General features: G+C 58.5%; 5 protein-coding genes across 5 annotated transcripts in view; all 5 read left to right on the top strand.

The window, feature by feature from the left end:
* The first annotated feature begins 7,009 nt into the window (after positions 1–7,009).
* LOC138843071 (keratin, type II cytoskeletal 6A-like) lies at positions 7,010–11,369 on the top strand. The gene is made up of 9 exons (XM_002710999.5): positions 7,010–7,624; positions 8,101–8,315; positions 8,645–8,705; positions 8,854–8,949; positions 9,066–9,230; positions 9,731–9,856; positions 10,086–10,306; positions 10,477–10,511; positions 10,618–11,369. Exons 1-9 carry the CDS (start codon positions 7,082–7,084, stop codon positions 10,845–10,847), a joined length of 1,692 nt encoding a protein of 563 aa, XP_002711045.2. The 5' UTR covers positions 7,010–7,081; the 3' UTR covers positions 10,848–11,369.
* A 6,419-nt stretch (positions 11,370–17,788) lies between these two features.
* On the top strand, positions 17,789–22,104 carry LOC138844214 (keratin, type II cytoskeletal 6A-like). Its single transcript, XM_070051454.1, has 9 exons — positions 17,789–18,399; positions 18,875–19,089; positions 19,418–19,478; positions 19,626–19,721; positions 19,838–20,002; positions 20,505–20,630; positions 20,860–21,080; positions 21,251–21,285; positions 21,392–22,104. The coding sequence occupies exons 1-9, from the start codon at positions 17,857–17,859 to the stop codon at positions 21,619–21,621; spliced, it is 1,692 nt and encodes a 563-aa protein (XP_069907555.1). The 5' UTR covers positions 17,789–17,856; the 3' UTR covers positions 21,622–22,104.
* A 6,444-nt stretch (positions 22,105–28,548) lies between these two features.
* Positions 28,549–32,865, top strand: LOC138843098 (keratin, type II cytoskeletal 6A-like). Its single transcript, XM_002710998.5, has 9 exons — positions 28,549–29,159; positions 29,635–29,849; positions 30,178–30,238; positions 30,386–30,481; positions 30,598–30,762; positions 31,265–31,390; positions 31,620–31,840; positions 32,011–32,045; positions 32,152–32,865. The coding sequence occupies exons 1-9, from the start codon at positions 28,617–28,619 to the stop codon at positions 32,379–32,381; spliced, it is 1,692 nt and encodes a 563-aa protein (XP_002711044.2). The 5' UTR covers positions 28,549–28,616; the 3' UTR covers positions 32,382–32,865.
* A 6,140-nt stretch (positions 32,866–39,005) lies between these two features.
* Positions 39,006–43,359, top strand: LOC138844352 (keratin, type II cytoskeletal 6A-like). The gene is made up of 9 exons (XM_070052272.1): positions 39,006–39,613; positions 40,090–40,304; positions 40,634–40,694; positions 40,842–40,937; positions 41,054–41,218; positions 41,720–41,845; positions 42,075–42,295; positions 42,466–42,500; positions 42,607–43,359. Exons 1-9 carry the CDS (start codon positions 39,071–39,073, stop codon positions 42,834–42,836), a joined length of 1,692 nt encoding a protein of 563 aa, XP_069908373.1. The 5' UTR covers positions 39,006–39,070; the 3' UTR covers positions 42,837–43,359.
* A 16,065-nt stretch (positions 43,360–59,424) lies between these two features.
* The window catches only part of KRT75 (keratin 75), a 9,417-nt gene continuing 1,877 nt past the window's right edge, over positions 59,425–66,964 (top strand). Inside the window, exons 1-8 of the mRNA XM_008256489.4 lie at positions 59,425–60,020; positions 60,489–60,703; positions 61,518–61,578; positions 61,901–61,996; positions 62,676–62,840; positions 64,807–64,932; positions 65,064–65,284; positions 66,537–66,571. Coding sequence (XP_008254711.1) covers positions 59,523–60,020; positions 60,489–60,703; positions 61,518–61,578; positions 61,901–61,996; positions 62,676–62,840; positions 64,807–64,932; positions 65,064–65,284; positions 66,537–66,571 — 1,417 coding nt within the window. The 5' untranslated portion in view covers positions 59,425–59,522. The remainder of the gene's footprint in view (positions 60,021–60,488; positions 60,704–61,517; positions 61,579–61,900; positions 61,997–62,675; positions 62,841–64,806; positions 64,933–65,063; positions 65,285–66,536; positions 66,572–66,964) is intronic.

Here is a 66,964-nt window from a genome sequence, read left to right as displayed (position 1 = left end):
CCTCTTCTTTCTAGAAAATTCTCTCTGGTCCATTCCAGAACAGAGCCCTTTGCCTTTCTCTTCCACTGGGCCAGACATCCCCATTCTCGCAGTGGGGTGATCCTGCCTGGCCGTGGCCATGGGCACACGAGGGGCCGTCCCATGGTTACACAGTCCGTGTCCACACAGGTGGTGTCCCCTGCTCTTCCCTCTGCCCATGCTTTCTCGTGATTATAAATAAAGCAGATTTCCATGACCTGTGTCATTCTTGCTGCCTGGTTGGGGGACACAGGATCTGCTCCTCCACCCGGGGATCAGTGTACCCTCATGCTGACCCAGAGTCCTCCCCCATGCGTTGTGCTCCTGTCCTTATGGGGGATCAGGAAACCCCAGACTCCTCTGTGTCAGGTTCCCTGCAGGATCCAACGACACATATCCAGCTACTAGACCGGGAGCATCAGGCCAGCGTCCTGGTCACTGCACTGACCCCACACAGAGACAATCAGGGCAAAAGTCACGTGAGAAAGTCTAGGATATTGGAGTCATCCTTCAGTCCGAGCGAGAGAGGAGATGCCGTGGAGAAGCCCCGGATGGGGACTCCTGCTCCCACACTGGGTGTCAGCACGGGTCCCAGGGGCTCTCCTTGTGGTCCAGCGCTCTGCTCAGGCACTGGGAGCCTCTGGTTAGGGATCAGGTACCAAATTCCAACTCAGTCCTGGCAGCTGCATGGAGTGACCCAGCAGAGGTACAAGCACCCTCTTCTGGCCGGCACCGCGGCTCACTAGGCTAATCCTCTGACTGCGGCGCCCCCACTGCAGGTTCTAGTCCCGGTTGGGGCGCCAGATTCTGTCCCGGTTACTCCTCTTCCAGTCCAGCTCTCTGCTGTCTCCCGGGAGGGCAGTGGAGAATGGCCAAGGTCCTTGGGCCCTGCACCCACGTGGGAAACCAGGAGGAAGCAGCTGGCTCCTGGCTTCAGATCAGCGCAGTGCAATGGTTGCAACGTGCCAGCCATAGCAGCCACTTGGGGGGTGAACCAATGGAGAAAGAGGAAGACATTTCTCTCTGTCTCTCTCTCTCTCACTGTCTAACTCTGCATGCCAAAAAAAAAAAAAGACACCCTCTTCTATCTGCCCCTATGTCATCCTCTCCCCATCTCTCCCCAGTATTGCATTCCAGGAAATCGTTGATAGAAACCCTTCAGTACCAGGAGAGTGGCAACAACCCGTGAGAGCAATTCAGGAGCGCAATGTGCTGATGGAACCGACGTCTGGGATCGCACCCGAGGACAGAGACAAACGTGGGACCTGGGGTGTGCAGCATGGGACCCGCACAGCAGAGAATGGTCAGCCAGTGCAGCCGGAGGCCAGGGCTGTCGGAGGCTGGGCACCCAGGGCCAGGCGGCAGCTCGGCTCACAGGTCCTGAAGCCTGAGGGCCCCAGGAGGAAGGAACACCCCTGACACCTGGGAGCCTCCCCAGGAGTTCACCGCCCCCAACCCAGGGGGAATGGAGATCCCATCCCTGACTAGCGCATGCCCGGTCCTGACTTATACTTGAGATGACTCAGGGTGACCCGAGTGGGGACTCCAGGCTGGAGAGCTTGCCTGCGCGTGACCGTGTTCTCCTCACCCCCAGTTCTCACATCGTTGGAGAAATTGTCCAGGGTGATCTGGCACTGCCAGGGCCTGGGGCTTCCTCGTATCCTAGATTCCCCCCCCACTTCACTATTGCCCATGCAAAGTGGGCAGCACCTCACCTTGGCCCCACCTCCTCTTCCCTGACCACAGCTGGGGAAGATTTTCTACAACTAAGACCACTTAGCACGTGTGTGTGTGTATGTGTGCCTGTGTGTTTGAGAGAGAAAGAGAGAGAGAGAGAGAGAGAGAGAGAGAGAGAGAGAGAGAGAGAGAGAATTTAAATGTAATGGAGCTAAGGCTCAGTGAACATGAGACACATAATATAGACAAACTACCCCAGCTCCGTGTCAACCCATGTAACAACCTGAGACGAAATGGGCCGAGTCCTTGTGGAAGCCCAATACCATGTTGCTCCCAAGGGAAAATCATCAGAAACCCCCAGACTCCTGGCAGACATGGAATCCATGTACAGAAACCTAAAGGAGAAACTCCAGTCCAGGAATTCTGCCGGGAGATTCAGTGGGTGCCCGGCCTCTGAGAGCCCTCCTGGTATCAGGGTGTCCTTCCGGCCGGGCCCTGACTGCTCATCCTCACAAGGTTTCCTCTTAGGACTTTGGGGCCGTGTGCCCCAAGTGTGGCCCTCACACAGGGCACACGGAACCTGGGGCAGAGTGACGCTGAGGTGCTGCGGCCACGGCGTTCAGCTGCCTGCTTGGCCCGTTACGTTCCCAGCTGAGAGGAGCAGGTGATGCAAACTCTGACCAAGGGGGTCTTCTGCCTCTTCAAACCGTCCTCTCTCAGTGGATGAGGGCCTCACACATCCCCCCCCCCCAATACCCTGTCTCTACAAGCAGCATCGGTGGGCTGCAGTGCCCTGGCCAGGGGCTGACTCTCTTCTCAGACCCCTGCTCACCGGCTGAGCGAGAATCTCCCTTGCCCTGCCTCTCTGTCCTGACTTCGATCCAAGTTGTTTCTGCTCTGACTGGCTGCCTCCCTTCTTCCTTGGTCCCTAAAATCAGCAACAGGCTCTCATGCAAGAGCAGAAGTCTTCATGTTAATGAGTGCAGCCTCTCCGCTCTCTCCCATGCATGTCGCCTTGGAGTCCCGTCTAACACATGTGCTGTATACCACAGTGAGAATAGAATTGGAACATTCCAGAAAATATTTTAGGGAACCAGTGGATCCCAGGATGGATGTACAGTGTGACGACAGAGAGAGAGAGAGAGGGAGTGTGAGAGAGATTTCTTATAAAGAAATTGTGCCGGCCGGTGCCGCGGCTCACTAGGCTAATCCTCCGCCTAGCGGCGCCGGCACACCGGGTTCTAGTCCCGGTCAGGGCGCCGGATTCTATCCCGGTTGCCCCTCTTCCAGGCCAGCTCTCTGCTGTGGCCAGGGAGTGCAGTGGAGGATGGCCAAGGTGCTTGGGCTCTGCACCCCATGGGAGACCAGGAGAAGCACCTGGCTCCTGGCTCCTGCCATCGGATCAGCACGGTGCTCCGGCCGCAGCGCGTCGGCCGCGGCGGCCATTGGAGAGTGAACCAACGGCAAAAGGAAGACCTTTCTCTGTCTCTCTCTCTCACTGTCCACTCTGCCTGTGAAAAAAAAAAAAAGAAAAAGAAATTGTGCATGTAGCTCTGGATCCCCAAGTCCCAGCTGTGCGCTCAGCTGTGGGGACCCTCGGGAGCACCGGGTTTCCTGTGCGGACTCCGCTGCAAGACTGAGAACCCTGAGCACGCAGTGTGCTCCAGTCCCATCAGGGCAGGAGTGCGACCCAGAGACGCTGGTGCTGTCGCTCAGGTCTGGCGTGGGGACACACCAGGTCCCAGCTCAGGTGGTGAGCAGGGAGGAAGATTTGATCTCCAGCTGGGTTTCTCCCCTTCTGGCTGGGGCTGGCGGAGCGACACTCACAGCCGCACTGTCGGCTTGGGCTCAAGCTTCCTGTCCCAATGTCTTCCTTCCAGAAACATTTCAGGGCAGTCGCAGAGGGAGGTTGGACACACACGTGGGCATCCGGGACCCAGCCGCGGGGACAGCGCTCGGGAGCCGGCGTGGTGTTGCAGAGGCTAGGACAGCAGAGTGGGAGCTGTGAGCGGCTCTGCAGTGGCGCTCGCTGGCTTGGCTGAATCCAGGATGGAGAGGATCTGCACACAGCCCAGCTCATCCTGGCCAACCCGAGAGCCTGGAGCGGGCCCGGCCCTGCCTCTCCTGACAGCTCCTTCAAATGACAAGGACAGAGCTGAGCACTGCTCAGAGGGCCTCTTCTAGGACCCACAGAAGGTCTAAGCAGGAACAAAATGAAAGGAACAGAGGAACCAAGGCCCTTCCAGAACACTGGCCAGACAGGAGGTGCCCAGAAACACAGGCAACAGATTGAATGAAATCAGCCCCGGGACACACAGACAGCAGAGCAGGCACTCTGTAGGTGGTCTGGGCCTCTAAGGAGGCACCTGTGTCCCCCATGGGCGAGCCTGGGATCCACACACACACACACACACACCCGCCTCCAGACTGCAGCTTCCGGCTACCACAGACCCCGGGAGGCAGCAGTGATGGCTCAGATCTGGGATTCCTGTCGCCATGGAGCCCTGTGTCAGTTCTCTGAGCTCTGTGATCCATACAGCCCAGGGCCAGCCCCAGCTGTTACAGTGGACAGAGGAGTGTGAACCAGCGATGGGGGTGTTCTCTCTCTCACTCTCTGTATCGCCAGCTCTCTCTATGAGTGCCGCTCTCTCTCCACATTTGATATTTGCGAATCATAATTGCACACAGAGAGCAAAGGGACAGTGTGCAGAGACACAAAGAGAAAGCGTCAGGAGGCAGAGCTGAGACAGAGTCCTGGGCCCTGGAGGAAGGCAGATGGACAGCAGCACCAGAGGAAGCGCAGTGCTGTGTCACATGGCACAGGTTCAGGTGCAGGTGCAGGTGCAGGTGCAGGTGCAGGTGCAGGGGTTGGGGAGGGGCAGACAGTTAGGAGAGAGCCACTGGCAGGGACAAGGGCATCAGGAGAGAACCCAGCACCGAGACGAGGAGACACCGGCACAGGAGGAGGCAGCCTGGGCATCTGGTCACGTGTGCGTGTGTGTGTCTGTCTGTGTTTGCAGATCTTACATGGAGAACCCTGCCGCCGGCCACCTGCTATGTGCGGGTCACACACCTCATGGACAACATGGACAGTGACAAAGTACACGTGGAATCTTCCCCACATGCTCCTAAATAAACTTAGGTTTTCAAAATAAACGTATGTTCTCACTCCATTCTGCCTAAGTTTTTTAAGATTTCTTTTTTGCAACGGAATGGTAGAGAGACAAAGAGGGTAAGACAGAATGAGAAGTCTTGTATCTGGTGACTCACTGCCTGTATGGCCGCAACACTGGAGCTGGGCCAGGTCACAGCCAGGAGCCCAGGGGCTACTGAGGATTTCCACATGGGCGGCAGGAGCCGGGTTTCGAGCCATTGTCTCTGCTTGCACTAACGCATAGCAGGGAGTGGGGTTGGAAGAGGAGCAGCTGGGACTCTGAGGGTGTCCCTGACAGGGGAGGCGGCTGCACAGCTGGTGGCCTAACCCACGGTGCCAAACAAACAGCCCGCAACAGAATGATCCTGTGATATCCCGTGGTCTTTTTGTCATTGTCTCCAGCGGACTGACACGTATGTGCAGGTAATATGTACCTGCACACAGGTGTGGTCATGTACAATCCACCTGTGCTTGATTCCCTTACAACAAAGCCAGGTCACTCCCAAAATACCAAATTCCACCCAAGATCCAACTCATACACACTCACACACACTCTCACACTCACACCCACACACCTTCACAACCCGCTCACTCACACCACTCTCACACACCACACTCACATTTACACACTCACACATATACTTACACACACACAGACTGACACACATACTCACATACTCACACACATACACTCATGCACAATCTCAGACTCACACACTCACACTCATGCACACTCACACCCACTCACCTCACATTCACATACTCACACATACACCTACACACACTCACACAGACTTGCACACAATCACACACATACACTCACGCACAATCTCACACTGAAACACACACACTTGTGCACTCATGCACGATCTCACACTCAAACATATACACTCACACTCAAACACACACTCACACATACACTCACACCTATGCACACCCACTCACACATTCACACACATCCACACTCACACACTCACTCACACACACACCCAGGCACCTGCACCCCACAGGCTCCCCAGGAGCAGCACAGGAGCATATGCCAGGGAAGGTTCTAGAAGGACCCACCAGGACCTGGAGGCTCTGTGACTCCCCCGACATGGTTCCCCCGCTGGATCAGAGGGTGGTGGTTCCAGGAGGCCCGAGGGCTGCACAGCTCCTGTGTTTACAGAAATGTCGTGGATTTGCACACAGCCTTGCACGGGCTCCTGCACAGATAACCCCCTGGAATCCTCGCCCCCCAGCCTCTACTCGCTGTGTGCAACCTTCCTAGACAGCAAGTGGGGAAACCACAACAGATAGCAGTGAGTGCATGGGCTCAGTACGCTGGCCATGTCTGGTCATAACTATGGACGGCAATGGTTGACTGGGTGGAGGGACACGCGTGCCAACTGGGTGACGATGCAGTGGTGGGAGGCGAGCGTCACGAGCATTCTGGTCTTAGCCATGCTGTGTCTGACTTGCACACATGGGTCAGAGACCAGCACTCAGATTCTCCACGGGCACCCTGCTCCATGCCTGTCCCGACTGTTTTAGCCACAGGAGAACTTCACTCAGCCTCACGTTGGAACTGTCACTCACAGGGACACGAGGGACACAGGAGCACCTTAGAGAAACTCCATGGCTGAGAACTGGACACACGAGGCAGAAAGGGACAAAGACCGGAGGCCAGCTCCAGGCTGTGTTGCAGGCAGGGATCCGTCCTCAGAATCCTAACCTGCTGGTCTCTGTCTGTGCTAGCTCTGTGGGATTACACAGAGGAGGGGCAGTCCCATTACACCTGGAAGGCCTGGCAAGGAAAGGGGCCATCATTCTGAACAGGGCATGATGCCTAAAATAAGGAGCCTGTGATGTCCACCATGGACGGGACAGGTGGGGACTTGAGAGACACAGCCAGCAACCCATGAACAACCTCGCTGGGCTGTGCCCCGCTCCAGGCGTCTCTGATTCCAGCTATTCTGCTTGTGCTGAAGTCCAGCCCAAGCTGGAGGCAGAGGAATTTTGCCCGACTCAGGAAGCAAAATCGCAGACTGGCTGTTTCGAAACTTCTCTGCTAAGCCAGGTGATCTCAGGATGGGGAGGGCCAGCCCTCCCCGCCCTGCCAGCTCCACTTCCAGGACTGGCCCAGCCCATTCTCAGCCTATATAAAGTGCAGCCCGGAGCCCAGCTCACACACCTGCTCTGCAGCCCCAGCTCCCGCACTCCCGCCCGCTCAGCCTTCTCCCTCCTGCAGCCATGGCCAGCAAGTCCACCGTGAGGACCCAGACCAGCGTCAGCCGCCGCGGCTTCAGCACCAGCTCCGCCAGATTCCCCAGGGGCAGCCACTCTGGCTTCAGCTCTGTCTCCGTGACCCGCTCCAGGGGCGGTGCAGGGCTCGGGGGAGTCTGTGCAGGCACTGGCTTTGGAAGCCGCAGCCTCTATGGCGTGGGGGGCTCCAGGAGGATCTCCGTGGTGGGTGGCAGCTGTGGCGTCGGAGGCGGCTACACCAGCAGATTTGGAGGTGGCTATGGCTTCGGAGGTGGAGCCGGCAGCGGATTTGGTTTCGGCGCTGGCATGGGGGGCGGCTTGGGGCTCGGCGGTGGAGCTGGTTTTGGCGGTGGCTACGGGGGCGCCGGCTTCCCCGTGTGCCCCCCTGGAGGCATCCAAGAGGTCACAGTCAACCAGAGCCTCCTGACGCCCCTCAACCTGCAAATCGACCCCACCATCCAGCGGGTGAGGACGGAGGAGCGCGAGCAGATCAAGACCCTCAACAACAAGTTCGCCTCCTTCATCGACAAGGTGAGCCGGGACCTTCGGCAAATGCAGGACTCAGCAGCGGGAGGGAAGTTTGGTTTCAGCTCTGCGCAAATCACTTCATTGATGGCAGGTGCGGGTTTCTGCTCGTTCCCGCATCCTGGGTGGGAAGGGGCTTTCCTGACAGGATATCATTGCTTGCCCTGGGGCTCCTCGGCTACTGCAGGACAGACATGAACTCTGTGCTCACATAACGGGGCTGATGGCCCAGGAAGGCCACAGGTTCCAGGCAGCAGCAGTGCTTGGGTTTTTGCAGCTCCCCCCACTCCAGCCAGCCATTCCCGGTGCTGGCTGTGCCCTGAGAGTGGGAGGCTGGGGGCTTCCCTCTGGGTCTCCCCACCCCCACCAGACACAGGGCCAAGCAGAGCCCCCAGGAAAGGTTTAGGGGGAAGCAGCAGATGGGAGGCAGGGAAGTCACAGCAAAGCCAAGTTTCTCCACCTTCCAACTCGGCTCCCCGCAGGTGCGCTTCCTGGAGCAGCAGAACAAGGTCCTGGACACCAAGTGGACGCTGCTGCAGGAGCAGGGCACCCGGCCCGCGAGGCAGAGCCTGGAGCCGCTGTTCGAGCAGTACATCAGCAACCTCCGGAGGCAGCTGGACAGCATCCTCGGGGAGCGGGGCCGCCTGGACTCGGAGCTGCGAGGCATGCAGGACCTGGTGGAGGACTACAAGAAGAAGTGAGTGACGTGGGAGAGCGGCTCAGGGGCTGCCGGGCCAAGGTCCTGGCCAGGGTGACTGCGTCCAGACCAGGGCCCCATTCCTGAGCTGCAGCATCCGAGGGCTGGGACATGAACCTGACAGTGTCCGAGGACCTCTGATGGCACAGAAGCACCACGCGAGAGGGCTTGAGCACGGGACAGTGAGGGGCACCCTAGGCTGCCTGTCAGGCTCTCAGTGCCATGAGCTCAGCCTGGTCTATTTCTGTTCGTGCAAACTCTGGGGGCCTGGCCGGGCCTCTGCCGCCTGCTGCCCCCCGCCCCAGCCCTGTCCTGTCTTCTCCGAGCAGATATGAAGATGAAATCAACAAGCGCACGGCGGCCGAGAATGAGTTTGTGACTCTGAAGAAGGTGAGCCTATGATGTCAGCAGCAGGTGTCTGGCTGAGGGCAGGGCTTGTCTCTGAGTCCCTGCCCACCCTGGGGCAGACCTGGGACCCAGCAGTGGGGACCCAGCAGGGGGCGCTCTGCTGACCTCAGCCCGTGGCCCCTTTCCCCAGGACGTGGACGCCGCCTACATGAACAAGGTGGAGCTCCAGGCTAAGGTGGACGGTCTCACCGACGAGATCAACTTCCTGAGAGCCTTCTATGACGCGGTCAGTGGCTCCACCCCCCGTGTATCTGCCCCACTCAGAGTCTGCGCGGGGGCTCATGCCGGGGTCAGGCCCTCAGAGACCCCCAGGGCACAGGGGTCACGGAGCTCTCCCCACAGGAGCTGTCCCAGATGCAGACCCACGTCTCCGACACGTCCGTGGTGCTGTCCATGGACAACAACCGGCACCTGGACCTGGACAGCATCATCGCCGAGGTGAAGGCACAGTACGAGGACATCGCCCAGAGGAGCCGCGCCGAGGCGGAGGCCTGGTACCAGACCAAGGTGGGCAGGGCGGGGCAGCCACTGCGGGATTCCCGGGGCCCTCCCTGAACCCCAGAGGCTGCAGATAACTGGGGTCCCCTCCTGTAGAAGATGGGCTGTCATATGAGCCAGTGCCCCCTGCCGGGTCATTATGGTAACGTTGTTACAAGCCTGATACATGGTTTCCATGGAGAAACCCACATGGGCCAGCCAGTGGTCTAGCAGTTAGGACGCCTGCATCCCACATGGGAACCCTGCTCTGGCCTCTGAGTTCAGATCCTGCTCAGGTGCAGTCAGGGCGCAGCTCTTGGCCCATGAGTGCTTCCTGCTGCACCTGGGAGATGGGGATGAGTTCCTGGACCTGGTTGTGTCCAGCCCTGCTGTTGGCAGACATCTGGGGCTGAGGCAGGGGATGGTGTCTCTCCGTCCTCAGTTCTGGATCTGTCTCTACCTCTCATTTGCTCTCAAAACCCTACCGGTGCGGCTCACCGATGTTGTCTCCCCCGCCCTCCCCCCCGCAGTACGAGGAGCTGCAGGTCACGGCCGGCAGACACGGGGACGACCTGCGCAACACCAAGCAGGAGATCGCGGAGATCAACCGCATGATCCAGAGGCTGAGGTCTGAGATCGACCACGTCAAGAAGCAGGTGCGCGGGGGTGGGGCCAACTCGCTCTGGTGTCCCTGCTGCACCCTAGGCTCGCATCGGGCAAGATGCTGGGAATTCCCTACTCTAAGGGGCTGAGCAGGGGTGGACCCAGCCTAGGGCAAGAAACCCACGTTGTGGGAACAGTGCCAATTCCACCAGGGAATGGCAGATAAATGCGATCTGGGAGATGGAGATGCTCAGAGCCTCTGCCTGCTCTCCCCCGCCCCAGTGCGCCTCCCTGCAGGCGGCCATCGCCGACGCCGAGCAGCGCGGGGAGCTGGCCCTCAAGGACGCGCGGGCCAAGCTGGAGGGGCTGGAGGATGCCCTGCAGAAGGCCAAGCAGGACATGGCGCGGCTGCTCAGGGAGTACCAGGAGCTCATGAATGTGAAGCTGGCGCTGGACGTCGAGATCGCCACCTACAGGAAGCTGCTGGAGGGCGAGGAGTGCAGGTGAGCCCGCCCCTCCCTCTGCACCTGGGTGCAAAGGCACCTGGTCTGAGCCAGCCCAGGGCTCCCAGTGGGGGCCCAGCTGCGTCTCTCTGGGACCACGGGAGGGCCGCTGGCCTGCCCTTGTCTTCAGTGGGGCTCCTAGGTCTCACCTCCCCCGTCCTCTCTCCTAGGCTGAGTGGCGAAGGCGTTGGACAAGTCAACATCTGTAAGTGCTTGCTCCCTTCCTCCCTGCCCTGGCGCTCCTGGGACTGGGCTGGGGCTGGGCGCAGGTGCTCACCAGCTCATGCTGTGTGCTTGTGTGCACCCTGCAGCCGTGGTGCAGTCCACCGTGTCCAGCGGCTACGGCGCCAGTGGCAGCGGCGCAGGTGTGGGCGGCGGCAGCAGCTACTCCTACAGCAGTGGCCACGGGCTCGGAGGCGGCTTCAGTGCTGGCAGCGGCATCGGCCTCGGCCTCGGGGGCGGCCTGGGCTCCGCCGGGGGCAGCGGTGCCTCCATCAAGTACAGCAGCACCACCTCCAGCAGGAAGAGCTACAGGCACTGAGCCCCACCCCGATGTGTGGCCCCCAGCCCTGGGCCCCCGCCTGGCTGCAGAGACCTGGGGCAGGCAGCCTGCCCTGCCCTGGCCTCAGGTCCGTCCTGCTCTCTGCTTGGAGCTGAGGCTGCCGAGGGCCCCTCCCTCCTCCTCTCTGTCCACCGAGCTGTGCCCGAGCGCCCTTGTCACCATCACAGGGCACCTCTGCCCTCTCACAGTCTCTTAGCCACTTCCTGTGCCTCTGTCCCCACAGTTCTGTCTCCGAGGGTGTGCATTGCAGCACTAGTGTCTCTGCCCCTCTTCTTTCTAGAAAATTCTCTCTGGTCCATTCCAGAACAGAGCCCTTTGCCTTTCTCTTCCACTGGGCCAGACATCCCCATTCTCGCAGTGGGGTGATCCTGCCTGGCCGTGGCCATGGGCACACGAGGGGCCGTCCCATGGTTACACAGTCCGTGTCCACACAGGTGGTGTCCCCTGCTCTTCCCTCTGCCCGTGCTTTCTCGTGATTATAAATAAAGCAGATTTCCATGACCTGTGTCATTCTTGCTGCCTGGTTGGGGGACACAGGATCTGCTCCTCCACCCGGGGATCAGTGTACCCTCATGCTGACCCAGAGTCCTCCCCCATGCGTTGTGCTCCTGTCCTTATGGGGGATCAGGAAACCCCAGACTCCTCTGTGTCAGGTTCCCTGCAGGATCCAACCACACATATCCAGCTGCTAGACCAGGAGCATCAGGCCAGCGTCCAGGTCACTGCACTGACCCCACACAGAGACAATCAGGGCAAAAGTCACGTGAGAAAGTCTAGGATATTGGAGTCATCCTTCAGTCTGAGCGAGAGAGGAGATGCCGTGGAGAAGCCCCGGATGGGGACTCCTGCTCCCACACTGGGTGTCAGCACGGGTCCTAGGGGCTCTCCTTGTGGTCCAGCGCTCTGCTTAGGCACTGGGAGCCTCTGGTTAGGGATCAGGTACCAAATTCCAACTCAGTCCTGGCAGCTGCATGGAGTGACCCAGCAGAGGTACAAGCACCCTCTTCTGGCCGGCACCACGGCTCACTAGGCTAATCCTCTGACTGTGGCGCCCCCACTGCAGGTTCTAGTCCCGGTTGGGGCACCAGATTCTGTCCCGGTTACTCCTCTTCCAGTCCAGCTCTCTGCTGTCACCCGGGAGGGCAGTGGAGGATGGCCAAGGTCCTTGGGCCCTGCACCCACGTGGGAGACCAGGAGGAAGCAGCTGGCTCCTGGCTTCAGATCAGCGCAGTGCAATGGCCACAACGTGCCAGTCATAGCAGCCACTTGGCGGGTGAACCAATGGAGAAAGAGGAAGACCTTTCTCTCTGTCTCTCTCTCTCTCACTGTCTAACTCTGCATGCCAAAAAAAAAAAAGACACCCTCTTCTATCTGCCCCTATGTCATCCTCTCCCCATCTCTCCCCAATATTGCATTCCAGGAAATCGTTGATAGAAACCCTTCAGTACCAGGAGAGTGGCAACAACCCGTGAGAGCAATTCAGGAGCGCAATGTGCTGATGGAACCGACGTCTGGGATCGCACCCGAGGACAGAGACAAACGTGGGACCTGGGGTGTGCAGCATGGGACCCACACAGCAGAGAATGGTCAGCCAGTGCAGCCAGATGCCAGGGCTGCCGGAGGCTTTGGCACCCAGGGCCAGGCGGCAGCTCGGCTCACAGGTCCTGAAGCCTGAGGGCCCCAGGAGGAAGGAACGCCCCTGACACCTGGGAACCTCCCCAAGAGTTCACCGCCCCCAACCCAGGGGGAATGGAGATCCCATCCCTGACTAGCGCATGCCCGGTCCTGCCTTATACTTGAGATGACTCAGGGTGACCCGAGTGGGGACTCCAGGCTGGAGAGCTTGCCTGCGCGTGACCGTGTTCTCCTCACCCCCAGTTCTCACATCATTGGAGAAATTGTCCAGGGTGATCTGGCACTGCCAGGGCTTGGGGCTTCCTTGTATCCTAGATTCCCCCCCACTTCACTATTGCCCATGCAAAGTGGGCAGCACCTCACCTTGGCCCCACCTCCTCCTCCCTGACCACAGCTGGGGAAGATTTTCCACAACTAAGACCACTTACCACGTGTGTGTATGTGTGCCCTTGTGTTTGAGAGAGAAAGAGAGAGAGAGAGAGACACACAGAGAGAGAGAGAGAGAGAGAGAGAGAGAGAGAGAGAGAGAGAATTTAAATATAATGGAGCTAAGGCTCAGTGAACATGAGACACATAATATAGACAAACTGCCCCAGCTCCGTGTCAACCCATGTAACAACCTGAGACAAATTGGGCCAAGTCCTTGTGGACGCCCAATACCATGTTGCTCCCAAGGGGAAATCATCAGAAACCCCCAGACTCCTGGCAGACATGGAATCCATGTACAGAAACCTAAAGGAGAAACTCCAGTCCAGGAATTCTGCCGGGAGATTCAGTGGGTGCCCGGCCTCTGAGAGCCCTCCTGGTATCAGGGTGTCCTCCCCGGCAGGGCCCTGACTGCTCATTCTCACAGGGTTTCCTCTTAGGACTTCGGGGCCATGTGCCCCAAGTGTGACCCTCACACAGGGCACACGGAACCTGGGGCAGAGTGACGCTGAGGTGCTGCGGCCACGGCGTTCAGCTGCCTGCTTGGCCTGTGACGTTCCCTGCTGAGAAGAGCAGGTGATGCAAACTCTGACCAAGGGGGTCTTCTGCCTCTTCAAACCGTCCTCTCTCAGTGGATGAGGGCCTCACACATCCCCCCGCCCCGCAAAACCCTGTCTCTACAAGCAGCATCGGTGGGCTGCAGTGCCCTGGCCAGGGGCTGACTCTCTTCTCAGACCCCTGCTCACCGGCTGAGCGAGAATCTCCCTTGCCCTGCCTCTCTGTCCTGACTTCGATCCAAGTTGTTTCTGCTCTGACTGGCTGCCTCCCTTCTTCCTTGGTCCCTAAAATCAGCAACAGGCTCTCATGCAAGAGCAGAAGTCTTCATGTTAATGAAGTGCAGCCTCTCCGCTCTCTCCCATGGATGTCGCCTTGGAGTCCCGTCTAACACATGTGCTGTATACCACAGTGAGAATAGAATTGGAACATTCCAGAAAATATTTTAATGAACCAGTGGATCCCAGGATGGATGTACAGTGTGACGACAGAGAGAAAGAGAAAGGGAGTGAGAGAGAGATTTCTTATAAAGAAGTTGTGCATGTAACTCTGGATCCCCGAGTCCCAGCTGTGCGCTCAGCTGTGGGGACCCTCGGGAGCACCGGGTTTCCTGTGCGGACTCCGCTGCAAGACTGAGAACCCAGAGCACGCAGTCTGCTCCAGTCCCAGCAGGGCAGGAGTGCGACCCAGAGACGCTGGTGCTGTCGCTCAGGTCTGGCGTGGGGACACACCAGGTCCCAGCTCAGGTGGTGAGCAGGGAGGAAGATCTGATCTCCAGCTGGGTTTCTCCCCTTCTGGCTGGGGCTGGCAGAGCGACACTCACAGCCGCACTGTCGGCTTGGGCTCAAGCTTCCTGTCCCAATGTCTTCCTTCCAGAAACATTTCAGGGCAGTCCCAGAGGGAGGTTGGACACACACGTGGGCATCCGGGACCCAGCCGCGGGGACAGCGCTCGGGAGCCGGCGTGGTGTTGCAGAGGCTAGGACAGCAGAGTGGGAGTTGTGAGCGCCTCTGCAGTGGCGCTCGCTGGCTTGGCTGAATCCAGGACGGGGAGGATCTGCACACAGCCCAGCTCGTCCTGGCCAACCCGAGAGCCTGGAGCGGGCCCGGCCCTGCCTCTCCTGACAGCTCCTTCAAAAGACAAGGACAGAGCTGAGCACTGCTCAGAGGGCCTCTTCTAGGACCCACAGAAGGTCTAAACAGGAACAAAATGAAAGGAACAGAGGAACCAAGGCCCTTCCAGAACACTGGCCAGACAGGAGGTGCCCAGAAACACAGGCAACAGATTGAATGAAATCAGCCCCGGGATACACAGACAGCAGAGCAGGCGCTCTGTAGGGGGTCTGGGCCTCTAAGGAGGCACCTGTGTCCCCCATGGGCAAGCCTGGGATCCACACACACACACACACACACACACACACACACACACCCGCCTCCAGACTGCAGCTTCCGGCTACCTCAGACCCCAGCAGGTAACAGTGATGGCTCAGATCTGGGCTTCCTGTCGCCATGGAGTCCTGCTTCAGTTCTCTGAGCTCTGTGATCCATACAGCCCGGGGCCAGCCCCAGCTGTTACAGGGGACAGAGGAGTGTGAACCAGCGATGTGGTGTTCTCTCTCTCTCTCTCTCTCTCTGCATCGACAGCTCTCTCTATGAGTGCCACTCTCTCTCCAAATTTGATATAAGGGAATCATAATTGCACACAGAGAGCAAAGGGACAGTGTGCAGAGACACAAAGAGAAAGCGTCAGGAGGCAGAGCTGAGACAGAGCCCTGGGCCCTGGAGGAAGGCAGATGGACAGCAGCACCAGAGGAAGCGCAGTGCTGTGTCACATGGCACAGGTTCAGGTGCAGGTGCAGGTGCAGGTGCAGGGGTTGGGGAGGGGCAGACAGTTAGGAGAGAGCCACTGGCAGGGACAAGGGCATCAGGAGAGAACCCAGCACCGAGACGAGGAGACACCAGCACAGAAGGAGGCAGCCTGGGCGTCTGGTCACGTGTGCATGTGCATGTCTGTCTGTGTTTCCAGATCTTACATGGAGAACCCTGCCGCCGGCCACCTGCTATGTGCGGGTCACACACCTCATGGGCAACATGGACAGTGACAAAGTACACGTGGAATCTTCCCCACATGCTCCTAAATAAACTTAGGTTTTCAAAATAAACGTATGTTCTCACTCCATTCTGCCTAAGTTTTTTAAAATTTCTTTTTTGCAACGGAATGGTAGAGAGACAAAGAGGGTAAGACAGAATGAGAAGTCTTGTATCTGGTGACTCACTGCCTGCATGGCCACAACACTGGAGCTGGGCCAGGTCACAGCCAGGAGCCCAGGGGCTACTGAGGATTTCCACATGGGCGGCAGGAGCCGGGTTTCGAGCCGTTGTCTCTGCTTGCACTAACGCATAGCAGGGAGTGGGGTTGGAAGAGGAGCAGCTGGGACTCCAGGGGTGTCCCTGACAGGGGAGGCGGCTGCACAGCTGGTGGCCTAACCCACGGTGCCACACAAACAGCCCGCAACAGAATGATCCTGTCATATCCCGTGGCCTTTTTGTCATTGTCTCCAGCGGGCTGACACGTATGTGCAGGTAATATGTGGTGTGGTCATGTACAATCCATGTTGATTCCCTTACAACAAAGCCAGGTCACTCCCAAAATACCAAATTCCACCCAAGATCCAACTCATACACACTCACACACACTCTCACACTCACACCCACACACCTTCACAACCCGCTCGCTCATACCACTCTCACTCACACTCACACTCACACCACACTCACATTAACACACTCACACATATACTAATCACACTCACACACATAGACACACACTTACACACATACACTCGTGCACAATCTCACACTCACACACTCACACTCATGCACACTCACACCCACTCACCTCACATTCACACACTCACACATACACTTACATACACTCACACAGACTTGCACACAATCACACACATATACTCATGCACAATCTCACACTGAAACACACACACTTGTGCACTCATGCACAATCTCACACTCAAACATATGCACTCACACTCAAACACACACTCACACCTATGCACACCCACTCACACATTCACACACATCCACACTCACACACTCACTCACACACACACCCAGGCACCTGCACCCCACAGGCTCCCCAGGAGCAGCACAGGAGCATATGCCAGGGAAGGTTCTAGAAGGACCCACCAGGACCTGGAGGCTCTGTGACTCCCCCGACATGGTTCCCCCGCTGGATCAGAGGGTGGTGGTTCCAGGAGGCCCAAGGGCTGCACAGCTCCTGTGTCTGCAGAAATGGTGCGGAGTTTGCACACAGCCTTGCACGGGCTCCTGCACAGATAACCCCCTGGAATCCTCGCCCCCCAGCCTCTATTCGCTGTGTGCAACCTTCCTAGACAGCAAATAGGGAAACCACAACAGACAGCAGTGAGTGCATGGGCTCAGTACAGTGGCCATGTCTGGTCATAACTATGGACGGCAATGGTTGACTGGGTGGAGGGACACGCATGCCAACTGGGTGACGATGCAGTGGTGGGAGGCGAGCGTCACGAGCATTCTGGTCTTAGCCATGCTGTGTCTGACTTGCACACACGGGTCAGAGACCAGCACTCAGATTCTCCACGGGCACCCTGCTCCATGCCTGTCCCGACTGTTTTAGCCACAGGAGAACTTCACTCAGCCTCACGTTGGAACTGTCACTCACAGGGACACGAGGGACACAGGAGCACCTTAGAGAAACTCCATGGCTGAGAACTGGACACACGAGGCAGAAAGGGACAAAGACCAGAGGCCAGCTCCAGGCTGTGTTGCAGGCAGGGATCCGTCCTCAGAATCCTAACCTGCTGGTCTCTGTCTGTGCTAGCTCTGTGGGATTACACAGAGGAGGGGCAGTCCCATTACACCTGGAAGGCCTGGCAAGGAAAGGGGCCATCATTCTGAACAGGGCATGATGCCTAAAATAAGGAGTCTGTGATGTCCAGCATGGATGGGACAGGTGGGGACTTGAGAGACACAGCCAGCAACCCATGAACAACCTCGCTGGGCTGTGCCCCGCTCCAGGCGTCTCTGATTCCAGCTATTCTGCTTGTGCTGAAGTCCAGCCCAAGCTGGAGGCAGAGGAATTTTGCCCGACTCAGGAAGCAAAATCGCAGACTGGCTGTTTCGAAACTTCTCTGCTAAGCCAGGTGATCTCAGGATGGGGAGAGCCCAGCCGTCCCCGCCCTGCCAGCTCCACTTCCAGGACGGGCCCAGCCCATTCTCAGCCTATATAAAGTGCAGCCCGGAGCCCAGCTCACACACCTGCTCTGCAGCCCCAGCTCCCGCACTCCCGCCCGCTCAGCCTTCTCCCTCTTGCAGCCATGGCCAGCAAGTCCACCGTGAGGACCCAGACCAGCGTCAGCCGCCGCGGCTTCAGCACCAGCTCCGCCAGACTCCCCAGGGGCAGCCACTCTGGCTTCAGCTCTGTCTCAGTGACCCGCTCCAGGGGCGGTGCAGGGCTCGGGGGAGCCTGTGCAGGCACTGGCTTTGGAAGCCGCAGCCTCTATGGCGTGGGGGGCTCCAGGAGGATCTCCGTGGTGGGTGGCAGCTGTGGCGTCGGAGGCGGCTACACCAGCAGATTTGGAGGCGGCTATGGCTTCGGAGGTGGAGCCGGCAGCGGATTTGGTTTCGGCGCTGGCATGGGGGGCGGCTTGGGGCTCGGCGGTGGAGCTGGTTTTGGCGGCGGCTACGGGGGCGCCGGCTTCCCCGTGTGCCCCCCTGGAGGCATCCAAGAGGTCACGGTCAACCAGAGCCTCCTGACGCCCCTCAACCTGCAAATCGACCCCACCATCCAGCGGGTGAGGACGGAGGAGCGCGAGCAGATCAAGACCCTCAACAACAAGTTCGCCTCCTTCATCGACAAGGTGAGCCGGGACCTTCGGCAAATGCGGGACTCAGCAGCGGGAGGGAAGTTTGGTTTCAGCTCTGTGCAAATCACTTCATTGATGGCAGGTGCAGGTTTCTGCTCGTTCCCGCATCCTGGGTGGGAAGAGGCTTGGCAGACAGGAGATTATTGCTTGCCCTGGGGCTCCTCGGCTACTGCGGGACAGACATGAACTCTGTGCTCACATACCGGGGCTGATGGCCCAGGAAGGCCACAGGTTCCAGGCAGCAGCAGTGCCTGGGCCTTTGCAGCTCCCCCCACTCCAGCCAGCCATTCCCGGTGCCGGCTGTGCCCTGAGAGTGGGAGGCTGGGGGCTTCCCTCTGGGTCTCCCCACCCCCACCAGACACAGGGCCAAGCAGAGCCCCCAGGAAAGGTTTAGGAGAAGCAGCAGATGAGAAGCAGGGAAGTCACAGCAAAGCCAAGTGTCTCCACCTTCCAACTCGGCTCCCCGCAGGTGCGCTTCCTGGAGCAGCAGAACAAGGTCCTGGACACCAAGTGGACGCTGCTGCAGGAGCAGGGCACCCGGCCCGTGAGGCAGAGCCTGGAGCCGCTGTTCGAGCAGTACATCAGCAACCTCCGGAGGCAGCTGGACAGCATCCTCGGGGAGCGGGGCCGCCTGGACTCGGAGCTGCGAGGCATGCAGGACCTAGTGGAGGACTACAAGAAGAAGTGAGTGACGTGGGGGAGCGGCTCAGGGGCTGCAGGGCCAAGGTCCTGGCCAGGGTGACTGCGTCCAGACCAGGGCCCCATTCCTGAGCTGCAGCATCCGAGGGCTGGACATAAACCTGACAGTGTCCAAGGACCTCTGATGGCACAGAAGCACCACGCGAGAGGGCTTGAGCACGGGACAGTGAGGGGCACCCTAGGCTGCCTGTCAGGCTCTCAGTGCCATGAGCTCAGCCTGGTCTATTTCTGTTCGTGCAAACTCTGGGGGCCTGGCCGGGCCTCTGCCGCCTGCTGCCCCCCGCCCCAGCCCTGTCCTGTCTTCTCCGAGCAGATATGAAGATGAAATCAACAAGCGCACGGCGGCCGAGAATGAGTTTGTGACTCTGAAGAAGGTGAGCCTATGATGTCAGCAGCAGGTGTCTGGCTGAGGGCGGGGCTTGTCTCTGAGTCCCCGCCCACCCAGGGGCATACCTGGGACCCAGCAGTGGGGACCCAGCAGGGGGCGCTCTGCTGACCTAGCCCGTGGCCCCTTTCCCCAGGACGTGGACGCGGCCTACATGAACAAGGTGGAGCTCCAGGCTAAGGTGGACGGTCTCACCGACGAGATCAACTTCCTGAGAGCCTTCTATGACGCGGTCAGTGGCTCCACCCCCCGTGTATCTGCCCCACTCAGAGTCTGCGCGGGGGCTCATGCCGGGGTCAGGCCCTCAGAGACCCCCAGGGCACAGGGGTCACGGAGCTCTCCCCACAGGAGCTGTCCCAGATGCAGACCCACGTCTCCGACACGTCCGTGGTGCTGTCCATGGACAACAACCGGCACCTGGACCTGGACAGCATCATCGCCGAGGTGAAGGCGCAGTACGAGGACATCGCCCAGAGGAGCCGCGCCGAGGCGGAGGCCTGGTACCAGACCAAGGTGGGCATGGCGGGGCAGCCACTGCGGGAGCCCCGGGGCCCTCCCTGAACCCCAGAGGCTGCAGATAACTGGGGTCCCCTCCTGAGAGAAGATGGGCTGTCATAAGAGCCAGTGCCCCCTGCCGGGTCATTATGGTAACGTTATTACAAGCCTGATACATGGTTTCCATGGAGAAACCCACATGGGCCAGCCAGTGGTCTAGCAGTTAGGACGCCTGCATCCCACATGGGAACCCTGCTCTGGCCTCTGAGTTCAGATCCTGCTCAGGTGCAGTCAGGGCGCAGCTCTTGGCTCCATGAGTGCTTCCTGCTGCACCTGGGAGATGGGGATGAGTTCCTGGACCTGGTTGTGCCCAGCCCTGCTGTTGGCAGACATCTGGGGCTGAGGCAGGGGATGGTGTCTCTCCGTCCTCAGTTCTGGATCTGTCTCTACCTCTCATTTGCTCTCAAAACCCTACCGGTGCGGCTCACCGATGTTGTCTCCCCCGCCCTCCCCCCCGCAGTACGAGGAGCTGCAGGTCACGGCCGGCAGACACGGGGACGACCTGCGCAACACCAAGCAGGAGATCGCGGAGATCAACCGCATGATCCAGAGGCTGAGGTCTGAGATCGACCACGTCAAGAAGCAGGTGCGCGGGGGTGGGGCCAACTCGCTCTGGTGTCCCTGCTGCACCCTAGGCTCGCATCGGGCAAGATGCTGGGAATTCCCTACTCTAAGGGGCTGAGCAGGGGTGGACCCAGCCTAGGGCAAGAAACCCACGTTGTGGGAACAGTGCCAATTCCACCAGGGAATGGCAGATAAATGCGATCTGGGAGATGGAGATGCTCAGAGCCTCTGCCTGCTCTCCCCCGCCCCAGTGCGCCTCCCTGCAGGCGGCCATCGCCGACGCCGAGCAGCGCGGGGAGCTGGCCCTCAAGGACGCGCGGGCCAAGCTGGAGGGGCTGGAGGATGCCCTGCAGAAGGCCAAGCAGGACATGGCGCGGCTGCTCAGGGAGTACCAGGAGCTCATGAATGTGAAGCTGGCGCTGGACGTCGAGATCGCCACCTACAGGAAGCTGCTGGAGGGCGAGGAGTGCAGGTGAGCCCGCCCCTCCCTCTGCACCTGGGTGCAAAGGCACCTGGTCTGAGCCAGCCCAGGGCTCCCAGTGGGGGCCCAGCTGCGTCTCTCTGGGACCACGGGAGGGCCGCTGGCCTACCCTTGTCTTCAGTGGGGCTCCTAGGTCTCACCTCCCCCGTCCTCTCTCCTAGGCTGAGTGGCGAAGGCGTTGGACAAGTCAACATCTGTAAGTCCTTGCTCCCTTCCTCCCTGCCCTGGCGCTCCTGGGACTGGGCTGGGGCTGGGCAGAGGTGCTCACCAGCTCATGCTGTGTGCTTGTGTGCACCCTGCAGCCGTGGTGCAGTCCACCGTGTCCAGCGGCTACGGCGCCAGTGGCAGCGGCGCAGGTGTGGGCGGCGGCAGCAGCTACTCCTACAGCAGTGGCCACGGGCTCGGAGGCGGCTTCAGTGCTGGCAGCGGCATCGGCCTCGGCCTCGGGGGCGGCCTGGGCTCCGCCGGGGGCAGCGGTGCCTCCATCAAGTACAGCAGCACCACCTCCAGCAGGAAGAGCTACAGGCACTGAGCCCCACCCCTGATGTGTGGCCCCCAGCCCTGGGCCCCCGCCTGGCTGCAGAGACCTGGGGCAGGCAGCCTGCCCTGCCCTGGCCTCAGGTCCGTCCTGCTCTCTGCTTGGAGCTGAGGCTGCCGAGGGCCCCTCCCTCCTCCTCTCTTTCCACCGAGCTGTGCCCGAGCGCCCTTGTCACCATCACAGGGCACCTCTGCCCTCTCACAGTCTCTTAGCCACTTCCTGTGCCTCCGTCCCCACAGTTCTGTCTCCGAGGGTGTGCATTGCAGCACTATTGTCTCTGCCCCTCTTCTTTCTAGAAAATTCTCTCTGGTCCATTCCAGAACAGAGCCCTTTGCCTTTCTCTTCCACTGGGCCAGACATCCCCATTCTCGCAGTGGGGTGATCCTGCCTGGCCGTGGCCATGGGCACACGAGGGGCCGTCCCATGGTTACACAGTCCGTGTCCACACAGGTGGTGTCCCCCACTCTTCCCTCTGCCCATGCTTTCTCGTGATTATAAATAAAGCAGATTTCCATGACCTGTGTCATTCTTGCTGCCTGGTTGGGGGACACAGGATCTGCTCCTCCACCCGGGGATCAGTGTACCCTCATGCTGACCCAGAGTCCTCCCCCATGCGTTGTGCTCCTGTCCTTATGGGGGATCAGGAAACCCCAGACTCCTCTGTGTCAGGTTCCCTGCAGGATCCAACCACACATATCCAGCTGCTAGACCAGGAGCATCAGGCCAGCGTCCAGGTCACTGCACTGACCCCACACAGAGACAATCAGGGCAAAAGTCACGTGAGAAAGTCTAGGATATTGGAGTCATCCTTCAGTCTGAGCGAGAGAGGAGATGCCGTGGAGAAGCCCCGGATGGGGACTCCTGCTCCCACACTGGGTGTCAGCACGGGTCCCAGGGGCTCTCCTTGTGGTCCAGTGCTCTGCTTAGGCACTGGGAGCCTCTGGTTAGGGATCAGGTACCAAATTCCAACTCAGTCCTGGCAGCTGCATGGAGTGACCCAGCAGAGGTACAAGCACCCTCTTCTGGCCGGCACCGCAGCTCACTAGGCTAATTCTCTGACTGTGGCGCCCCCACTGCAGGTTCTAGTCCCGGTTGGGGCGCCAGATTCTGTCACAGTTTCTCCTCTTCCAGTCCAGCTCTCTGCTGTGGCCCGGGAGGGCAGTGGAGGATGGCCAAGGTCCTTGGGCCCTGCACCCACGTGGGAGACCAGGAGGAAGCAGCTGGCTCCTGGCTTCAGATCAGCGCAGTGCAATGGTGGCAACGTGCCAGCCATAGCAGCCACTTGGCGGGTGAACCAATGGAGAAAGAGGAAGACCTTTCTCTCTGTCTCTCTCTCTCTCACTGTCTAACTCTGCATGCCAAAAAAAAAGAAAAGACACCCTCTTCTATCTGCCCCTATGTCATCCTCTCCCCATCTCTCCCCAATATTGCATTCCAGGAAATCGTTGATAGAAACCCTTCAGTACCAGGAGAGTGGCAACAACCCGTGAGAGCAATTCAGGAGCGCAATGTGCTGATGGAACTGACTTCTGGGATCGCACCCGAGGACAGAGACAAACGTGGGACCTGGGGTGTGCAGCATGGGACCCACACAGCAGAGAATGGTCAGCCAGTGCAGCCAGATGCCAGGGCTGCCGGAGGCTTTGGCACCCAGGGCCAGGCGGCAGCTCGGCTCACAGGTCCTGAAGCCTGAGGGCCCCAGGAGGAAGGAACGCCCCTGACACCTGGGAACCTCCCCAAGAGTTCACCGCCCCCAACCCAGGGGGAATGGAGATCCCATCCCTGACTAGCGCATGCCCGGTCCTGACTTATACTTGAGATGACTCAGGGTGACCCGAGTGGGGACTCCAGGCTGGAGAGCTGGCCTGCGCATGACTGTGTTCTCCTCACCCCCAGTTCTCACATCATTGGAGAAATTGTCAAGGGTGATCTGGCACTGCCAGGGCTTGGGGCTTCCTCGTATCCTAGATTCCCCCCCACTTCACTATTGCCCATGCAAAGTGGGCAGCACCTCACCTTGGCCCCACCTCCTCCTCCCTGACCACAGCTGGGGAAGATTTTCCATAACTAAGACCACTTACCACGTGTGTGTGTATGTGTGCCTGTGTGTTTGAGAGAGAAAGAGAGAGAGACACACACACACACACATACACAGAGACACACACACACACAGAGAGAGAGAGAGAGAGAGAGAGAATTTAAATATAATGGAGCTAAGGCTCAGTGAACATGAGACACATAATATAGACAAACTACCCCAGCTCCGTGTCAAACCATGTAACACCCTGAGACAAAATGGGCCGAGTCCTTGTGGACGCCCAATACCATGTTGCTCCCAAGGGGAAATCATCAGAAACCCCCAGACTCCTGGCAGACATGGAATCCATGTACAGAAACCTAAAGGAGAAACTCCAGTCCAGGAATTCTGCCGGGAGATTCAGTGGGTGCCCAGCCTCTGAGAGCCCTCCTGGTATCAGGGTGTCCTCCCCGGCAGGGCCCTGACTGCTCATTCTCACAGGGTTTCCTCTTAGGACTTCGGGACCGTGTGCCCCAAGTGTGACCCTCACACAGGGCACACGGAACCTGGGGCAGAGTGACGCTGAGGTGCTGCAGCCACGGCGTTCAGCTGCCTGCTTGGCCTGTGACGTTCCCTGCTGAGAAGAGCAGGTGATGCAAACTCTGACCAAGGGGGTCTTCTGCCTCTTCAAACCGTCCTCTCTCAGTGGATGAGGGCCTCACAATCCCCCCCCAAAACCCTGTCTCTACAAGCAGCATCAGTGGGCTGCAGTGCCCTGGCCAGGGGCTGACTCTCTTCTCAGACCCCTGCTCACCGGCTGAGCGAGAATCTCCCTTGCCCTGCCTCTCTGTCCTGACTTCGATCCAAGTTGTTTCTGCTCTGACTGGCTGCCTCCCTTCTTCCTTGGTCCCTAAAATCAGCAACAGGCTCTCATGCAAGAGCAGAAGTCTTCATGTTAATGAGTGCAGCCTCTCCGCTCTCTCCCATGCATGTCGCCTTGGAGTCCCGTCTAACACATGTGCTGTATACCACAGTGAGAATAGAATTGGAACATTCCAGAAAATATTTTAGGGAACCAGTGGATCCCAGGATGGATGTACAGTGTGACGACAGAGAGAAAGAGAAAGGGAGTGAGAGAGAGATTTCTTATAAAGAAATTGTGCATGTAGCTCTGGATCCCCGAGTCCCAGCTGTGCGCTCAGCTGTGGGGACCCTCGGGAGCACCAGGTTTCCTGTGCGGACTCCGCTGCAAGACTGAGAACCCAGAGCACGCAGTCTGCTCCAGTCCCAGCAGGGCAGGAGTGCGACCCAGAGACGCTGGTGCTGTCGCTCAGGTCTGGAGTGAGGACACACCAGGTCCCAGCTCAGGTGGTGATCAGGGAGGAAGATCTGATCTCCAGCTGGGTTTCTCCCCTTCTGGCTGGGGCTGGCGGAGCGACACTCACAGCGCACTGTCGGCTTGGGCTCAAGCTTCCTGTCCCAATGTCTTCCTTCCAGAAACATTTCAGGGCAGTCCCAGAGGGAGGTTGGACACACACGTGGGCATCCGGGACCCAGCCGTGGGGACAGCGCTCGGGAGCCGGCGTGGTGTTGCAGAGGCTAGGACAGCAGAGTGGGAGCTGTGAGCGCCTCTGCAGTGGCGCTCGTTGGCTTGGCTGAATCCAGGACGGGGAGGATCTGCACACAGCCCAGCTCGTCCTGGCCAACCCGAGAGCCTGGAGCGGGCCCGGCCCTGCCTCTCCTGACAGCTCCTTCAAATGACAAGGACAGAGCCGAGCGCTGCTCAGAGGGCCTCTTCTAGGACCCACAGAAGGTCTAAGCAGGAACAAAATGAAAGGAACAGAGGAACTAAGGCCCTTCCAGAACACTGGCCAGACAGGAGGTGCCCAGAAACACAGGCAACAGATTGAATGAAATCAGCCCCGGGACACAGCAGACAGCAGAGCAGGCGCTCTGTAGGGGGTCTGGGCCTCTAAGGAGGCACCTGTGTCCCCCATGGGCGAGCCTGGGATCCACACACACACACACCCGCCTCCAGACTGCAGCTTCCGGCTACCTCAGACCCCAGCAGGTAACAGTGATGGCTCAGATCTGGGCTTCCTGTCGCCATGGAGTCCTGCTTCAGTTCTCTGAGCTCTGTGATCCATACAGCCCGGGGCCAGCCCCAGCTGTTACAGGGGACAGAGGAGTGTGAACCAGCGATGTGGTGTTCTCTCTCTCTCTCTCTCTCTCTGCATCGACAGCTCTCTCTATGAGTGCCACTCTCTCTCCAAATTTGATATAAGGGAATCATAATTGCACACAGAGAGCAAAGGGACAGTGTGCAGAGACACAAAGAGAAAGCGTCAGGAGGCAGAGCTGAGACAGAGCCCTGGGCCCTGGAGGAAGGCAGATGGACAGCAGCACCAGAGGAAGCGCAGTGCTGCATCACATGGCACAGGTTCAGGTGCAGGTGCAGGTGCAGGTGCAGGGGTTGGGGAGGGGCAGACAGTTAGGAGAGAGCCACTGGCAGGGACAAGGGCATCAGGAGAGAACCCAGCACCGAGACGAGGAGACACCAGCACAGAAGGAGGCAGCCTGGGCGTCTGGTCACGTGTGCATGTGCATGTCTGTCTGTGTTTCCAGATCTTACATGGAGAACCCTGCCGCCGGCCACCTGCTATGTGCGGGTCACACACCTCATGGGCAACATGGACAGTGACAAAGTACACGTGGAATCTTCCCCACATGCTCCTAAATAAACTTAGGTTTTCAAAATAAACGTATGTTCTCACTCCATTCTGCCTAAGTTTTTTAAAATTTCTTTTTTGCAACGGAATGGTAGAGAGACAAAGAGGGTAAGACAGAATGAGAAGTCTTGTATCTGGTGACTCACTGCCTGCATGGCCACAACACTGGAGCTGGGCCAGGTCACAGCCAGGAGCCCAGGGGCTACTGAGGATTTCCACATGGGCGGCAGGAGCCGGGTTTCGAGCCGTTGTCTCTGCTTGCACTAACGCATAGCAGGGAGTGGGGTTGGAAGAGGAGCAGCTGGGACTCCAGGGGTGTCCCTGACAGGGGAGGCGGCTGCACAGCTGGTGGCCTAACCCACGGTGCCACACAAACAGCCCGCAACAGAATGATCCTGTCATATCCCGTGGCCTTTTTGTCATTGTCTCCAGCGGGCTGACACGTATGTGCAGGTAATATGTGGTGTGGTCATGTACAATCCATGTTGATTCCCTTACAACAAAGCCAGGTCACTCCCAAAATACCAAATTCCACCCAAGATCCAACTCATACACACTCACACACACTCTCACACTCACACCCACACACCTTCACAACCCGCTCGCTCATACCACTCTCACTCACACTCACACTCACACCACACTCACATTAACACACTCACACATATACTAATCACACTCACACACATAGACACACACTTACACACATACACTCGTGCACAATCTCACACTCACACACTCACACTCATGCACACTCACACCCACTCACCTCACATTCACACACTCACACATACACTTACATACACTCACACAGACTTGCACACAATCACACACATATACTCATGCACAATCTCACACTGAAACACACACACTTGTGCACTCATGCACAATCTCACACTCAAACATATGCACTCACACTCAAACACACACTCACACCTATGCACACCCACTCACACATTCACACACATCCACACTCACACACTCACTCACACACACACCCAGGCACCTGCACCCCACAGGCTCCCCAGGAGCAGCACAGGAGCATATGCCAGGGAAGGTTCTAGAAGGACCCACCAGGACCTGGAGGCTCTGTGACTCCCCCGACATGGTTCCCCCGCTGGATCAGAGGGTGGTGGTTCCAGGAGGCCCAAGGGCTGCACAGCTCCTGTGTCTGCAGAAATGGTGCGGAGTTTGCACACAGCCTTGCACGGGCTCCTGCACAGATAACCCCCTGGAATCCTCGCCCCCCAGCCTCTATTCGCTGTGTGCAACCTTCCTAGACAGCAAATAGGGAAACCACAACAGACAGCAGTGAGTGCATGGGCTCAGTACAGTGGCCATGTCTGGTCATAACTATGGACGGCAATGGTTGACTGGGTGGAGGGACACGCATGCCAACTGGGTGACGATGCAGTGGTGGGAGGCGAGCGTCACGAGCATTCTGGTCTTAGCCATGCTGTGTCTGACTTGCACACACGGGTCAGAGACCAGCACTCAGATTCTCCACGGGCACCCTGCTCCATGCCTGTCCCGACTGTTTTAGCCACAGGAGAACTTCACTCAGCCTCACGTTGGAACTGTCACTCACAGGGACACGAGGGACACAGGAGCACCTTAGAGAAACTCCATGGCTGAGAACTGGACACACGAGGCAGAAAGGGACAAAGACCAGAGGCCAGCTCCAGGCTGTGTTGCAGGCAGGGATCCGTCCTCAGAATCCTAACCTGCTGGTCTCTGTCTGTGCTAGCTCTGTGGGATTACACAGAGGAGGGGCAGTCCCATTACACCTGGAAGGCCTGGCAAGGAAAGGGGCCATCATTCTGAACAGGGCATGATGCCTAAAATAAGGAGTCTGTGATGTCCAGCATGGATGGGACAGGTGGGGACTTGAGAGACACAGCCAGCAACCCATGAACAACCTCGCTGGGCTGTGCCCCGCTCCAGGCGTCTCTGATTCCAGCTATTCTGCTTGTGCTGAAGTCCAGCCCAAGCTGGAGGCAGAGGAATTTTGCCCGACTCAGGAAGCAAAATCGCAGACTGGCTGTTTCGAAACTTCTCTGCTAAGCCAGGTGATCTCAGGATGGGGAGAGCCCAGCCGTCCCCGCCCTGCCAGCTCCACTTCCAGGACGGGCCCAGCCCATTCTCAGCCTATATAAAGTGCAGCCCGGAGCCCAGCTCACACACCTGCTCTGCAGCCCCAGCTCCCGCACTCCCGCCCGCTCAGCCTTCTCCCTCTTGCAGCCATGGCCAGCAAGTCCACCGTGAGGACCCAGACCAGCGTCAGCCGCCGCGGCTTCAGCACCAGCTCCGCCAGACTCCCCAGGGGCAGCCACTCTGGCTTCAGCTCTGTCTCAGTGACCCGCTCCAGGGGCGGTGCAGGGCTCGGGGGAGCCTGTGCAGGCACTGGCTTTGGAAGCCGCAGCCTCTATGGCGTGGGGGGCTCCAGGAGGATCTCCGTGGTGGGTGGCAGCTGTGGCGTCGGAGGCGGCTACACCAGCAGATTTGGAGGCGGCTATGGCTTCGGAGGTGGAGCCGGCAGCGGATTTGGTTTCGGCGCTGGCATGGGGGGCGGCTTGGGGCTCGGCGGTGGAGCTGGTTTTGGCGGCGGCTACGGGGGCGCCGGCTTCCCCGTGTGCCCCCCTGGAGGCATCCAAGAGGTCACGGTCAACCAGAGCCTCCTGACGCCCCTCAACCTGCAAATCGACCCCACCATCCAGCGGGTGAGGACGGAGGAGCGCGAGCAGATCAAGACCCTCAACAACAAGTTCGCCTCCTTCATCGACAAGGTGAGCCGGGACCTTCGGCAAATGCGGGACTCAGCAGCGGGAGGGAAGTTTGGTTTCAGCTCTGTGCAAATCACTTCATTGATGGCAGGTGCAGGTTTCTGCTCGTTCCCGCATCCTGGGTGGGAAGAGGCTTGGCAGACAGGAGATTATTGCTTGCCCTGGGGCTCCTCGGCTACTGCGGGACAGACATGAACTCTGTGCTCACATACCGGGGCTGATGGCCCAGGAAGGCCACAGGTTCCAGGCAGCAGCAGTGCCTGGGCCTTTGCAGCTCCCCCCACTCCAGCCAGCCATTCCCGGTGCCGGCTGTGCCCTGAGAGTGGGAGGCTGGGGGCTTCCCTCTGGGTCTCCCCACCCCCACCAGACACAGGGCCAAGCAGAGCCCCCAGGAAAGGTTTAGGAGAAGCAGCAGATGAGAAGCAGGGAAGTCACAGCAAAGCCAAGTGTCTCCACCTTCCAACTCGGCTCCCCGCAGGTGCGCTTCCTGGAGCAGCAGAACAAGGTCCTGGACACCAAGTGGACGCTGCTGCAGGAGCAGGGCACCCGGCCCGTGAGGCAGAGCCTGGAGCCGCTGTTCGAGCAGTACATCAGCAACCTCCGGAGGCAGCTGGACAGCATCCTCGGGGAGCGGGGCCGCCTGGACTCGGAGCTGCGAGGCATGCAGGACCTAGTGGAGGACTACAAGAAGAAGTGAGTGACGTGGGGGAGCGGCTCAGGGGCTGCAGGGCCAAGGTCCTGGCCAGGGTGACTGCGTCCAGACCAGGGCCCCATTCCTGAGCTGCAGCATCCGAGGGCTGGACATAAACCTGACAGTGTCCAAGGACCTCTGATGGCACAGAAGCACCACGCGAGAGGGCTTGAGCACGGGACAGTGAGGGGCACCCTAGGCTGCCTGTCAGGCTCTCAGTGCCATGAGCTCAGCCTGGTCTATTTCTGTTCGTGCAAACTCTGGGGGCCTGGCCGGGCCTCTGCCGCCTGCTGCCCCCCGCCCCAGCCCTGTCCTGTCTTCTCCGAGCAGATATGAAGATGAAATCAACAAGCGCACGGCGGCCGAGAATGAGTTTGTGACTCTGAAGAAGGTGAGCCTATGATGTCAGCAGCAGGTGTCTGGCTGAGGGCGGGGCTTGTCTCTGAGTCCCCGCCCACCCAGGGGCATACCTGGGACCCAGCAGTGGGGACCCAGCAGGGGGCGCTCTGCTGACCTAGCCCGTGGCCCCTTTCCCCAGGACGTGGACGCGGCCTACATGAACAAGGTGGAGCTCCAGGCTAAGGTGGACGGTCTCACCGACGAGATCAACTTCCTGAGAGCCTTCTATGACGCGGTCAGTGGCTCCACCCCCCGTGTATCTGCCCCACTCAGAGTCTGCGCGGGGGCTCATGCCGGGGTCAGGCCCTCAGAGACCCCCAGGGCACAGGGGTCACGGAGCTCTCCCCACAGGAGCTGTCCCAGATGCAGACCCACGTCTCCGACACGTCCGTGGTGCTGTCCATGGACAACAACCGGCACCTGGACCTGGACAGCATCATCGCCGAGGTGAAGGCGCAGTACGAGGACATCGCCCAGAGGAGCCGCGCCGAGGCGGAGGCCTGGTACCAGACCAAGGTGGGCATGGCGGGGCAGCCACTGCGGGAGCCCCGGGGCCCTCCCTGAACCCCAGAGGCTGCAGATAACTGGGGTCCCCTCCTGAGAGAAGATGGGCTGTCATAAGAGCCAGTGCCCCCTGCCGGGTCATTATGGTAACGTTATTACAAGCCTGATACATGGTTTCCATGGAGAAACCCACATGGGCCAGCCAGTGGTCTAGCAGTTAGGACGCCTGCATCCCACATGGGAACCCTGCTCTGGCCTCTGAGTTCAGATCCTGCTCAGGTGCAGTCAGGGCGCAGCTCTTGGCTCCATGAGTGCTTCCTGCTGCACCTGGGAGATGGGGATGAGTTCCTGGACCTGGTTGTGCCCAGCCCTGCTGTTGGCAGACATCTGGGGCTGAGGCAGGGGATGGTGTCTCTCCGTCCTCAGTTCTGGATCTGTCTCTACCTCTCATTTGCTCTCAAAACCCTACCGGTGCGGCTCACCGATGTTGTCTCCCCCGCCCTCCCCCCCGCAGTACGAGGAGCTGCAGGTCACGGCCGGCAGACACGGGGACGACCTGCGCAACACCAAGCAGGAGATCGCGGAGATCAACCGCATGATCCAGAGGCTGAGGTCTGAGATCGACCACGTCAAGAAGCAGGTGCGCGGGGGTGGGGCCAACTCGCTCTGGTGTCCCTGCTGCACCCTAGGCTCGCATCGGGCAAGATGCTGGGAATTCCCTACTCTAAGGGGCTGAGCAGGGGTGGACCCAGCCTAGGGCAAGAAACCCACGTTGTGGGAACAGTGCCAATTCCACCAGGGAATGGCAGATAAATGCGATCTGGGAGATGGAGATGCTCAGAGCCTCTGCCTGCTCTCCCCCGCCCCAGTGCGCCTCCCTGCAGGCGGCCATCGCCGACGCCGAGCAGCGCGGGGAGCTGGCCCTCAAGGACGCGCGGGCCAAGCTGGAGGGGCTGGAGGATGCCCTGCAGAAGGCCAAGCAGGACATGGCGCGGCTGCTCAGGGAGTACCAGGAGCTCATGAATGTGAAGCTGGCGCTGGACGTCGAGATCGCCACCTACAGGAAGCTGCTGGAGGGCGAGGAGTGCAGGTGAGCCCGCCCCTCCCTCTGCACCTGGGTGCAAAGGCACCTGGTCTGAGCCAGCCCAGGGCTCCCAGTGGGGGCCCAGCTGCGTCTCTCTGGGACCACGGGAGGGCCGCTGGCCTACCCTTGTCTTCAGTGGGGCTCCTAGGTCTCACCTCCCCCGTCCTCTCTCCTAGGCTGAGTGGCGAAGGCGTTGGACAAGTCAACATCTGTAAGTCCTTGCTCCCTTCCTCCCTGCCCTGGCGCTCCTGGGACTGGGCTGGGGCTGGGCAGAGGTGCTCACCAGCTCATGCTGTGTGCTTGTGTGCACCCTGCAGCCGTGGTGCAGTCCACCGTGTCCAGCGGCTACGGCGCCAGTGGCAGCGGCGCAGGTGTGGGCGGCGGCAGCAGCTACTCCTACAGCAGTGGCCACGGGCTCGGAGGCGGCTTCAGTGCTGGCAGCGGCATCGGCCTCGGCCTCGGGGGCGGCCTGGGCTCCGCCGGGGGCAGCGGTGCCTCCATCAAGTACAGCAGCACCACCTCCAGCAGGAAGAGCTACAGGCACTGAGCCCCACCCCTGATGTGTGGCCCCCAGCCCTGGGCCCCCGCCTGGCTGCAGAGACCTGGGGCAGGCAGCCTGCCCTGCCCTGGCCTCAGGTCCGTCCTGCTCTCTGCTTGGAGCTGAGGCTGCCGAGGGCCCCTCCCTCCTCCTCTCTTTCCACCGAGCTGTGCCCGAGCGCCCTTGTCACCATCACAGGGCACCTCTGCCCTCTCACAGTCTCTTAGCCACTTCCTGTGCCTCCGTCCCCACAGTTCTGTCTCCGAGGGTGTGCATTGCAGCACTATTGTCTCTGCCCCTCTTCTTTCTAGAAAATTCTCTCTGGTCCATTCCAGAACAGAGCCCTTTGCCTTTCTCTTCCACTGGGCCAGACATCCCCATTCTCGCAGTGGGGTGATCCTGCCTGGCCGTGGCCATGGGCACACGAGGGGCCGTCCCATGGTTACACAGTCCGTGTCCACACAGGTGGTGTCCCCCACTCTTCCCTCTGCCCATGCTTTCTCGTGATTATAAATAAAGCAGATTTCCATGACCTGTGTCATTCTTGCTGCCTGGTTGGGGGACACAGGATCTGCTCCTCCACCCGGGGATCAGTGTACCCTCATGCTGACCCAGAGTCCTCCCCCATGCGTTGTGCTCCTGTCCTTATGGGGGATCAGGAAACCCCAGACTCCTCTGTGTCAGGTTCCCTGCAGGATCCAACCACACATATCCAGCTGCTAGACCAGGAGCATCAGGCCAGCGTCCAGGTCACTGCACTGACCCCACACAGAGACAATCAGGGCAAAAGTCACGTGAGAAAGTCTAGGATATTGGAGTCATCCTTCAGTCTGAGCGAGAGAGGAGATGCCGTGGAGAAGCCCCGGATGGGGACTCCTGCTCCCACACTGGGTGTCAGCACGGGTCCCAGGGGCTCTCCTTGTGGTCCAGTGCTCTGCTTAGGCACTGGGAGCCTCTGGTTAGGGATCAGGTACCAAATTCCAACTCAGTCCTGGCAGCTGCATGGAGTGACCCAGCAGAGGTACAAGCACCCTCTTCTGGCCGGCACCGCAGCTCACTAGGCTAATTCTCTGACTGTGGCGCCCCCACTGCAGGTTCTAGTCCCGGTTGGGGCGCCAGATTCTGTCACAGTTTCTCCTCTTCCAGTCCAGCTCTCTGCTGTGGCCCGGGAGGGCAGTGGAGGATGGCCAAGGTCCTTGGGCCCTGCACCCACGTGGGAGACCAGGAGGAAGCAGCTGGCTCCTGGCTTCAGATCAGCGCAGTGCAATGGTGGCAACGTGCCAGCCATAGCAGCCACTTGGCGGGTGAACCAATGGAGAAAGAGGAAGACCTTTCTCTCTGTCTCTCTCTCTCTCACTGTCTAACTCTGCATGCCAAAAAAAAAGAAAAGACACCCTCTTCTATCTGCCCCTATGTCATCCTCTCCCCATCTCTCCCCAATATTGCATTCCAGGAAATCGTTGATAGAAACCCTTCAGTACCAGGAGAGTGGCAACAACCCGTGAGAGCAATTCAGGAGCGCAATGTGCTGATGGAACTGACTTCTGGGATCGCACCCGAGGACAGAGACAAACGTGGGACCTGGGGTGTGCAGCATGGGACCCACACAGCAGAGAATGGTCAGCCAGTGCAGCCAGATGCCAGGGCTGCCGGAGGCTTTGGCACCCAGGGCCAGGCGGCAGCTCGGCTCACAGGTCCTGAAGCCTGAGGGCCCCAGGAGGAAGGAACGCCCCTGACACCTGGGAACCTCCCCAAGAGTTCACCGCCCCCAACCCAGGGGGAATGGAGATCCCATCCCTGACTAGCGCATGCCCGGTCCTGACTTATACTTGAGATGACTCAGGGTGACCCGAGTGGGGACTCCAGGCTGGAGAGCTGGCCTGCGCATGACTGTGTTCTCCTCACCCCCAGTTCTCACATCATTGGAGAAATTGTCAAGGGTGATCTGGCACTGCCAGGGCTTGGGGCTTCCTCGTATCCTAGATTCCCCCCCACTTCACTATTGCCCATGCAAAGTGGGCAGCACCTCACCTTGGCCCCACCTCCTCCTCCCTGACCACAGCTGGGGAAGATTTTCCATAACTAAGACCACTTACCACGTGTGTGTGTATGTGTGCCTGTGTGTTTGAGAGAGAAAGAGAGAGAGACACACACACACACACATACACAGAGACACACACACACACAGAGAGAGAGAGAGAGAGAGAGAGAATTTAAATATAATGGAGCTAAGGCTCAGTGAACATGAGACACATAATATAGACAAACTACCCCAGCTCCGTGTCAAACCATGTAACACCCTGAGACAAAATGGGCCGAGTCCTTGTGGACGCCCAATACCATGTTGCTCCCAAGGGGAAATCATCAGAAACCCCCAGACTCCTGGCAGACATGGAATCCATGTACAGAAACCTAAAGGAGAAACTCCAGTCCAGGAATTCTGCCGGGAGATTCAGTGGGTGCCCAGCCTCTGAGAGCCCTCCTGGTATCAGGGTGTCCTCCCCGGCAGGGCCCTGACTGCTCATTCTCACAGGGTTTCCTCTTAGGACTTCGGGACCGTGTGCCCCAAGTGTGACCCTCACACAGGGCACACGGAACCTGGGGCAGAGTGACGCTGAGGTGCTGCAGCCACGGCGTTCAGCTGCCTGCTTGGCCTGTGACGTTCCCTGCTGAGAAGAGCAGGTGATGCAAACTCTGACCAAGGGGGTCTTCTGCCTCTTCAAACCGTCCTCTCTCAGTGGATGAGGGCCTCACAATCCCCCCCCCAAAACCCTGTCTCTACAAGCAGCATCAGTGGGCTGCAGTGCCCTGGCCAGGGGCTGACTCTCTTCTCAGACCCCTGCTCACCGGCTGAGCGAGAATCTCCCTTGCCCTGCCTCTCTGTCCTGACTTCGATCCAAGTTGTTTCTGCTCTGACTGGCTGCCTCCCTTCTTCCTTGGTCCCTAAAATCAGCAACAGGCTCTCATGCAAGAGCAGAAGTCTTCATGTTAATGAGTGCAGCCTCTCCGCTCTCTCCCATGCATGTCGCCTTGGAGTCCCGTCTAACACATGTGCTGTATACCACAGTGAGAATAGAATTGGAACATTCCAGAAAATATTTTAGGGAACCAGTGGATCCCAGGATGGATGTACAGTGTGACGACAGAGAGAAAGAGAAAGGGAGTGAGAGAGAGATTTCTTATAAAGAAATTGTGCATGTAGCTCTGGATCCCCGAGTCCCAGCTGTGCGCTCAGCTGTGGGGACCCTCGGGAGCACCAGGTTTCCTGTGCGGACTCCGCTGCAAGACTGAGAACCCAGAGCACGCAGTCTGCTCCAGTCCCAGCAGGGCAGGAGTGCGACCCAGAGACGCTGGTGCTGTCGCTCAGGTCTGGAGTGAGGACACACCAGGTCCCAGCTCAGGTGGTGATCAGGGAGGAAGATCTGATCTCCAGCTGGGTTTCTCCCCTTCTGGCTGGGGCTGGCGGAGCGACACTCACAGCGCACTGTCGGCTTGGGCTCAAGCTTCCTGTCCCAATGTCTTCCTTCCAGAAACATTTCAGGGCAGTCCCAGAGGGAGGTTGGACACACACGTGGGCATCCGGGACCCAGCCGTGGGGACAGCGCTCGGGAGCCGGCGTGGTGTTGCAGAGGCTAGGACAGCAGAGTGGGAGCTGTGAGCGCCTCTGCAGTGGCGCTCGTTGGCTTGGCTGAATCCAGGACGGGGAGGATCTGCACACAGCCCAGCTCGTCCTGGCCAACCCGAGAGCCTGGAGCGGGCCCGGCCCTGCCTCTCCTGACAGCTCCTTCAAATGACAAGGACAGAGCCGAGCGCTGCTCAGAGGGCCTCTTCTAGGACCCACAGAAGGTCTAAGCAGGAACAAAATGAAAGGAACAGAGGAACTAAGGCCCTTCCAGAACACTGGCCAGACAGGAGGTGCCCAGAAACACAGGCAACAGATTGAATGAAATCAGCCCCGGGACACAGCAGACAGCAGAGCAGGCGCTCTGTAGGGGGTCTGGGCCTCTAAGGAGGCACCTGTGTCCCCCATGGGCGAGCCTGGGATCCACACACACACACACCCGCCTCCAGACTGCAGCTTCCGGCTACCTCAGACCCCAGCAGGTAACAGTGATGGCTCAGATCTGGGATTCCTGTCGCCATGGAGTCCTGCTTCAGTTCTCTGAGCTCTGTGATCCATACAGCCCGGGGCCAGCCCCAGCTGTTACAGGGGACAGAGGAGTGTGAACCAGCGATGGGGGTGTTCTCTCTCTCTCTCTATCTCTCTCTGTGACTATCGACAGCTCTCTCTGTGAGTGCCGCTCTCTCTCCACATTTGATATTTGCGAATCATAATTGCACACAGAGAGCAAAGGGACAGTGTGCAGAGACACAAAGAGAAAGCGTCAGGAGGCAGAGCTGAGACAGAGCCCTGGGCCCTGGAGGAAGGCAGATGGACAGCAGCACCAGAGGAAGCGCAGTGCTGCGTCACATGGCACAGGTGCAGGTGCAGGTGCTGGTGCAGGTGCAGGTGCAGGGGTGGGGGAGGGGCAGACAGTTAGGAGAGAGCCACTGGCAGGGACAAGGGCATCAGGAGAGAACCCAGCACCGAGACGAGGAGACACCAGCACAGAAGGAGGCAGCCTGGGCGTCTGGTCACGTGTGCATGTGCGTGTCTGTCTGTGTTTGCAGATCTTACATGGAGAACCCTGCCGCCGGCCACCTGCTATGTGCGGGTCACACACCTCATGAACAACATGGACAGTGACAAAGTACATGTGGAATCTTCCCAACATGCTCCTAAATAAACTTAGGTTTTCAAAATAAACGTATGTTCTCACTCCATTCTGCCTAAGTTTTTTAAAATTTCTTTTTTGCAACGGAATGGTAGAGAGACAAAGAGGGTAAGACAGAATGAGAAGTCTTGTATCTGGTGACTCACTGCCTGCATGGCCACAACACTGGAGCTGGGCCAGGTCACAGCCAGGAGCCCAGGGGCTACTGAGGATTTCCACATGGGCGGCAGGAGCCGGGTTTCGAGCCGTTGTCTCTGCTTGCACTAACGCATAGCAGGGAGTGGGGTTGGAAGAGGAGCAGCTGGGACTCCAGGGGTGTCCCTGACAGGGGAGGCGGCTGCACAGCTGGTGGCCTAACCCACGGTGCCACACAAACAGCCTGCAACAGAATGATCCTGTCATATCCCGTGGCCTTTTTGTCATTGTCTCCAGCGGGCTGACACGTATGTGCAGGTAATATGTACCTGCACACAGGTGTGGTCATGTACAATCCACCTGTGCTTGATTCCCTTACAACAGAGCCAGGTCACTCCCAAAATACCAAATTCCACCTAAGATCCAACTCATACACACTCACACACACTCTCACACTCACACCCACACACCTTCACAACCCGCTCACTCACACCACTCTCACTCACACACAACCACTCACACACCCACTCACTCACACTCACACACACTCACACGTACACTTACACACACACTCACATATTCACACACTCACACACATACACTCACGCACAGTCACACACACAAACTCTTACTTGTGCATGCACACATACACTCACACACATAAACCTATCCACACACACACATATCTACAACCATGCACACACACACACACACACTCATACTCGTCACCTGCATCCCACAGGCTCCCCAGGAGCAGCACAGGAGCATATGCCAGGGAAGGTTCTAGAAGGACCCACCAGGACCTGACAGCACTGTGACTCCCCTACGTGGTTCCCTGCCAGGTCCCAGGGTGGTGACTCCAGGAGGCCCGAGGGCAGCACAGATCCTGTGTCTGCAGAAATGGCACGGAGTTTGCACACAGCTGTGCACGGGATCCTGCACAGATAACCACCCTGGAACCTTGCACCCCAGCCTCTACTCGCTGTGTGTATCCTTCCTAGACTGCAGAGTGGGGAAACCATGACATCAGCTGTGAGTGCAGGGGCTCAGTACAGTGGCCATGTCCGGTCATGACTGTGGACAGCAATGGTTGAGTGGGTGGACGGGACACGGGTAACAGCTGGGTAACAATGCAGTGGTTGGAGGCAAGCATCGCGAGCATTCTGGTCTTGGCCATGCTGCATCTGCCTTGAACATAAGGGGTTAGAGGCCAGCTCCAGGCTGTGTTGCAGGCGGGATCGGTCCACAGAAACCCAGCCTGCTGGTCTCCATCGGTGCTAGCTCTGTGGGATTACACAGAGGAGGGGCAGTCCCATTACACCTGGAAGGCCTGGCGAGGAACGGGGGTGGGGGGGCCATCTTTCCAGACCAGGGCATAATGCCCAAAATAAGGAGACTGTGATGTCTGGCCTGGAAGAGTCAGGTGGAGACGTGAGAGAATCAGCCAACGTCCCACATACAACCTCGCTGGGCTATGCCCGGCCCCAGGCAAATCTAATTCCAGGAAATTCTCTCTGTGCTAAGGACCAGCCCAAGCTGGAGGCAGAGGAATTTTGCCCGACTCAGGAAGCAAAATCACAGACTGGCTGTTTCGAAACTTCTCTGCTAAGCCAGGTGATCTCAGGATGGGGAGGGCCTAGCCATCCCCGCCCTGCCAGCTCCACTTCCAGGACGGGCCAAGCCCATTCTCAGCCTATATAAAGTGCAGCCCGGAGCCCAGCTCACACACCTGCTCCGCAGCCCCAGCTCCCGCACTCCCGCCCGCTCAGCCTTCTCCCTCCTTCAGCCATGGCCAGCAAGTCCACCGTGAGGACCCAGACCAGCGTCAGCCGCCGCGGCTTCAGCACCAGCTCCGCCAGACTCCCCAGGGGCAGCCACTCTGGCTTCAGCTCTGTCTCCGTGACCCGCTCCAGGGTCGGTGCGGGGCTCGGGGGAGCCTGTGCAGGCGCTGGCTTTGGAAGCCGCAGCCTCTATGGCGTGGGGGGCTCCAGGAGGATCTCCATGGTGGGTGGCAGCTGTGGCGTCGGAGGCGGCTACACCAGCAGATTTGGAGGCGGCTATGGCTTCGGAGGTGGAGCCGGCAGCGGATTTGGTTTCGGCGCAGGCATGGGGGGCGGCTTGGGGCTCGGCGGTGGAGCTGGTTTTGGCGGCGGCTACGGGGGCGCCGGCTTCCCCGTGTGCCCCCCTGGAGGCATCCAAGAGGTCACGGTCAACCAGAGCCTCCTGACGCCCCTCAACCTGCAAATCGACCCCACCATCCAGCGGGTGAGGACGGAGGAGCGCGAGCAGATCAAGACCCTCAACAACAAGTTCGCCTCCTTCATCGACAAGGTGAGCCGGGACCTTCGGCAAATGCGGGACTCAGCAGCGGGAGGGAAGTTTGGTTTCAGCTCTGTGCAAATCACTTCATTGATGGCAGGTGCAGGTTTCCACTCGTTCTCCCATCATGCGTCTGTAGGGGCTTTCCTGACAGGACGTTATTGCATGCCCTGGGGCTCCTCAGCTACTGCAGGACAGACATGAACTCTGTGCTCACATACCGGGGCTGATGGCCCAGGAAGGCCACAGGTTCCAGGCAGCAGCAGTGCCTGGGCCTTTGCAGCTACCCCCACTCCAGCCAGCCATTCCCGGTGCCGGCTGTGCCCTGAGAGTGGGAGGCTGGGGGCTTCCCTCTGGGTCTCCCCACCCCCACCAGACACAGGGCCAAGCAGAGCCCCCAGGAAAGGTTTAGGGGGAAGCAGCAGATGGGAGGCAGGGAAGTCACAGCAAAGCCAAGTGTCTCCACCTTCCAACTCGGCTCCCCGCAGGTGCGCTTCCTGGAGCAGCAGAACAAGGTCCTGGACACCAAGTGGACGCTGCTGCAGGAGCAGGGCACCCGGCCCGCGAGGCAGAGCCTGGAGCCGCTGTTCGAGCAGTACATCAGCAACCTCCGGAGGCAGCTGGACAGCATCCTTGGGGAGCGGGGCCGCCTGGACTCAGAGCTGCGAGGCATGCAGGACCTGGTGGAGGACTACAAGAAGAAGTGAGTGACGTGGGGGAGCGGCTCAGGGGCTGCCGGGACAAGGTCCTGGCCAGGGTGACTGCGTCCAGACCAGGGCCCCATTCCTGAGCTGCAGCATCCGAGGGCTGGGACATGAACCTGACAGTGTCCGAGGACCTCTGATGGCACAGAAGCACCACGCGAGAGGGCTTGAGCACGGGACAGTGAGGGGCACCCTAGGCTGCCTGTCAGGCTCTCAGTGCCATGAGCTCAGCCTGGTCTATTTCTGTTCATGAAAACTCTGGGGGCCTGGCCGGGCCTCTGCCGCCTGCTGCCCCCCGCCCCAGCCCTGTCCTGTCTTCTCCGAGCAGATATGAAGATGAAATCAACAAGCGCACGGCGGCCGAGAATGAGTTTGTGACTCTGAAGAAGGTGAGCCTATGATGTCAGCAGCAGGTGTCTGGCTGAGGGCGGGGCTTGTCTCTGAGTCCCTGCCCACCCTGGGGCAGACCTGGGACCCAGCAGTGGGGACCCAGCAGGGGGCGCTCTGCTGACCTAGCCCGTGGCCCCTTTCCCCAGGACGTGGACGCCGCCTACATGAACAAGGTGGAGCTCCAGGCTAAGGTGGACGGTCTCACCGACGAGATCAACTTCCTGAGAGCCTTCTATGACGCGGTCAGTGGCTCCACCCCCCCGTGTATCTGCCCCACTCAGAGTCTGCGCGGGGGATCATGCCGGGGTCAGGCCCTCAGAGACCCCAGGGCACAGGGGTCACGGAGCTCTCCCCACAGGAGCTGTCCCAGATGCAGACCCACGTCTCCGACACGTCCGTGGTGCTGTCCATGGACAACAACCGGCACCTGGACCTGGACAGCATCATCGCCGAGGTGAAGGCGCAGTACGAGGACATCGCCCAGAGGAGCCGCGCCGAGGCGGAGGCCTGGTACCAGACCAAGGTGGGCATGGCGGGGCAGCCACTGCGGGAGCCCCGGGGCCCTCCCTGAACCCCAGAGGCTGCAGATAACTGGGGTCCCCTCCTGAGAGAAGATGGGCTGTCATAAGAGCCAGTGCCCCCTGCCGGGTCATTATGGTAACGTTATTACAAGCCTGATACATGGTTTCCATGGAGAAACCCACATGGGCCAGCCAGTGGTCTAGCAGTTAGGACGCCTGCATCCCACATGGGAGCCCTGCTCTGGCCGCTGAGTTCAGGTCCTGCTCGGGTGCAGTCAGGGCGCAGCTCTTGGCCCATGAGTGCTTCCTGCTGCACCTGGGAGATGGGGATGAGTTCCTGGACCTGGTTGTGTCCAGCCCTGCTGTTGGCAGACATCTGGGGCTGAGGCAGGGGATGGTGTCTCTCCATCCTCAGTTCTGGATCTGTCTCTACCTCTCATTTGCTCTCAAAACCCTACCGGTGCGGCTCACCGATGTTGTCTCCCCCGCCCTCCCCGCCGCAGTACGAGGAGCTGCAGGTCACGGCCGGCAGACACGGGGACGACCTGCGCAACACCAAGCAGGAGATCGCGGAGATCAACCGCATGATCCAGAGGCTGAGGTCTGAGATCGACCACGTCAAGAAGCAGGTGCGCGGGGGTGGGGCCAACTCGCTCTGGTGTCCCTGCTGCACCCTAGGCTCGCATCGGGCAAGATGCTGGGAATTCCCTACTCTAAGGGGCTGAGCAGGGGTGGACCCAGCCTAGGGCAAGAAACCCACGTTGTGGGAACAGTGCCAATTCCACCAGGGAATGGCAGATAAATGCGATCTGGGAGATGGAGATGCTCAGAGCCTCTGCCTGCTCTCCCCCGCCCCAGTGCGCCTCCCTGCAGGCGGCCATCGCCGACGCCGAGCAGCGCGGGGAGCTGGCCCTCAAGGACGCGCGGGCCAAGCTGGAGGGGCTGGAGGACGCCCTGCAGAAGGCCAAGCAGGACATGGCGCGGCTGCTCAGGGAGTACCAGGAGCTCATGAATGTGAAGCTGGCGCTGGACGTCGAGATCGCCACCTACAGGAAGCTGCTGGAGGGCGAGGAGTGCAGGTGAGCCCGCCCCTCCCTCTGCACCTGGGTGCAAAGGCACCTGGTCTGAGCCAGCCCAGGGCTCCCAGTGGGGGCCCAGCTGCGTCTCTCTGGGACCACGGGAGGGCCGCTGGCCTACCCTTGTCTTCAGTGGGGCTCCTAGGTCTCACCTCCCCCGTCCTCTCTCCTAGGCTGAGTGGCGAAGGCGTTGGACAAGTCAACATCTGTAAGTCCTTGCTCCCTTCCTCCCTGCCCTGGCGCTCCTGGGACTGGGCTGGGGCTGGGCAGAGGTGCTCACCAGCTCATGCTGTGTGCTTGTGTGCACCCTGCAGCCGTGGTGCAGTCCACCGTGTCCAGCGGCTACGGCGCCAGTGGCAGCGGCGCAGGTGTGGGCGGTGGCAGCAGCTACTCCTACAGCAGTGGCCACGGGCTCGGAGGCGGCTTCAGTGCTGGCAGCGGCATCGGCCTCGGCCTCGGGGGCGGCCTGGGCTCCGCCGGGGGCAGCGGTGCCTCCATCAAGTACAGCAGCACCACCTCCAGCAGGAAGAGCTACAGGCACTGAGCCCCACCCCTGATGTGTGGCCCCCAGCCCTGGGCCCCCGCCTGGCTGCAGAGACCTCGGGGCAGGCAGCCTGCCCTGCCCTGGCCTCAGGTCCGTCCTGCTCTCTGCTTGGAGCTGAGGCTGCCGAGGGCCCCTCCCTCCTCCTCTCTGTCCCGCTAGCTGTGCCCAAGCTCCCTGGTCACCATCACAGGTCACCTCTGCCTCCCAACTGTCACTTTTCAGAAGCAGGCACTCACTTTTGTACTAAATTAGCAATCTTTTCCTAGAGCACTGAGTCTTAGTGTACAGCTCAGCGATTTATTTCTGTAAAACTCCCCGGGTTCTGCCGACAAATTGAGCAACTTCTGTTTTATGTCCCGTTGTCTCCCAAAGTCCTCATCACACTGGTCCTGATGACTCCCTTTGCTGTGCCTGTGAAAATACAAGTGTCTGTTTCTGGGATGGACAGATTTGTAGCTCTGTGGTGGCTACAAATTGTGGTTGCTTTCTCATATATGCAAAATAAAGCAGATTTATGAACTAATGCCTGGCCCTGCTGTTTCTCAAGCTGAGTCAAAGACAAGTGCCTGGGCCGGTCCTGTGCTGTATCGGGTAAAGCCTCTGCCTGCAGTGCCCACATCCCATATGGGTGCTGGTTCAAGTCCCAGCTGTTCCACTTCCAATCCAGCTCTCTGCTATGGCCTGGGAAAGCAGTAGAAGATGGCCCAAGTCCTTGGGCCCCTGTACCCGTGTGGGAGACCTGGAATAAGCTCCTGGCTCCTAACTTTGGATCTGCACAGCCATCTGGGGAGTGAACCAGCGGATGGAAGACCTCTCTCTCTCTCTCTTTCTGCCTCTCTATAACTCTGCCTGTCAAATAAATAAATAAATCTTCTAAAAAAAAAGGAATGACAAGTGCCATCTCCTTTTCAAAGGTATTCTGCTGCTCCATACGCCTCTCAGTGAGGCACCTGAAACATTCGAGCTTCCCCGAGTAAGGCTGCAGGGTGAAGGCAACACGAGAACCAATGCTCCCTGAATCGCACGCACCAGCCCCTCACTAGGACTCTCAGAAACCAAGTCTGGGTCACACGTGCTGACCCCGCTGCTCGCAGGCGTGCACTGGCCTGGTGCCGTCCATGAGTGGCAAAGGGCAACCCCAGGACCCGGGGACATGGGTCGGGCCATGTGTGCTGTCCTTGGACCCTGTCTGGCCCAGATTCCCCGTGGGTGACCATTACCTCCTTAACGTTCTGCTCTCCCATAAAGATGGACGTGACCGTGGCCGCCCGAATGTGCGCCCTCAGCTCATGCTGTGTTCCTCTGCAGTGACGCCCCAGCCACACAGGTAACGTCTCCCCTGGACATCTCCTCACTGTCTATCCAGGTCTCCCAGGGCAGTGAGTGGAGGTCTGAGCTGCCACACACACCTTCCTGTGCCAACAAGAGCGGGCTGCCCGGCAGGTGAACCTGAGACTTCCCATTGGTCAACAGCTCCTTGAACTTGGCCTTGGACCTGGCTGCCCATCATGGGGTGGGACATTTTCTCCAGGGGTACAGCACTGACTGTACCCATCTTTGGAGAAAATCTTGTAAATTAATCGGAGAGGGATAACGGTAGAGGCAGAGGGTGGGGAGGGAGAGAGAGAGAATGAAACCATCTGCCTGTTCCCTCCCTGATGCCTGCAATGTTTTCAGCTGGTTCAGAGACCAACGCCGGGAGCAGGAACTCAACACACGTTTCCCACACGGTGCTAGGAATTCAATCTCCTCTAGGAATTCAATCTCCTCCTGCAGTAGCAGGAAGTTGGAGTCAGAAGCAGAGCTGGTCATTGAACCCAGACACTTTGTTGTGGGAGGCTTGTCCATGAGCGTGTCCCCCGCTGGGCCATTCCCAAGCCCCTCCCCCACCCTGCTGCTCCTCGCACTGAGCAGTTTCTTCTCCACTTAGCACTTCGGGACCCACCCCTCTTCCCTCCGTCTCCTCTTCACCTCCTCCCTGAACAAGTCTTGGATGCAGCACCTCACCAGTGTGTTCCTTTGACATTCCGGCCCTTCTCCAGGAATCCCTTAAGGATCCTTCTGCCTGCATCCCATATGAATGTTCGTTCAAGTCCCAGCTGTTCCAGCTCCCTGCTCGTGTGGTCTGGGAAGGCAACGGAGGATGGCTCAAGTGCTTGGGCCCCTGTCACCCTCAGGGGAGACCTAGATGGAACTCCAGGCATCTGGCTTTGGCCTGGACCAGTCTTCGTCATGGTGGCCATTTGGGGAGTGAATCTGCAGATAGAAGATCTCTCTCTCTCTCTCTCTCTCTCTCTCTCTCTCTGTAACTCCACCTTCAAATAAATAGCTAAATCTTAAAAACAAGCCCTTCTTTGAGTGACAATTGTTCTCCTACTCACTGAGAAGCCTCGCTCTGGAAAACCACAGACTCCGGTAAACTGGATTTTGCAACTGTATCAGGAGGAATGAAAGGCCCCAGCATGTGTGAGGGTGCATTTAGCTGGAAGCCAGAGGGAGCCTCAGTGCTCCTCCAACCCAGGTGCACCTGCTGGCAGAAGACAGCCTGGACATCCACGCAGCTTCACTTCACCATCTCCAAGGAGACAGGGCCAGCCATTCACTATGGCTTCAGAAAGCAGTAGAAGATGGCCCAAGTGCTTGGGCCCCCCAAGGACATGGGCCATCTTCTACTGCTTTCCCAGGCCATAGCAGAAACTGGATCAGAAGTGGAGCAGCCACGGCGAGCCACAGCAGCCAAGACTTCAACCAGCACCCATATGAGATGCCAGCACTGCAGGCAGTGGCTTTACCCGCTACGCTACAGTGCCAGCCCTACACGATGTCCTTTACTTTTTATTTTTTTAATATTTATTTTATTTATTTGAAAGACAGAGTTACAGAGAGAGGTAGAAACAGAGAGAGGTCTTCCGTCTGCTGGTTCACTCCCCAGATGGCTGCAACAGCCAGAGCTGAGCTGATCCAAAGCCAGGAGCCAGGAGCTTCTTTTGGGTCTCCCACATGGTGCAGGGACCCAAGGACTTGGACCATCTTCTACTGCTTTCCCAGGCCATAGCAGAGAGCTGGATTGGAAGTGGAACAACTGGGACTCGAACCATCGCTCATATGAGATGCCGGCACTGCAGGCGGTGGCTTTACCGGCTATGCCACAGCACCGGTTCCCCACGATGTCCTTTAAAAACAAGCCCTGGTTCAAGTTCCCACCATAGGGGTGGTGCTGGTGCTGCTGTCTCCCTCCTGCAGGATCAGTCCCCAGGAACTGTGTAAATACCTGGAAGGCACGATGCTGGCACCGACAAATGAAAACCACGGAAACCAAGACACAGGTGGGGTCTCAGCATTGCAGCTAAGACCCGGGCGGTGTCGCTGGCTCAGTCCCTGCCACCCACATGGGACACCTGATTTGTATTTCCAGATCCACACTCCCACCTGGGTACTGGGTATTATGGGCGTGTGGGGAGTGAACCAGAGGATGGGAACTCTCTCTCTGTCTCTCTGCCATTGAAATTATAAAAAAACAAAAACAAACAAAAACCCTCAGATCCCCCAGGGGAGCCTCAGGCAGCTATGAGCTCATTTGTGCTGGGGCAGGTGCTTGGCAGCGACCTGGAGTGAAATCCCTGGGCAGCGATGAGGGAACGCTTTGGAGGAGAAGAGCTATGGTGTGGCCCTAGCAGGAGCTGTCCCGAGCAGCAGCCCAGCCAGCGGTGCTCTGGTCTGTGGGTCAAGTGCACAAGGCTGAATCTAGGTGCAAGGGTGCCAGATTCAGTAAATGGCCTGGGAGGAGAAATGCACACTGATTGTCAGATACGCAGGAAGCAACTTTGAGGTCAGCTCAGCTCCAAGCCGTGTTGGACCCTCTCCCACCTCAACGTGTTGTCTGCTTTATCTCAAGTTCAAGTCTCCCTGGGCACGTGGGCAGCCCAATTCAGGAGCCCAAGGACTTAGGCCATCTTCCACTGCTTTTACAGGCCATAGCAGAGAGCTGTACCAGAATTGGAGCAGCCAGGACTTGAACTGGTGCCCATATGGGACGCCGGGGTCGCAGGCAGTGGTTTTACTCGCTATATGCCACAATGCCAGCCTTGAACCTGAAATATTTTTTGTGACACATCATCTTTGGCAACACTAAAAATTTAATTTGTGTTCCTCTGTGTAACACGTTATCTTCCTGCTTTAACACACTGTGTATTCTGAAAATTTCAAACAGGACACGAAAGGGTGGTATATGAACCTCCTGGTACCAATCACCAGGTTGAGCCATCATCACTGCTTTCTCACTACTGTTTGATGCAAATCCCCCACTCTCTCCTCCTCTGCACACCTAACTGCTTCTCCTGTTGCAAGCGCTTATGGGAGATCCAGAAACCAGGTGATGTGTATGGTAAATGTTTGCTGCGTGTCTGATGGTGGGTTTATCATCTTGTCGCCGTCATCCCTTGATGGAATGCTTCCTACTTGTATTTCTCAGGTTGCATCAGAGACGTCTCCCTGTGGCTGCCTTGCCTGCTACCGCCCCTAAGTGGGCTCGCCTACCGCCTGCCCTGGGGCTGCTGGGCCTCTGAGGTTCTTTCCTGTCAAGCCAGCTCCCTGTGGGTCCGTGATGGGCCGTGGACGTGTGGCCAAATTCTTCCCCACTATGAGATTTCCGTGCTGCGGCCTGTGGTTTGTCATTGCCTACTGGTGCCTTGTGTCTTTGGGTTTCCTGCAAGTTGTAGGTGTGGGGAGCAACTCGGACTAGACTAAGTTACTGGAATTAAGACTTATTCTCTGCATCTGCTCTCCCACAATATGGCGCTGGGAGAGGAGTAAAAACAACTTTTACACAGCTGCCTCCAGTTCAACCAGTAACCTGCAGGAGCTGATTTTGCTCCTGATTGGAGGAGAGCAGCGTACTCGGCGTGTGGGTAGCAGAGTTGGGACTGGTGGAAGAGGACTATAAAGAGGAGAGAGACACCATGCACCAGGAACATCTATCTGAAGGAACATCTGAGCAGCCCCTGAGAGAGCCGGCCGGTGGTGTGCCGCTCCCCCGCGGAAGTGGGGAACGTGGCAGGGGGCACCGCCCTTCCACGGAGGTGGAAGGGTCGGCAGCCAACCCGGGAAGAACCAGCAGCAAACCCGGGGAGGGCCGAGCAGACGAAAGAACAGCGCAGGGTCTAGTGTCGTTCCTCCGCGAAGAGGGGGAGCGACAGTAGGAGACACAGGATCAGATTTTGTGTGGCGGTTGCAGGCCAGAATGTGAGCTAGGTGGCACCAGGAACCGCCCTCTAGCGCTGTGTCCCATGACCCCGATCCAGGGTTTCCGTGGTTTGGGCAAGGTCCCTCTGTTGCCGGCACACGGACTTTTCATCTGAGGTTTCCATGTCCGCCCACCGAGCCCCAGATGCACGCTTGCTTCAAGAGCTCAGACAGCGCCTACGTGATCTTGCTGGGCTTCCTACACGTCCTTAGCAACTTTCCTCTGTAGACAAGGACACGCGACTTGCACGGAAGAGTCACAGCCGCGGCCCCATTCCACACTTTTCTCCTGAGCAGGCTGCGGCTGTGGCCGGCTTCCGTGGACACCGAAGCATGGTGGGGGTGGGGGGTGTGGTTGAGTGGCAGGATCATGGCACAGTCGCCATGAGTGAATTAATTCACTGTGGTTCAGGCCCCTACGGCTGTCGCTGCTTTTTTGTGGCTTCCCTGGTCCCCGCTGGGGCCAACGGGTGCTCCTCTGGCCGCTAACGGCATTTCAGTTGCCTGAGCCTGCAGGGACCTGGGCCTGCTTGGGGTTCCCACACGGCAGATGTGGATCCGCCTTTCCCCTGGTGCCTTTGTAGGGAAACAATGGCCAGAACCAGGCCGTGCAGCACCAGGAGCACCAGGAGTGCCAGGAGCACTCCCTGACATCCCAGGGCTCCAAAGCAGTTCCGGCAGACAGAGCTATGGGAAAATGTAAAAATGCACTTGGAAAAATGACAACAAAACAGAAGTGTGTACGATGCTTCCTGCTCTGATGAAAGATTACAAGATGACTCCATGCCTGAATTGTTTTTTTTTTTTCTCTCTCTCACGGAGAAGCTTGGCTCAGGATGCCAGCACCATGCTACTTAGTCTTCTCATCCTACACTGTACTGAGGATGCATCTAAACGTTCAGCCCGGTATTGCTACTGGAACCATCTGCTGCGTTCCTGCATGCACTCTCTGCAGTAGCTTTAGTTCTACTACGATACACACTGCTGGAGATGCAGACTGAAACCGCGTCGTTCGGAGCCACCGGAATATGGTTTTTCCCTGCGTGGGTTCCCATAGTTGGATAAAAAGCTGATTCCATGTATTTGTTGTTTGCTTTCAAGGTCTGAGGGCGCTGTTCTCCTTCCTTTGGGATCTTCAACAATGCCAGAAGCTGAGTGCCCTCCGCCTCTCCTCTCCCCTTGCTCCCTCCCTCCCCTCACAGCAAAGCATTCTCACCCCTCTTGGGTTTCTCCTTGCATTCTTTGTTTTTAAGAACACGGAAGCAAACTCATCTCCCCAGGTCCACATGGATCTTTCCTCTCTGATTCACAGCCAGGTCTCCTGTGAAAGCTGTCCTGGAATTTGCTTTAATCACTGAAATAGACAAGCAACAAACAGATGGAGGCACAGGTCCACGCACGCCCGTGTGGTTCACATGGCGGCTCAGGCATGCACATTGTGGGGCAGAAGCTTGTAACCACAGCACATTAGATCAAAGTACCCGCTTAGAGCCCCGGCTGCTCCGCTGTAGATCCAGCTTCCTGCTAATGTGTGGGGAAGACAGAGGAAGATGGTCCAAGTGCTTGGGTCCCTGCCACCCACACAGGAGACAGGGATGGGTCCTCGCTTTGGCCTGGCCCAGGCCTACTGGTTGTGGCCATTTGGGGAGTGAACCAGCAGGTGGAAGATCTCTCTCTCTCTCTTTCTCTCTCTCTTTCTCTTTAGCTTCTACTGCCTTCCCAGGCCATAGCAGACAGCTGGATCAGAAGTGGAGCAGACGAGACATGACCAGCGCCCATATGGGATGCCGGCACTGCAGGCAGAGGCTTTATCCACTACCCCATAGTGCTGGCCCCTGGTTCAACTTGCAAGAATCTGCTCATGTAATTCTTGATGACAAGAAAAACAATGAGATTAACTTAACAGATGTGTGGAAAGTTAACATCTATTCCTGAGTCAAAAACAAAAGCTCTCAGCTAACCAGGAACAGAAGGGCGTTTCCATCACTTGGTTACTGGCATCTACAAAGAGTGCTTTGTCTCCAACTCGGAGAACCGGATAAGGATGCCTGCTCACGCATGCTCCCCGTGGCCAACGTTGTACAGGCCGGTGGGGGAGCCAAGAGGAAGACATGAAAGTGCGTGGGGGGCCTCCGCTGTGGCATAGTGGGTAAAGCCTCTGCCTGCAGTGCCGGCATCCCATGTGGGCGCTGGTTCAGTTCCCGGCTGCTCCACTTCTGATCCAGCTCTCTGCTGTGACCTGGGAAAGCAGTGGAAGATGGCCCAAGTCCTTGAGTCCCTGCACCCACATGGGAGACTTGGAAGAAGCTCCTGGCTCTTGGCTTCGGATCGGCGCAGCTCCAGCTGTTGCGACCAACTGGGGAGTGAACCAGTGGATGGAAGACCTCTCTCTCTCTCTGTCTGCCTCTCCTCTCTCTCTCTGTATAACTCTGACTTCCAAACAAATAAATCTTTTTTAAAAAAGCATATTTACCATGTAAATTTAAAAAAATAAAGGACCTAGTATTTGTTAATTATGTCTATGATTTAACAAAGATGTGAACCTGAAAAAAAAGGGATGAATTCAAGTAGATCAAAACAGTAATAGTGATTGATTCTTTTTGGAAAAGATGTAGCTTTAGTTCCTTGACAAGAGCGGAGTGACAGAGAGGGAGAGAGAGAAGAGAGAGATCTTTCATCCGCTGGCTCACTCCGCAAGTGGCCACAACAGCCAGGGCTGGCCAGGCCACAGCCAGGAGCCAGGAGCTCCATCCTTGTCTTCCCTGTGGGTGGCAGGGGTCCAGCACTTGGGCCATCCTCTGCTGCCTTCCCAGGTGCATTAGCAGGGAAGGGGAGCGGCCTGGATTCAAACCAGTGTTGCAGGTGTCATAGGTAGAGGCTTAACCCACTGCGCCACAATGCCAGCCCCTAGCAGTCGAGTCTCAGGAGTGGGAATGTGGGCAATCTCTGTGTTTGTATCTTTCTCCAAGTGAGGGTGAAAATCCCACTCCCTCTGCTGTCCCCGCCCCCGGTTGAAAGCCACTGCTATGGAACCCTGAGGGCAGGCACTGGCTCCCCACAGCCCAGACCTCTCCGTCCAGTCCTTCCATCGTCACAACCAGAGCTTGGCGTCGCTCATGGCTTCTGATTCAGCCTACACACTGCTTCCGGCAGTGCCTAGTTCTTCGTGTTTTGCTGTTGTCTTAAGAGTTCGCGTGTTGTGAGTCAGGAGTCTTTGGTCACATTATCTAACTACTTACATCTTGGTCACGTCCAGCACCCACCCCCTTTGCTAAAGTTCATGGCCACTTTAAAGATGAGGAAAGCACGCTTTGGAAAAGCGAGTGGGAGGCAGAGCCGGGATCCCAGGCCAGGCCCGGTTCGTTGCCTAACCTGTGCTCTTCCCCTGCGCTGGGAGGCGTGGCTCAGTCCCGGCCGCTGGCCTCCCGCCGTCCCCTCCCACTCTCTCGGACTGCTGCGCGCCCTCCCTCCCGGGCTTTGCTTGCCCTCTGGTGGAGGAGCTCAGTCCTAGGGTGCAGGACGGAGGTGACAGCTGGAGACTCCCATGCCCTTGAGCGTGGGGACCCCACCGGCTCTGCTGTGTTCCTGCCTTTCCGCTCCCCGAGAGCCCTTTCTGGTCTTTCAGGCCTGTTTCCCTGACTCTGTCTTCCTGCTTATTCCTTGGTGACGAGGGAGTGAGGAGTGAGAGCAGACCTGTTCCGAGCCTGCGTCACTGCTGCTTTAAAAGATGTTTTCAAAACCTCACCACAGGCTGCTCCGGGCCCTCAGCCACTCAACACCCCAGGAAAATCAAAGAGCGCCGTCTAAGAAGACCGGCGACCAGGTGGGATCTGCGAGCTGTAGAGCAGTTTCCAGGAAGACAGGCGCACTATTGAAACACATGTGTGATTCAACAGGAGTTGGGGTCTACCCCCGCAGAAGCCTTCTCACCCCGCTGGCCAAAGACACACACAGGCGCAGGTGCACACATGCTCACACAAATACAGGCGCACACACTCTCACGCACAAGCACACATGTGCACATGAACACACATGCTCACACATGCACATACACATGTGTGCACACATGCTCACATTCACAGAGGCACACGTGTGTATGCACATATGCCACAGGTATGGGAACACACAGGCACGTGTGCACGCACACACTGGCATACGCACATGTGAACACACACACTCCACGCAGAGGCCAGGGCCACGGCTGTCAAGCATGAGACCCGGGCAGTGGCAGGCTCCCCCTCTCCCAGAGAGGCCGCGTGGGCTCCCGTTCCCTGCAGGGGCAATTTGGAAGCACGTAGGGAGCCTGCATCGCGACTGAGGCTCCAGGAGGCTGGGTGCCTTGTCAGGGGAGGGAGCTTCCCTCCTTCTGAAACGCCCAGGATCATAGCCCCTAAGTCATTCCCGAAAGAATCCAGAGAGGTGTCTGCCGCTCCCCCCCGCCCCAGAGGCACCGAGGGCTGGCCAAGCGGCTGGTCCCCGTTAGAACACACACCCTTGGATGCCTAACTAGCTCCTTGCAGGTTCGTTACCTGGTGGCTACAACCACAGCAAGGAAGCAGATTCTGCCTCTATAATTCCTTGAAGCTTCCCTCACACCTCTGATTTCCCATTCGTCCGTCACCCCCATCTTTCTCTGGCCTCCCTCCAGCTTGGCCAACCATTACTTAATGCACCGGTGCTGGGGTTGGGGTTGGGGGGTGGAGAAGAGCACCTCGGGGGTTTCCCCTGAGAAGACGCAGGCTCTGGCCCCAGCCTGATGGGAGCGCTGGGGCGTCTGCCTGCCGTGGGGTCAGGTGCCATTTCGCCCTGTCCTGCAGGGAGGAAAGAGCAGCAGGGGGCTGCATGTCAGACCCTCGGATTCTCTGTCTGTCTGGTTTTCAGGCTGGAAGCCCCCTGCAGCCTGCACCTGCTCTCTGTTGGCAAACGACCCTTCCTCCCAGCATCCGCGTCTGCCTTGGCAACCCGCCCCAGCCCTGTTTCCATGGCCCTGCATGGGGCTGCTCAGCTTGTCCCCCTCTCAGAGCAGAGCAAAGGGGACTTCCTGTTCTTCCACTGCCCTCAGCCAATCCCCCCAGCCTCCCGGGGTTGTCACCAATGTCGCTGTCACTATCCTCAGCACTAACGCGTGTTGATTTGGTACCTGCAGCTCGGCTGGGTGTCATGCCTCCCAGGGTGAAGCAGGGTCACCTGGAGGAAGGCTGGGTACCCCGTGGGACCAGCCCCACTACTGGGGACCCCGGAAAACACAGCCCCACAGCCAGGCATGCGCGCCTGTGCTCGCAAACAGCAGCTTAACGACGCCTCACTGGGATGTCTCACGCAGACAGGCAGCTGTGCACGGCTGGCATGGGTGCACGGTCAGCACACACTCACAGCCCCATGGCCAGCGTCCGTGGGTGGATTCACTCTGATTTATCCGTGACGAGTGTTTAACCCTAATAGCTCTCCCTCCCCATGTGTGTATGTCCCACACATGGCATTGGAGCCAACTGGGGGTTGGGCTCCTCTGCAGACCCCCCCCACGGGGTTCACCCATGAGCAGAGACACCGCTCGCTGCCTGGGTGGTGGAGTGCCAGACTCTGCGCTATCCTGTTTCCTGTGTGTCAATTTCACCTTCCTCGTGAGCTCTCCTGGCTCACAAAACACGAGGCCTTCAGAGTGTGCACATCATGACCGTGCCTGGAGCTGGGGACCACAGCAGAGGCCAGGGTGGTCACATCCCGTGGCACAGAAGCCGGGGCCCCTTCCGGGGTGAGGGGCCTGAGAACCCGCGCTGCACGGCCTGCTTGCCTCTGAGATGAACACAGCTTATCCCAAGTCCCTTCCCCCCAACCCCCGCCCACCCCAGCCTCCTTCACTGAAAGCCCAGGAAACATTTCTTGGAAGGATAAATAAACAGACGCAATTTGTTTGCCGGTGCAATCCAAAGCAACTCCCAGAAATAACTGCGGTGAGGAGGAGTCTAGAATGTTCGGGACGGCCAAGTTCATGAGATACTGCGTAGTGCCAAGTCCAGTACGGGGCGGAGCAGTGGCTCCCAGCTCCCACTTCCCAGCTGGGGACAGGCACCCCACCCCCAGCTGCAGCCTCCAGACCCAGCACAAGTCAGAAGGTGGAGTCACCAGCGTCCCTCCGCGTGCCAGTATCACCCAGCCCACCTAGCCTGCACCCCCAGGCTGTGGCTCCGGGCCAGCAGGAGCCTGGCTGGGCTTCTAGGTATTGTGCTCCTGGGTTAGAGAGGGCCTCTGGGCCCCCACCTCTGAGAAACAGCCTCGGGACAGCCCATTCCCTCCTCCCACCACCAACCTCCCTCCTTGTATTTGACAGCCCCTCCTCCGTGCGCTCAGAACCCTGCAGAGACTTGATGAATGGAACCTGGGAACACACCAGGCCGTCACTGTGGGTGGAGATGAACGGCTGAGACGCACCTGGCACCCTCTCCCTTCTGAATCCCTGCGGGTCCCCGGGTGGGGCTGCACTGGGGGAACTCCTGAGATCTCTGTTTCATGCACCTGCTCCTCACCCAGGAAAGCCCCCAGCTGTGCATCCCAGGCTACATGGGACTTTTTTTAAAGATTTATTTATTTATTTATTTATTTATTTATTTATTTGAGTGTCAGAGTTACAGAGAGAAGAAGAGGTAGAGAGAGAGAGAGTAAGGTCTTCCATCTGCTGGTTCACTCCCCAAATGGCTGCAAGGGTCGGAGCTGCGCCAATCCGAAGCCAGGAGCCAGGAGCCAGGAGCTTCTTCTGGATCTCCCACGTGGGTGCAGGGGCCCAAGGACTTAGGCCATCTTCTGCTGCTTTCCCAGGCCATAGCAGAGAGCTGGATCGGAAGAGGAGTAGCCAGGACTTGAATCTGCACCCATATGGGATGCCAGCACCGCAGGCGGTGGCTTTACCCACTGCCCCACAGCACCGGCCCCATACATGGGGCTTTTCTCACTGAGCTCTAGCTGGTCACGGACACTCAGGACAAATCCATGGCTACAGAAAGTACCAGGAGTTGTAGCTCTGCCAGCAGCGGCTGCGCGGCCACCCGCAGTCCTTGTCCCCTCCCTGACCCCGGGTTCCTGGGGGCCTTAGAGGAGCCTTCCTCCCCTTTGTATCGTCACTGCCCTGTTCCCACGCACACAGTCAGCACCACACTCGTGCATCCAGGGCTGGTTTGTGAATGGCCTTAAGACACGCATGTCTGTGTGTTGATTTCTACAGCCGCTGGACAGACGCTGGGTGTGTCTGAACCCCGGGATTGTGGAAGGAAGGGAGAGAGCTCCATCTTGCTTCTGTTGAGCACAAGTTTAAATGAAAAGAGCACATCAGGGACCAGGGTGGGTGTCTGGCTCAGCAGCTAAGAGGCTGCAGCCCGCATCAGAGCACCTGGGTTCAAGTCCCATCTCCGGCTCCTGACTCCAGCTTCCTGGTAACATGCACGCCAGGAGGCAGCAGCGATGACTTACAGAATTGGGCTCCTGCCACGCCTGTGGGAGACCTGGCTTGAATCCCCAGCTCCAGCCAAGTGCCATTGCAGGCATTTGGGCAGCGAGCCAGCGGATGGGAATGCCCTGTCTTGTCTGTCTCCCAAAGAAATCAAATTTACACCCCCACCGTTTTGCCGCTAAAGCTGGCTGAAGGGCTCCTGTGGGATGCTGGTGACTTTGGCGGTGAGTAGGAGCAGCTCCATGAGTCGGATCCCAGGCAGGTGGACGTCCTGGGGCTCGAGGGACTGCTGAGAGCCACTGCCACCCTCAGTGCCCCCAGAGGCAGGCTGGGGACACCCGCTGGACACAGAAAATGCAGAGAGAGCAAGGCTGCTCTGGCCTAAACAGCGAGGAAGGAACGTGCTTCTGGTCCAGGCATCTCAGGAGCCAGCACAGGATCGTCTTCTCTGAACTTGGTGTCCACCGGGAAACAAGGCTGTGACGGCTCCCTGACACCTCCCAGAGGGAGATGCCGGGAGGGCTCGCTCTGCCTGGGTCCAGCTGCTCCAGGGGGCGTCATGCCTCCATCCCACGGCTTTTTGATCCAGGCTGCCCGCCTCTGGCCCTGGCCTGGCTGGGCACAAACACTCCCTGGGTGTCCCCCACTGTTCATCTCCATGCCTTCCTTTCTTTGACCCACTGCCACTGCCCCAAACGCCACCCAAACCAGTCCCCTTGGGTCCCACCCCTTGCCGAGGACTTCCATGTCCCTCTGAGGCTGACTTTGATGACACTAGCAACAGAGCAGGCAACAGGGGAGTCGGGGGGGTTGGGTATCCCACCCTGGGTACCAAGGCACACTGCACTCCCCCAGGCCTCAACGAAACTCCTTCCAGACACACCCATTAGCGCAGAGCTGGAGGGACAGCAATGCTTGGAGATCAGAAGGGATGTAGATCTTCCTGAAATTGGACAAGCTGTATCCTGTGAGCACCTGTCACAGTTCCAGACATGGGAGGCACGTCAGGGAAGGGAGGACGTCCCAGCCCACAGAGGGAGGTTCACACCCAGGCCACCTGAATGGAGCACAAGCTAATCTCAGGCACTCCAGAGCCAGGGTGCACAGGGCTTGTCACATGGACCTGGGATGTCTGAGAAGCTGCTTAGGACTGGCTTTTAAAACAGTATCACAGACTGGCCCTGTGCGTAGCGGGTAAAGTCGCCGCCGCCCTGCTGATGTCCTATAGGGGCGCCGGTTCAAGTCCCGGCTGTTCCACTTCCAATCCGGCTCTCTGCTATGGCCTGGGAAAGCAGTAGAAGATGGCCCAGGTCCTTGGGCCCCTGCACTCATGTGGGAGACCCGGAAGAAGCCTGAAGGTGGAGATAGGTCAAAGGCTTCCCAACGTGCTGCTAGCTCTGAACGCCACAGGGAAAGACACTCTCACTGCAGAACCAACGATCGTGGGGCAAAAATAGGGAGAGGGGCAGGAGGAGGAGGAAGGGAGCTGCCCCAGAGGAAAGGCGACAGCTGAGAGAGACGGGATGGATGCAAAGTGAGATGACAGGGCCAGGGAACAGGCCTGCAAAAGAGAGGAATGGCCGGGAGGGGAGGCAGCCATCGGCAGCTCCCCAAGGGGAGGCTCTGTGGGAGGAAGCCGAAGCCCGGGCCACTCCCTGCACCTGGTCATTGCCGGCCTTTGTTTTGGGGACAACCCTGCAGAGGCTTCCTCAGCACAGCGCAGGAGACAAGCATCCCTTCTTCGTGGTGGGGAGGGAGCCCTACGGAAAAACAAAGCCCTGTATTCTTTGCAGCCAAGGGGAGAGGATGCACCGCCCGGCCCGAGAGGCACTCGCTCCTCCCCGCCTGCACCAACCACAGCTCTGAGTCACTCGTGCCCGTGGGAACTGAAGCTGTCACAAAAGCTCCGAGGGAGAGCGGAGAGGCCCACCCCCAGCTCAGCCCCCCAGCAGGAAGAGCTTATGGCTGCAAGGGCCAAGCCATTCCAGGCTGGTGAGCGCACCTGCCAGCCACTGGAGGGATATGGCCATGGCACCGGCCTCTGCCTCCCACCAGCGAGGTAGCATGGCTCAGCCTCCTTGATCGGCCAGGCGTCAGCTTCCACAAAGCAGAGAGGGCACCTGTGTCATTTCTTCTCCCAATCTCCCCCTCTGCCCAGAAGGCTGCAAGAAGGAAGACAATGGGAGGCGTGGCTTCCCTCCACCCCACCCGCAGCAGAGCTGGGCAGAGGAAGGGGCTGGAGAGTCTTGCAGACCCCATGTGTTAGGCCCCAGCGGGGAATGGAGGGCACGGTAAGAAGTAGAATGGGGCAGGAAGAAACCCTCAAGTAGGTGCAGCCGTGGCGGCTCTTGCCAAGAAGGAGTGGAGGCACCGGCGCTGTGGAGCAGAGGGTTAAGCCACTGCCTGTGATGCTGGCACCAGCCCAAGTCCCCGCTTCTCCACTTCCGGTCCAGCTCCCTGCTAAGGCACTTGGGAAAGCAGCAGAAGATGGCTCAAGGGCTTGGGCCCCTGCACCCTCATGGGAGACCAGGAAGAAGCTCCTGGCTCTCGGCTTTAGATCGGCGCAGCTCTGGCCATTGTAGCTATTTGGGGAATGAACCAGTGGATGGATGACATCTCTCTCTCTCTCTCTCTCTCTCTCTCTCTCTCTCTCTCTCCATTCCATCTGTCTGTCTCACTATGCCTTTCAAAGAAATAAACATATCTTAAAAAAAAAAAAAAAAAAGGAAAAGCAGGAGTGGAGAACTTGGGATTGCTTAGGAGCAGCCAGCCCAGGGGACTTCTGGGATAAGGCAGCCTCAGACATGGCTGGGGTGGGGGTGGGGGTGGGGTGAGAGGATGCCTCAGTCTATTCCGCCTTGTTCAGAAGTGATTCTCTAAACCTCCATCTTGTCTTCCTTGCAGGACCCTAAGCCTATTATTTTTTTTAAGATTATTTTAATTATTTGAAAGGCAGAGTGACAGAGAAAAAGGAAGAGACAGAGAGAGGTCTTCCATCTGCTGGTTCACTCCCCAAAAGGCCACAATGGCCAAGGCTGGGCCAGGCCGAAGCCAGGAGCTAGGAGCTTCATCTGGGACTCCCACATGGGTGCAGGGCCCAAACACTTCGGTCATCTTCTGCTGCTTTCCAGGCGCCTTAGCAGGGAGCTGGATTGGAAGTGGACCAGCCAGGTTTTGGGACTCAAGGCCTCACCGTTGAGTCCTTGGCAAGGCCAGGATTCAAACCCAAGTCCTCCTACCGTCACCTTTTCCAGCCACAGAAGAGGGAGAGCCGGCCCAGGGCAGTCGTAGTGTTGGAGCAAGCCAGACACACACCTGTCTCTGCTTCTGCTCCAGGGACTCAGGCTTGGCCTATACCATAGACTTGGAGGCCTACAGGCCCCATAAAGGGGCAACTAAATCCAGCTGCTTCCAATGAACCGTTGAGTGTGAAGTGGGATATCCAGGATTTGGGGGACAGCGTGACGTGACGGGGCAGGACGGGGCAGCAGCTGCTGAGAAAACACTTGGACAGAGGCAGCAGGGACCAAGGCCCAGGAACCAGTGAGTTGCCAGGTCTTGGGCTGACACAAGATGTTTGGACAGCCAGGGAGCTGGTCCCAGGCCTAAAAAAGCGGTTCAGAAACAAGGCAGTGTTTTATGAGTCCATTAAAAGACACATGATTAGGACATGACGGAAAGCAATTAAGTTGCTTCTCATTCAGTCTGCTGATCAAGTTGCAACTGGAAAGAAGTTTCCACGTGGGGGAGGGAGGCCCCGCCGGGAGCCAACCAACCTGCGGCATGGCACTTGCCAGGGGGCTGCTGAGTGTGAGCTCAGGGCTGGCGGATGCCTAGGGCATGCCATCAGCAAGGTCCCTTCATCAGCAGAGACCACGCCCCTCCTGCGAGCGCATAAAAGCCCAGGGAGCCTTGGGGTTCCTGCAGCTCTCAGCTTCTCCATCTAGCCCTTTGCCTGCACGCGCCTACCTCAGGAGCTCCCCCAGCCAGCCTCCCTCCCCACCATGTCCCGGCAGTCCACCATAACCTTCCAGACGGGCAGCCGCAGGGGCTTCAGCGCCGCCTCGGCCACCACCCCAGCCGCCGGCCGCTCCCGCTTCAGCGCTGTCTCCGTAACCCGCTCCGCAGGTGGCAACACAGGGCTGGGCAGGATCAGTGGTTCTGGGTCCGGCTTCGGAAGCCGCAGCCTCTACAACCTAGGGGGCTCCAAGAGGGTCTCCGTTGGCGCATGTGGGAGCGGCTTCCGAAGTGGCTTTGGCAGCAGGGCCAGTGGTGGGTTTGGGGTCACCAATGGGTTTGGCTATGGGAGTGGCATTGGCGGCGGCTACGGGGGCGCTGGCTTCCCCGTGTGCCCCCCTGGAGGCATCCAAGAGGTCACGGTCAACCAGAGCCTCCTGACGCCCCTCAACCTGCAAATCGACCCCAGCATCCAGCGGGTACGGAAAGAGGAGAGGGAGCAGATCAAGACCCTCAACAACAAGTTCGCCTCCTTCATCGACAAGGTGAGCCCACAGCTTCCATTCTGCTGGGATCAGGGTCCAATGAACCCTTGCAATGGCCTCCCTATGGGAAAAGATGTCTTCCTTTAAGCACCACCCATGGCTGGGCCATTTTCAGCCTCCTGAGGAGTCAGGTGGGCAGGTGCAGAGTTGGCACCAAGGAAGAATGATGTTACTCCACCACCACCCCACCCCAGGGCAAATGACCCCTAACCCATAGCAGGTGGCATTGAGAACCCGCCGGGCATCGGAGGCTCCCCCATCAGGGACTATGGGTCCCACCCATAGCACCAACTCTGTGGAAGCCCCAGGGGCCCCTGGAGTGGCTTCATGGGCTTCCCCACTTGGGGTTGGAGCTGTCAGTTCCACCATCGCACGTCAGGTGAAGGAGACATCTTTTGCTTGCCTCCCTTATGTGTAGGAGTGTCCAGTTCTGCCTGCCTCGTTGATTCTGTCCAACTGTCGTTCCAGGTACGGTTCCTGGAGCAGCAGAACAAGGTCCTGGAGACCAAGTGGAACCTGCTGCAGGAGCAGGGCTCCAGGGTGGTAAGGCACAGCCTGGAGCCCCTCTTCGAGGCGTACATCAACGACCTCCGGCGGCAGCTGGATGGTGTCACCGCCGAGAGGGGCAGGCTGGACTCCGAGCTAAGGAGCATGCAGGAGGTCGTGGAGGATTTCAAAGTCAGGTGAGTGGGACACGGGGTACACAGGCTCCTGGTCACCTGCAGCTGTCCCAGGACCCGAGCAGTGCCAAGGAGCACACGCTAATGTCAGCCAGGAGCCATCGGGTAAAGATAGAATGGCACCGGGTAACAAAGGGACTTCCACCTCAGCCTACTCGTACCCAGCCCCGGACCAATAAGGACTGCTGATAGTATCCAGCAAAGCCTCAGGGCTGGCTCGGGACGGCCCGGTGCTGTTTCACTTCTGGATCATTATTGGGCTCCATGGGTATGACTCACTGACTGACACTACTCAAATTCCTCCAGTGGTATCAGCAACTCATCGGGAAATCTGGACCGCACAGGCTCCAGAGCGCAGAAGGCCAGCCAGGGCAGAGGGCTGGCCCCAGCTAGCCCCTTAGCTGGCGCGCCCTGGGTCGCTGAGTCCCAACTACACCCGATCACAAAAAGCTTCTTGGAAAATTACAGAAGGTTCCTCTGGAATGTTGTCCAGAACAGACCAAGTTCCAGTAGGTGCAGGCGAGCACAGAGCATTTTAAGATTAGAATCGTGCATTGAGCAAGAGCTCGGATCCCCTAAGTACCTGAGTCTGTTCCTATGTGTTCCAAGCTTAGCTTCTAGTCTTAACAAACGTTAACAAAAAAGAAATCCGGCGAAGAAAGCAGGTCCCTTTCCTAGAGGGAGAATGGAGGTTAAGTGACTCACCCGGAGCCACGCAGGGGTCAGCGGAAGAGCGCTGAGCTCTTGCCACACCGGCCCGTAAGAGTTCAAAGGCGCCGTTGCCCAACCGCACGCCCCCTCGGCCCTGTCCCCACAGGTACGAAGATGAGATCAACAAGCGCACGGCCGCTGAGAATGAGTTCGTGGCTCTGAAAAAGGTGCGTGGGAATGGCTGGCGGAGGAGGCGACGCAGCTCGGAGTCTCGGGGTGGGGAGTGGGCTGACCTTGGGCTCCCCTCAAGAAATGTCGAAACTGCCCAGATGCCGACTCCATGTTTCAGGCCCTGCGAGTGCTTCTGGGCTTCTGCTAGCCCCGGGGCGGGGCTCGCGCTCAATGGTTCTAAGAAACCAGCCATGGCCTGCGCCAGATTTCTCTAAAACCTGAAGCAGGTGGGCCGGGAAGGCATCTGCCCAGCCGCTTCTGTACCGGCGCTGCAGGGCTGGGGTCTCAGCGGGGTGTCCCGTGCTCTTGTGGTTCCAGGATGTGGACGGCGCCTACATGAGCAAGGTGGAGCTCGAGGCCAAGGTGAACACTCTGACGGACGAGCTGAACTTCCTCCGCATGGTGTACGAGGCGGTAAGCATCCTGCCGTGTTTCTGTCCCTCGCGGGTTCCGGGAAAGAAGGTACGGCAGGTGCCAGGTGTTCAGCATCTCTGCCCAGCCTCTTCCCCGGGACACACCAAGTCGGGGGCTTGGAGAACAGGAGGGCCCAGGGAGAACCACGTGGAACCTTGTCACCTCCAACTAGCCCAGCTCTGAGGCTTCTCCCCCCACCCCCCAACCCCTGGCTCCAGGGCAGGGCAACCCAGCTAGTTCTCAAATTCAAGGTCCTAGGTAATCCATCCCAGGGATCAAGACTGCTCCAGCTGCTGCCTTCCGCTTCCCAGAAAAGTCTGATAAAAAAACAAGTTCCCTCTGAAGATGCCTCATTCTGAGAGGCAGGGCCCTGAGCCTGGGGGAGGGGGACCAAGACAGGCAGTGAAGGGACAGCACCGCCTTGCACTCCCCTCGGTCCTGCAGAAAACCTTCCTGCCTGTGCACAAACACAGGGCAGATCCAGAGGAGCTTCAGGGAAAACGCACAGACAGGGCCTCAGAGGGCCGGTGCTGGAGGACACGCCCACTGCCACACTGATCCATGGATAGAAACTCCCCCCGGGTGGCATGGTCTGGGATGCTGGGAAAGCTGGCAGAACCCCTGCCATGGATGCCTGGGTGATGCCAGGATGGTTGTCCCCCACCCCCCACATATGCAGGAGCTGTCCCAGATGCAGAACCAGGTCAGCGACACGTCCGTGGTGCTGTCCATGGACAACAACCGCTCCCTGGACCTGGACAGCATCATCGCCGAGGTCAAGGCCCAGTATGAGGACATCGCCAACCGCAGCCGCGCCGAGGCCGAGGCCTGGTACCAGACCAAGGTGAGTGTGAGCTCCTCTGCCATCGGTCCCAGGATTAGCATTCTTGAGAAATCAGCCACAAACCTCTCAAATCGCGCGAGGATTTCTGTCCTTTCCAAACTTGACTGGAGTACCCTTGGTGCTATGCAAGCTTGGCCTGAACACAGGTGGACAGCCAGCCCTGCACACGGCCACATGGGTGCTCAGGAGGACACCCGTGGGACCCCACCCCCACCCCACGCTCAGCATCTGGGTAGGGGTGGGGCCAGCTCCAGAGCAACCAGGAAGCAGTCCCAAGACCATTTCGCAAGGACTTGTTCACTGCATGCGTAGTTACTGAGCCCCTACCCTGGAACAAGCAGGGGGTCAGGGCTGCAGATGTGCAAGCTACAGAGCATGCAAGCTCTGGGAGGAGAGGAGGTGACAACCAGGGACCAGGGAAAGGTCTCACGGATGACCAGCTCGTGGCAGAGGTGGGCGTCTAAGCCCGTGGGGAAGCAGCGAGAGGTGAAAGATTGGCCAAGGAGCCAGGAGGGGGTTGGGGCTGAGTGAGCCGATGTAAGACAGGAACGAGCATTTTTCTGAGTGTGAGTTCAGTCGGGGAGAGGGAGCCCAGGATGACCACAGACTGTCCGAAGGCTCAGTTGGCCAGAAGGAAGTCTGGCCTTGTAGGAGACCAACTCCCTCGGCAGGGGCAGCTGCTCCTGGTCCTGCTCTGTGCACTGCCCCTGTGTCTCCTGGTCAGCAGTGTGGTAGAAAGGAAGGGAGGTGTCAGGGCCGGGGGCCCACGGTGCAGAGGCAGCTACCTGATGGTAAGCAAAGACCGAAGCAACTTAACCCCGAGATGGAGAGGTGGACATTTACAGCAAAACCCTTGGGGCCCCTGGAGGTGACAGTGTGTGTGGGGCTGGTCCTCCTGAATGAGTGGCCATGCACTGTGACACTGGGAGTGGCCAGGACGGGGTGGGGGGGTTGCTTCTTCAAGGCCTCGACACCACCCAACTCCGCCTCCCTGCACCCCTCCTTGTCTCTCAGCCCCGGGAACCAGCAAAGGCTGGTGGATATGGTTGGTGCATATCCCCCCCCCCCGGCAACACCCACTCCCCACGGCCAGTGACCAAGGCACCTCCTAACGCCCAGAGCTCACCGCATTCCATCCTGCCCCCAGCAAACCTGTCCTCATTCCTCTGCCTGGAACGGTCTCCCCACAAGCTGGCCCTGAAGGCCCCCCTTCCCCAGCCTTCAGGCCCCGGAAGCTCCTCTTTTTTTTTTTTTTTTTGACAGGCAGAGTGGACAGTGAGAGAGAGAGACAGAGAGAAAGGTCTTCCTTGCCATTGCTTCACCCTCCAATGGCCGCCGCGGCTGGCGCGCTGCGGCCGGCGCACCATGCTGATCTGATGGCAGGAGCCAGGAGCTAGGTGCTTTTCCTGGTCTCCCATGGGGTGCAGGGCCCAAGCACTTGGGCCATGCTCCACTGCACTCCCTGGCCACAGCAGAGAGCTGGCCTGGAAGAGGGGCAACCGGGACAGAATCCGGAGCCCCGACCGGGACTAGAACCTGGTGTGCCGGCGCTGCTAGGCGGAGGATTAGCCTAGTGAACCGGGGCGCCGGCCCCGGAAGCTCCTCTTAACACCATCTCCCACTCCCAGGTCTGGGTCAGATGAGATGCCTTTAGTATGTTCTCCCAGGAGCAGGTTCACAAGGGATGCTTATGCCTGTATGGGACCATAAATTCCATAATGCACTCATTGGGCCGACGTCTGTTAGCTTCAGTGGGGAGCAGGGGCCTGGCTGTGTCTTTTGCAGTATCCCCAGGGCCTAGACTCCCCTCCCCCCCACCAGCAAGTACATGCACTTGTGAAATACCACCTGCATGGGTGAGCAAGGGGATGTGTGAATGACTGGGTAATGAGCAGGCCTGCTGGGGCACAGGCAGTGCCAAGGCCAGTGCTGGCCTGGGCAGCTGAATCAGCTCTGGTTCTATCAGTACGAGGAGCTACAGGTCACGGCGGGCCGGCACGGTGATGACCTGCGCAACACCAAGCAAGAGATCTCTGAGATGAACCGCATGATCCAGCGGCTGAGGTCTGAGATTGACAACGTGAAGAAGCAGGTGCGTGGGGGGCCGGGGCCAAGAGCTCCTTGCACTCGCATTTCTTCCGGGTGCTTTTGCCACCCCATAGTACTCCTACCCAAAAGCCCCGGGCCTTGGGGAAAACTCACGGCTTCCTCCTCTGCTCACAGTGCTCCAGCCTGCAGACAGCCATCGCCGACGCCGAGCAGCGCGGGGAGCTGGCCCTCAAGGACGCGCGGGCCAAGCTGGAGGGGCTGGAGGAGGCCTTGCAGAAGGCCAAGCAGGACATGGCGCGGCTGCTCAGGGAGTACCAGGAGCTCATGAATGTGAAGCTGGCGCTGGACGTTGAGATCGCCACCTACAGGAAGCTGCTGGAGGGCGAGGAGTGCAGGTGAGGGCAGATGCACCAGTTCCCTCCGCAAGGCAGGGGCGCTCCCAGGGGCTCAGGCCATGGCAGCCTCCTCTCTTCTCCTGGAGAAGGAAGCCAAATGCAGGTGGAGCTGCACATACAGTTTCCTCCTAGCCTCAATCCTCCGAGAAGCAGCATCACTCTGCACCCATTAGTCATCTAGGACCTGGCCAGGCTCTCTCGAAGGCTGGATTTGGTCATTCAGCACAGTTCTCTCAGTACAGTGGAAAGGGCTGTGTGGACTGAGGGTAAATTGTCCTAGGTCCTAGAATCCAGGCTTACAGGCTGACCACTAACAGGCTGTGTACCTTGGGGAAGTCAATCTTCCCTCTCTGTCCTCACTTCCTCAGTGATAGGTTGAAGAGCCCACATTACACCACCTCCGGTGCTTGTGGGAGCTTAACCTTGGCCAATTACCAGCTGTGCAAATAAGGGAGCATTACTGAATCTCTCTAAATGGGGATCACGGTAGCTCCAACCTCAGCCAGCTTGGAAAAAAGCAGGATTTAATTAAGAGACTGCACACAGGGCTCTCAGAACAGTGCAGGGCACTCAAGCGTTCAATACCTGTTAGCTGCCATTTGGTTCAGTGTCCAAACACTTGGGCTTTGCAGTCAGGTGAACCTGACCTTCAAATCCTGCTCTATGACCCTGAGCAAGTTGACTGACCTCTCTGAGCCTCCACGCCCCTCTGTAGCACTGAAATCACAACAGCTCGCTAACGAGGCCACTGAGAGAACCAAGTGCCACCGTGTCAGAAGCAGCTGCTCAGGAAGTGTTAGCTCTGGTTAAAGTTCCAAGTGTGTGTTTGTGAATGAATGCCACCTGCTAGGACAACAATAGATGGGCTACTGCTTTGTTATTTTTATGATTCAAGCTGCTCTCCACACCTACAAAGGCCAGAGCCTGACAATGGTCCTTTGTTCAAAGAGAAACCTTCCCGTTCCAAGACAAGCCCTCCCTTTCCCATTAACACCCGTCTGTGATTAGTTTTAATTTCCTTAATGTGTCTGACCAACTTAAACTCAAAACTTGTTTCTGGGGTTGCGGGGTTTACCCCCCATGGACCTCGCGCCGCACATGATTTCATTCCCCACATCGTGGTTTTTATGAGCGCTGGAGCTAAGACAAACTCTACAGTACACATGAGAAATGGGGTTGAAACGCATTCAAGACAAGCACAAAACCAGCCCTGCCCGTGGGGTAACCTTCCCTCTGCCTTCCTTCCCGCCAGGCTGAGTGGAGAAGGAGTCTCCCCAGTTAACATCTGTGAGTATCACATCCTTCTGGTGTTGTGTGGCTGAGGGGCGGGGGGACAGAGGGGTGGGCCTGTGGGAGCGGGAGGACATGGGGCCCTGGGGCACCCCGTAGGCAGAGTCCACTTTGAGGTGGGAGTTTCTGAGACCCTTGCACAGAAAGCCACGTAAGGAGACACTCCCGAATGTCAGTGTCGTGACATTCCTGAGTGTGCAAGCGCCGTGGAAGGGCTGAGGGGGCTTTGTTGCAATTGCTCTGCCTGCAGCCATACCCCCACCTCCTGAGATCCCACGCCTTTCCTGCCCGGGCTCCAAGAGCAGGACTTAGGGTCTGCTTGGGTGGGCTTCCCATCAGGCCCAGGGACACTGCCAGGCAGATGGCTTCTCCCAGAACCGTGTGGGCAGA

The sequence above is a fragment of the Oryctolagus cuniculus genome, chromosome 11 (assembly GCF_964237555.1).
Source record: "Oryctolagus cuniculus chromosome 11, mOryCun1.1, whole genome shotgun sequence".
Taxonomy (NCBI): domain Eukaryota; kingdom Metazoa; phylum Chordata; class Mammalia; order Lagomorpha; family Leporidae; genus Oryctolagus; species Oryctolagus cuniculus.
Note: the sequence above shows the minus strand (reverse complement) of the source record. Positions and strands in the feature narration are given on the sequence as shown.

Excerpts from the sequence above, each read along its gene's own strand:
- LOC138843071 (XM_002710999.5), top strand. The coding sequence starts at position 7,082 with ATGGCCAGCAAGTCCACCGTGAGGACCCAGACCAGCGTCAGCCGCCGC. Across the intron at positions 8,706-8,853 it reads AGTTTGTGACTCTGAAGAAG|GACGTGGACGCCGCCTACAT; the intron begins GTGAGCCTATGA and ends CCCTTTCCCCAG. Across the intron at positions 10,307-10,476 it reads CTGGAGGGCGAGGAGTGCAG|GCTGAGTGGCGAAGGCGTTG; the intron begins GTGAGCCCGCCC and ends CCTCTCTCCTAG.
- LOC138844214 (XM_070051454.1), top strand. The coding sequence starts at position 17,857 with ATGGCCAGCAAGTCCACCGTGAGGACCCAGACCAGCGTCAGCCGCCGC. Across the intron at positions 19,722-19,837 it reads TGAGAGCCTTCTATGACGCG|GAGCTGTCCCAGATGCAGAC; the intron begins GTCAGTGGCTCC and ends CTCTCCCCACAG. Across the intron at positions 21,081-21,250 it reads CTGGAGGGCGAGGAGTGCAG|GCTGAGTGGCGAAGGCGTTG; the intron begins GTGAGCCCGCCC and ends CCTCTCTCCTAG.
- LOC138843098 (XM_002710998.5), top strand. The coding sequence starts at position 28,617 with ATGGCCAGCAAGTCCACCGTGAGGACCCAGACCAGCGTCAGCCGCCGC. Across the intron at positions 29,160-29,634 it reads TCGCCTCCTTCATCGACAAG|GTGCGCTTCCTGGAGCAGCA; the intron begins GTGAGCCGGGAC and ends GGCTCCCCGCAG. Across the intron at positions 30,482-30,597 it reads TGAGAGCCTTCTATGACGCG|GAGCTGTCCCAGATGCAGAC; the intron begins GTCAGTGGCTCC and ends CTCTCCCCACAG.
- LOC138844352 (XM_070052272.1), top strand. The coding sequence starts at position 39,071 with ATGGCCAGCAAGTCCACCGTGAGGACCCAGACCAGCGTCAGCCGCCGC. Across the intron at positions 40,695-40,841 it reads AGTTTGTGACTCTGAAGAAG|GACGTGGACGCCGCCTACAT; the intron begins GTGAGCCTATGA and ends CCCTTTCCCCAG. Across the intron at positions 42,296-42,465 it reads CTGGAGGGCGAGGAGTGCAG|GCTGAGTGGCGAAGGCGTTG; the intron begins GTGAGCCCGCCC and ends CCTCTCTCCTAG.